At 42.5% G+C, this 64,104-nt stretch overlaps 2 protein-coding genes, 1 long non-coding RNA gene and 1 pseudogene across 7 annotated transcripts in view; 1 reads left to right on the top strand and 3 right to left on the bottom strand.

The window, feature by feature from the left end:
- Positions 1-3,597: 3,597 nt before the first annotated feature.
- Positions 3,598-27,193, bottom strand: LOC118360311 (neurofascin-like; annotated as a pseudogene).
- On the top strand, positions 19,942-21,007 carry LOC127912527 (uncharacterized). 3 transcript variants are annotated; one of them, XR_008083070.1, is made up of 3 exons: positions 19,942-20,086; positions 20,151-20,406; positions 20,535-21,007. It is a non-coding gene; the product is annotated as an uncharacterized LOC127912527 (long non-coding RNA). The 3 variants fall into 3 exon arrangements; XR_008083071.1 differs by having other exon boundaries at positions 19,942-20,246; positions 20,311-20,406; XR_008083069.1 differs by having other exon boundaries at positions 19,942-20,246; positions 20,279-20,406.
- A 297-nt stretch (positions 27,194-27,490) lies between the features above and the next one.
- Positions 27,491-41,887, bottom strand: LOC118359859 (calcium-independent phospholipase A2-gamma-like). 2 transcript variants are annotated; one of them, XM_035738711.2, is made up of 9 exons: positions 41,702-41,887; positions 35,549-37,224; positions 35,182-35,331; positions 30,073-30,230; positions 29,853-29,947; positions 29,560-29,731; positions 29,373-29,430; positions 29,082-29,276; positions 27,491-28,795 (listed from the first exon to the last, which is right to left on the bottom strand). In XM_035738711.2, the coding sequence occupies exons 2-9, from the start codon at positions 37,121-37,123 to the stop codon at positions 28,337-28,339; spliced, it is 2,862 nt and encodes a 953-aa protein (XP_035594604.1). In that variant the 5' UTR covers positions 37,124-37,224; positions 41,702-41,887; the 3' UTR covers positions 27,491-28,336. The 2 variants fall into 2 exon arrangements, with proteins under 2 accessions (XP_035594604.1, XP_035594605.1); XM_035738712.2 differs by having other exon boundaries at positions 37,047-37,224; positions 41,702-41,863.
- A 2,245-nt stretch (positions 41,888-44,132) lies between these two features.
- The window catches only part of LOC118359858 (uncharacterized), a 20,822-nt gene continuing 850 nt past the window's right edge, over positions 44,133-64,104 (bottom strand). The window contains exons 1-4 of one of the 2 annotated variants that reach the window (XM_035738708.2): positions 49,349-49,646; positions 48,802-48,959; positions 48,428-48,616; positions 44,133-44,702 (exon numbers count right to left, since the gene is read on the bottom strand). In XM_035738708.2, coding sequence (XP_035594601.1) covers positions 44,511-44,702; positions 48,428-48,616; positions 48,802-48,927 — 507 coding nt within the window. In that variant the 5' untranslated portion in view covers positions 48,928-48,959; positions 49,349-49,646 and the 3' untranslated portion in view covers positions 44,133-44,510. Of the gene's footprint in view, positions 44,703-48,427; positions 48,617-48,801; positions 48,960-49,348; positions 49,647-64,104 lie in introns of those variants that run through there. The other variant, XM_035738710.2, reaches the window with a different exon arrangement.

Genomic DNA, 64,104 nt, shown 5'->3' with positions numbered 1-64,104 from the left:
GCTTGTCACCAAAAGCACTCACAAACTTCTACAGATGCACAATCGAGAGCATCCTGGCGGGCTGTATCAGTGTGCAGACAAAGTAGAATTATTGTCAATGATTTCTGACAAAACACATATTACATTATTGTTAAAAAAAATATAGAAATGCTGTTTATCTTTTTAATTTTCTGGAATGTTTAGCATGGCTTTAAATGATAGAGAAGTTGACTAAAGCACAAACAGACCCGGCTAAAGCACAAACAGACCCGGCTAAAGCACAAACAGACCCGGCTAAAGCACAAACAGACCCGGCTAAAGCACAAACAGACCCGGCTAAAGCACAAACAGACCCGGCTAAAGCACAAACAGACCCGACTAAAGCACAAACAGACCCGACTAAAGCACAAACAGACCCGACTAAAGCACAAACAGACCCGACTAAAGCACAAACAGACCCGACTAAAGCACAAACAGACCTGACTAAAGCACAAACAGACCTGGCTACTAGGCATGACAAAGAAACATGCAGTGTCCATGTTTCATGTGACATTTTGAATGACATGTAGATGTTTTATTGTTGCTAGGAGTTATGGTCTCATTGTGCCCATCTAGACTCTTATTCCTGTAATTATACATGTGAAGGTGCAAGAAAATCACGTTTAAATGTACATCAAACTATTTTGAAATGTTGACCCTGATGTCACACATTGGCCCATTTATTTATAGAAAGACCCGAATATATTTTCATATGACTGTAGATTGCTGTTCATGTGGAAGGTTTTAGATACCATAGTTGGCTTGAAGGGAAACTGCCACGATCAGAACTATCTCACAAAATGATTATACATGATGTACGTGATTGACTTTGACCTACAAAAATATTGATACTTATCTCAACTCAAGGTTCTCAGTTGATTTTCAGCCAGTTCTTTTATATTGCCTACCGATAGTCAAATGATCCCTCCTGATCGTTATCATCCACTGGCTCCAATGTCACTTCTTTCTTGTCCCGTACTGAAAATAAAAAGCTCTGTCTTGTTACTCTGACCAAATATTATATAAGCACTGCATACTTAGGGTAAATATATCCTATCCATTAGCTAATTTAGCACAATCGTGGGATTAGAAGCTTTATGCTAGTGAATGAACTATAGTATTAGGTCTGTTGGATCTGTCGCTCCATCTAAGAATGTTCGTCCTCTAATGGAGAAGTCTTGTGGACTACAGTATTGCTACAGTACCTGGGTATTTCCCCCCTCGGCTCCTCTTGATAAAGCAGACGACCAGCAGGATGAGCACGACGAGGGCCGCAGCACACATCACACCAATGACCCAGCCCTGAGTGGAGAGGTCCACCTGCTCCCGTGCATTAGCTGTATGTAAACACACACACACACACACACACACACACACACACACACACACACACGTTTAATTGTCATGATAAAATCTGTAGGTGTGTGGATGTTTAATGGCTTGTAATTGTGTGTTGTGGTTGACCTGTGGTGTTTTACCTTCAGTTGTATAATGGGGTGATTCCTCTGTGTACCACTCTCCTACCCCAATTCTAGTCTGTGCTGCTATGGCGAATCTATAGCGGGTGTGGCGATCATATCGGCGCACTGTAAAACTGGTGGTGTTTGCGGGAAATTCCTCAACACGCAGTTCCTCCTCCCGGGTTGTGTTCACTGTGGAGGGAGAGCACACCAGGGAGCCAAGAGAAGTTGATTTAGAGACCCGTTTTACCTACTGTACCCACTTTGTTCACCTGACTGACGATGAGTAAGTCTTCCTACCTGTCTGATATTTCAGTATGTATCCAGTGATGATGCCATTGGGCTCTGCAGGAGTGTCCCAGTCCACCCAGATAGTGTCCAAATGTCTCTGCTGGATTCTGAAGAATCTTGGAGCAGAGGGTGCTAGAGACAAATACAATTACATTTCATTTTATTTGTCACATGCTTTCTTAACAGGTGTAGACCAACAGTCAAATGCTTACTTAAGGGCCCTTCATAACAATGCAGAGAAAAAAAGAGAAATAATAAAAACATTACACAAGAAAGAAATACACAATGAGTAACAACTTTGCTACAGAGTCAATTTGCAGGGGTACAGGGTCAATTTGCAGGGGTACAGGGTCAATTTGCAGGGGTACAGGGTCAATTTGCAGGGGTACAGGGTCAATTTGCAGGGGTACAGGGTAATTGAGGAAGATACTGTGTGTTCATACAGTGTATTCAGAAAGTATTCAGACCCCTTGACTTTCTCCACATTTTGTTATGTTACAGCCTTATTCTAAAATTGATTAAATCGTTTTTTTCCCGTCAATCTATTTTATTTTATTTTTTATTTTACCTCTATTTAACCAGGCAAGTCAGTTAAGAACAGGGAAATGTAAAAATATATAACTGAAATATAATTTACTTAAGTTAACACCTTTGGCAGCGTTTACAGCCTCGAGTCTTCTTGGGTATGACGCTACAAGCTTAGCACACCTGTATTTGGGGAGTTTCTCCCATTCTTCTCTGAAAATCCTTTCAAGCTCTGTCTGGATTGGATGGGGAGCGTCGCTGCACAGCCATTTTCAGGTCTCTCCAGAGATGTTCGATCGGGTTCTGGCTGGGCCACTCAAGGAAATTCAGAGACTTGTCCTGAAGCCACTCCTGCATTGTCTTGACTGTGTGCTTAGGATAAATGTCCTGTTGGAAGGTAACCTTCGACCCAGTCTGAGGTCCTGAGCGCTCTGGAGCAGGTTTTCATCAAGGATCTCTCTGTACTTTGCTCCGTTCATCTTTCCCTCGATCCTGACTTGTCTCACAGTGAAAAACAGTGAAAAACATCTCCACAGCATGATGCTGCCACCACCATGCTTCACCGTAGGAATGGTGCCAGGTTTCCTCCAGATGTGATGCTTGGCATTCAGGCCAAATAGTTCAATCTTGGTTTCATCAGACCAGAGAATCGTGTTTCTCATGGTCTGAGAGTCCTTTGGGCTGTCATTTGCCTTTTACTGAGGATTGGCGTCCGTCTGGCCACTCTACCATAAAGGCCTGATTGGTGGAGTGCTGCAGAGCTGGTTGTCCTTCTGGAAGGTCCACCCATCTCCACAGAGGAGCTCTGGAGCACTGTTTGAGTGGCCATTGGATTCTTGGTCACCTCCCTAACCAAGACCCTTCTCCCCCGATTGATCAGTTTGGCCGGGCGGCCATCTCTAGGAAGAATCTTGGTGGTCCAAACTTCTTCCATTTCAGAATGATGGCCACTGTCTTCTTGGGAACCTCCAATGCTGCATACAGTTTTTGGTACCCTTCCTCATATCTGTGCCTCGATATCTGTGCCTCGGAGCTTTACAATTCCTTCGACCTCATGGCTCTTTTTTGCTCTTGGGGCGGCAGGTGCCTAGTGGTTAGAGCGTTGGGCCAGTTAAATAAAGGTAAAATAAACATGCACTGTCAACTGTTGGACCTTATATAGACAGGTGTGCCAGTTACCAAATCATATCTAATCAATTGAATTTACAACAGGTGGACTCCAATCAAGTTGTAGAAACAACTCAAGGATGATCAATGGAAACAGGATGCACCTGAGCTCAATTTCAAAACTCATAGCAAAGGATCTGAATACTTATGTAACGAAGGTATTTCGGTTTTATTTTTTTCATACATTTGCAAAAAAAAATCTAAAAACCTGTTTTCATTTTGTCATTATGGGGTATTGTGTATAGATGGATCAGGAAAAATGTGTATTTAATCCATTTTAGAATAAGGCTGTGACATAACATGTGGAAAAAGGGATGAGGTCTGAATACTTCCTGAATGCACTGTATAGGTAGGGATAAAGTGACTAGGCAACAGGATAAATAATAAACAGTAACAGCAGTGTATGTGATGTGTCAACAGATTTAGTGTAAAAAGGGTCAATGCAGATAAAGAGTTTACCAATAGCTACCCGGACTAAATATTAACACTATCACCACCTGTCCTTTCAGCCTATAAGTACCCTCTAGAGAACGTTCCCGGGCGTCTCTTAAGCATATGCATATCAAGGTGTGCAAACATAAGCACCAACGCTTGACAAATAGTACCTAGACGATTGTAAAGGATTAATTGCATTAAGAAATATATACATTAAAAAAATAAAAGTGATTTGTTTAGATAAGAGTTGTATAATTCTACAAAGTCCTAGAAAAAACGTAGGACTATATCCTATTTTTGTTTCCCTTATGATAAAAACATTAAAGTACTCCATTTGATAAATTTTATTTGTAGATTAGTTTAGTAATATAGTTATAAGTAATTAATAAAGTACAGTTACAGATTCTTTTGACAAAGTTGAAACGAAAAAGCTAAAATGAATATAACCAGCCAGGTCACAGGTGAAATCATTTACCGTATTCTTAAACAAAAGCACGAAATCATTTACCGTATTCTTAAACAAAAGCACAAAATCATTTACCGTATTCTTAAACAAAAGCACAAAATCATTTACCGTATTCTTAAACAAAAGCACGAAATAAAAAGTACACTGTATTGTGACCTTATACCTGTGCCTTTACGCATGAATCAATCTCTTCTTCTCTTTATGCTTCGGGTCCACAGTCAGCACACAGCTTTCGGGGCTGTGTGTGAGCAAGCACCACAAACAAATAGGTTGCATTGCACACAGTTTTCATTGGCCTTGTTTGGTGTGCACCTGCCACAGGTGTTGTATAATCCTACTGAAGCGGTTGCTTGGTCTCTCGGAAAAAGTCCACTCCCTACCTGTCAGACCAAAAATGACTCCACATCCATGGTCTTGCCGCCGTATGCAATAAAGTGTGCAATAGATGCTTGGAGTTCATCCATAGACATGTCCCACACCACGTACTGTTTATTTTTCTGTGTGCACGCGCAACAGTACAATCTCTGATGTGCTGCAACATCTGCATGTCACAAACTCATCACTCTTTTCTACTCAAACCGTGCCATCCCTCCCAAACTCCTGTCTCAGGGTGGCAGTTGGGATCACCGTCTCAGTTGGCTCTGTTCTGGTTTTTCTGGGGTGAGGCTCAGGCATCAGAGACAGAGGCTCGAGGTCAACATTAGAATCAGTTGAAGACTTTGTTAGCAACGTCGATTTAAAGCTGAATATCTGATCCTGCATCTGACTCCAACTCACTTACAGTAAATTCTGCAGCATTTGCAATGCTGTCAGTGCATGCGTCCATTCTTTTGGTTCGGCTTGCCATTGTGAACTTCAAACATTGTATGTTGTACTTAGTGTCTGATTTCACTATCTGAGTTGAAATTATATGACATTTTCCAGTCTTTCATAATAAAAATAATTAGACCACCCACAATGCCCACAATTCTTCAATATCATTACACTATTGTTCTAAATTCAATCATCCAATTCACCCTCGTCATTCAGATCAATCAAATTCAATCACCCTCCTCATCATTCAGTTCATTGAAGTCCCATGCAGCATTATCAGTTTGTATCAGGTTTCTATTGGTCCTTCATCCATTGACAACATAATATTTAAATAAACACGTAGCATGTTTTCATTTCCCTTAGAATAAATGAGGTTAGTAATAGAGCTACAGTAAATAAAACATTCCGTTAACAGCTTCTTTTAACAAAGTAAAATGTAAAAGAATGGTATCAAACCGCAAGAGACACGTGGCCAAATGTGCTGCTGATAAACAGGCATAACAAACTCAGAATTACACTATTGCCTTCCTAAATTAAATCATCCTTTTCACCCTCATCATCCTTATTTAGATTAAATTGTAAAGTACGGTGCACAATTATTGTCCATTCACCCATTTGTCATTAATTCAGAGAGGCGAGAGAGACGCATTAGCACCTGGCTGGGTACCAATGTCCTACAGCACATTGTCACAAATCAGGTAAAAAGGCTCTATACTTTTCGGTTTGTGATTTCAGAACGCTGACAAATGAGTAGTGTAAATTAAACATTTAGGAAAAGTCAGGGAAGGAGTAGGACAGAGCTTTTTTTTGCAGATTTTTTAAATTGACAAAATCAAACAACAGTGGCCGTTGCCCTATGATGGTTCCAGTGTTAATCAGTCTCATAGCTTGGGGGTGGAAGCTGTTTTGGGTTCTGTTGGTTCAAAACTTGGAACATCTCTACCTTTTGTCTTGCGGTAGCACAGAACAGTCTGACTTGAGTGGCTGAAGTCTTTGACAATTTTAGGGCCTTCCTCTGACACCGCCTGGTATAGAGGTCCTGGGTAGTAGGGAGCTCGGCCCGTGATGTACTGGGCCGTACACACTGCCCTCTGTAGCGCCTTGCGTCGGATGCAGCCAGTCAAGATGCTCTCAATGGTGCAGCTGTAGAACTTTGAGAATCTGAGGGCCCATGACAAAAATGTTCAGCCTCCTGAGGGGCAAGAGGCATTGTCGTTCTCTCTTCACGAATGTGTTGGTGTCTGTGGATCATGATCATTCCTTAGTGATGTGGACACAGAAACATGACGCTTTCAATCTGCTCCACTACAGCCCTGTCGATGTGTATGGGGGCGTGCTCGGGCCCTCCGTTTCCTGTAGTTCACTATCAGCTCCTTTGTCTTGCTGACATTGAGGGAGAGGTTGTTGTCCTTGCACTACACTGCCAGGTCTCTGACCTCCTCCCTGTAGGCTGTCTCATCGTCGTCCATGATCAGGCCTACTCGTTGTGTTGTCTGCAAATGTAATGATGCTGTTGGAGTCATGTGTGGCAACGCAGTCATGGGTGAACAGGGAGTACAGGAGGGGACTAAGCACTCACCCATTAAGGGCCCTCTTATTGAGGGTCACCGTGGTGAATGTGTTGTTGCCTACCCTCACCACCTAGGGGTGGCCTGTCAGGAAGTCTAGGATCCAGTTGCAGAGGGAGGTGTTTAATTGCAGGGTCCTTAGCTTAGTGATGAGCTTGGAGGGCACAATTGTGTTGGACGCTGAGCTGTAGTCAATGAACAGCATTCTCACAAATGTGTTCCTTTTGTCCATGTGGGAAAGGGCAGTGTGGAGTGCAAAAGAGATTGTGTCATCTGTGGATCTGTTGGGGCGGTATGTGAATTGGAGTAGATCCAGAGTGTCTGGGATGACGGTGTTGATGTAAGCCATGACCAGCCTTTCATGGCTACAGGTTACCTTGGTGTTCTTGGGCACAGAGACTATGGTGGTCTGCTTGAAACATGTAGGTATTACAGACTGGGTCAGGAAGAGGTCGAACATTTCAGTGAAGACACTTGCCAGGTGTCAGCCCATGCTCAGAGTACCTGTCCTGGCAATCTGTCTGGCCCTGCAGCCTTGTGAATGTTAACCTGTTTAAATGACCCTCACATCGGCTACTGAAAGCATGATCACACAGTCGTCAGGAACAGCTGGTGCTCTCATGCATGGTTCAGTGTTGCTAGTCTCAAAGCGAGCATAGAAGGTATTTAGCTCATCTGGTAGGCTTGTGTCACTGGACAGCTCGTGTCACTGGACAGCTCACGACTGCGTTTCCCTTTGTAATCCATGATAGTTTACATGGTTTGCCTGTTTGATAGTTTGTCGGAGGGCATAGTAGGATTTCTTATAAGCGTCCTTCGATTGTCCGGGTTTTGGGCTTGGTCCGAGATAATCAATATATATTTGGCCTCCGACTCATTGAAGTCCAAATTAAGGTTAGTGATAGCTGTAAGTTTCAGTCAAAATGACACAATTGGTCAGGAGCCCATAAAACAACCACTATTTCCTCTGGCGCCATTCTATCACTGCAGTATGGAAGGGAACAGGCGAGTGACATAGATCAAAGGTCAAGTCTGAGAATAAACAAAGGAAAATACATGATTAGGAAAAGAGCTGACAGAAAAACTGGCACATCTAATACAGCATCACAATGTTTTTCCTTACTTCCCTCTGGAGTGGAGAACTCTATGGTGTTACTGGGGTGTCCCTCGTATCGGTTGTTGGCCACCACTATGTACATCTTGTAGTTGCTGTAAGGGATCAGTCCCGGCAGGACACCAGAGAGACGCGGCCCGCTGGCTGGAAAGGCTTTCGACTTCATGGCCCTGCTCACACTCAGCCACCTCAGCTGGCTACTGTCTCACCAGGAGTACACCTGGGATAGGGGGACACAGCACATGCGTTCATTTGTATGTTTGTTCCCTCGTTCAGTCCCTCATTTGTTCATTCATTCAGCCGATGTGTTTCCATCTACTGCTTTCCTAATGCATACTAAATGTAGCCTGGATCTCATAACAGTTTGTTACACTTGGAATTGAAAACCAGAAACTAAACAAGTCTCTTATTCCCAGTAGTCTGACCTTGTACTCCTTCAGTTCACCCATGATGCTGCTGCGAGCCACAGGGTCCCAGTGAACGGTGACCTTGGTGGCCTCTATCCTGGACACACGCAGTTTGACGGGGGCAGCAGTGGGACCTGGTAGACACCAAGAGGAAGTTGCAATTCATTATGGTGTGGCTGACTGCCAGGTGTCAAGTAGGGATGGTCTATATTTACCCGTAAAGGGGTCTCTGTATCTGCAGGAAGGGATTGTGTGGTGATACTCACGGTCTTCTCCAGAGTAGCCTATGATGACAGGGGACTCTGGGCCAAGCCCAAAGTCATTGACAGCTTGGACCTTTATCTCGTATGGTGTGAAGGTGTCTGCGTCGTAAATGTAGTATTTACACCACCAAGTGGTAGCGTTCTTCCACTCCTCCCTGGAATCCCTCCGTTTCCACCACACCAAGTGCTTTAGGTGGGGCCCATTCCACTCTCTGTTGTTCAGTGCCTTTTACCCATACCAGACAAGGAAGTTTAATTGTACAGAATAAAAGTTATTCTTCATTGAATAAACGTTAACTTCAATTTTTTCATATATACATACACAACATTAACAATGTCCACACTGTATTTCTGATCAATTTGATGTTATTTTAATGGACAATTTTGTTTGATTATTTTCTTTCAAAAACAAGGACATTTCTAAGAGACCTCAAACTTTTGAATGGTAGTGTATATCTGAACGTATCACCTCCCAGCTGATCTCCATGTTGTTTCTCCATGTTGTTTCTCCATGTTGTTTCTCCATGTGCTCACTCCTTTGATATTTTCAGGGATGGTGTCTGGGGCTGAGAAGCATAGCAAGTATACAAATGATTTTGAAAGCTCTTTGTCCAATGGTTTGAATATGAAAGGTAATTGTTGTCAGCTGTATTCCTGTTCAATACAATTAATGAAGACAATAGATATCCCTTATTCATAACACATCACACGCATCAAGCATGAAATACTCACGCGCTCCACCAGTCTGGAACTTGGCGGACGAGCGACTGGGTTTACTCATTCCAATATCATTGATAGCAATGACCCTAAACTCATAGATAATGAATGGTGACAGTTGCAGAATGACAGAGTTGAGGTTTCCAGGGTATGTGGAAAGGTTTCTCCAGTTGTAAGGTAACCAGTCGTCATCATCATACTGCACCAGGTATTCTGGAGGTAAAGCCCAGAGAAAAAAAACCACCGATTACTTCAGTTGATTTTGGTTAACTCTGACCATTTCAAAGAAAGTCTGGTGCACATGTGGCATGACATCAGGACTACGTTTACTCTGGGTGTTCTGCTCCTGAGGTGGAGAGTGTAAGGCAGAGTTGTTACCTTTGATAGGGCTGTGATTGCTATCTCCAGGGGTCCAGGAAAGCCTGACACTGCGCTCAAAGGAGTCCGACAACTTCAAGTTTGTAGGATGGTCTGGACGATCTGGGAGGAAGGGAAGGAAACTGGTGTGGCAAATTCAAAATATATACAGCATCCACATGCTGTCTATCTACTCCTATCACACAATACAATGTAATTAACATGAATTAACATTCCATAACATGTAATATTATATTATGATATATTCTTAATTCCAGTCCTTTACTTAGATTTGTGTGTATATGTTGTGAAATTGTTAGATATTACACGTTAGATATTGCTGCACTGTCGGAACTAGAAGCACAAGCATTTCGCTACACCCGCAATAACATCTGCTAAACACGTGTATGTGACTAATAAAACTGGATTTGATTTTGAGAGGAAGGAAACCTCTCAGGCGAACGGTGACTTTAAAACAGTTGCAGAGTTTAATGGCTGTGATAGGAGGAAACTGAGGATGGGATCAACATTGTACTTACTCCACAATACTAACCTAATTGACAGAGTGAAAAGGAGGAAGCCTTTACAGAATAAAAATGTTCCAAAACATGCATCTTGTTTGCAGCAAGTCACAAATGAATACCGCAAAGTGTAAGGTTTGAGTCAAATCCAATACAACAAGTTACTGAGTATCACTTTCCATATTTTTTTAGCATAATGGCAGCTGCATCAGGTTATTGGAATGCTTTTAAAGCAATAAAGACTGGGGAGTTTCAGGATAAAACACTTTTACAGAATGGAGCTAGGCATAGTCAAAATCCTAGAGGCAAACCTAGTTCAGCCAGCTTTCCTTTCAGACACTAAGACATTAATTCACCTTTCAGCAGGACAATAACCTAAAACACAAGGCCAAATCTACACTGGAGTTGCTTACCAAGATGTCATTGAATGTTCCTGAGTGACAGTTACAGTTTAGTTTTGACTTAAAATCGTCTTGAAAATCTATGGCAAAGATGGCGGTCTTGCAATGATCAACAAACAACTTGACAGAGCTTGAAGAATTTTGCTCCATCCAGGTGTGCAAAGCTCTTAGAGACTTACCCAGACAGACTCACAGATTTAATCGCTGCCAATGGTGATTCTAACAAACTCAGAGGTGTGAATACTTACAGTATGTAAATGACATATTTCTCCATTTAAATTTTCAATACATTTGCAAACATTTCTAAAAACATGTTTTCACTTTGGCATTATGGGGCATTGTGTGTCTATGGGTGAGATTTTTATTTAATTTAATACATTTTGAAATCAGGCTGTAAAACAAAATGTGGAATAAGTCAAGGGATGTGAATACTTTCTGAAAGCACTGTGTGTATGTTTACTAAGCGTCACGTTAGAGTCCTACCCATCACCACCAGGCAGGTGGAGATAGTGGTCTTGTCTATCTCAGTCTTGATGATGCAGGTGTAGTTGCCTTCGTCTTTTCTGTTGACGTTTGTAATGACCAGCGTTGAATCATCCAGTGACAGCCTGTAGATAATTAACAGGACATGCTGGTGACATTAGGAAGTCATCTTGACAAATTCAGTTTAACAATTTGCCATTTAGCTTTTAGTTATACTCATATAGACGATAACTCTGTTAGTTTGAAGTTAGCTATCACCATAACTAGGACGTTAGGGTGGCAACAGAAACCCTATGGTTTCAATGGTTTCAATGGTTACAAGGACGAGTAGTCATAGTCAGGCCCACCTCCAGCCTATGATGAGGAACTGTTTGTTCTTCATCCAGGTTGTGGTGACGGTGACTGTGGGGTCATGTTCGGCCTTACACTTCAACCGGACATCAGTCCCTCGGAGGACTCTCATATTGTCTGGCCATTTGAGGATTTTGGTGGACTCTGGAGAAACAGAGGATACGGATCATGAGAACACCTACAATGTACAGTGTATATTGAACCACATGAAGAAGCGTTACAGTTAAGATATTATTGGGTATTCACCTTTGACCTCTAATTTGACCCGGTTTTCGTCTTGTCCGGCGGCGTTGCTGACAATACACAGGTATGTCCCCTGGTCGTCCATACAGGTGCCTCTGATCTGCAGGGTCCCGTTGCTGTGTACTTTAAAGCGATTTCCCTCTAGATTTCCAAGTCCATACTTAGACCTGTGCAAAAAGAGGTAGGCAGTTACACACATGCATGCACACACACACACACACACCTGAGAGAAGAGCATCATAAACATGTTCTCACCAGCGCAGATCGGGCACGGGCGAGCCAAAATAGAGGCAGTCTAGCCAGGCGCAGCTGCCCTCAATGACCGTCACCAGGTCAGTCTTGGGCCTGAGGATACGTGGTGTTGCATTTACAGAAACAGAACATATGACTGTACCAATGCTTCCATGATGATCTACTGTAATTTCTGTTCACGTTTACACGTATTTCAATAAACAGAGAGGATTATGGTTATTTTCTGCAAATTAATATGGTATCTTACTCAGTACACTGATGTAGGCATTGACAAACAGGTAGCCATACTGGTTGAAAGCATTGCATTGGTAAACACCCGTGTTCGCCACAGTGACTGAATGGAAGGTAATTGTATCACCTGACACCTGCCTGTTTGGAACCAGAGTGGCATCTGCAAAAAGCATATAGTACAGTAAGTAAGTAAAATACTGTGTCCTTGCAGTTATGGAACAGTTTGTTACTTTACTATAAAGTCTTTTCAGTTAAGTGACAAAAACAGTGGATTTTATACATAAAACAGGTAATTGAGCAATTTGAGTGTCACCTCCTGCAGTCATTTGCAAAAGTGCACTTGGATTCTTAGGTTAGGTGGCTGTGTTTACCTTCGATTGAATCTCCGTTGATAAACCAGCGGATACTGGGCCGAGGGATGCCGTCAGAGCGGCACACTAAACGTGCATTCTCCTCTGGGGCCAGAACCAGGTTACCGGGTTTCTCCAACCAGAATGGAGCCGCTGTTAAATACACGGCTCAGGTCAGCATTTTAGAAAAAAATAATAATATAAGCTACACCAGTGAACATTTGCTATATGAGTGGTTCATAGAAAGTGTTACCAAATGAGCTATTTCCTAAATCAAACAGTAGCTATGTAGCTACTTGTCCAGTGATTCTTTTGACAATATTTAGGAAGTTTGCATAGATGTGTCAGTTGCCTGCTTGGGTGCTTTTCCATTTAACTAACCTAACGTAGCAGGCACACAAGAAATGCCTGAAACTACATCCCTTACAAGAAGAATAAATAACTGTCGGCAGAGGTTCTCCTCTGCACTATTCAACCAATCCAGTAAAAGTGGAGGAGGAGTTAAGATGGAGTGTCGCCATGTTAACGTCCAAAAGAAGAAGTCGTGTCACATGAACTCCTTCCCTTTTCCCTGAAAATCGGAACATCCGGTTGTTGGGTGTTGACATCACGTGCCCCGCCCGCGTATCTTTGAAATGATTCGGCAACCATTTTTTCTTTTCTCGAAAAACAGTTTCCATCATCAGTTTGACAAAAGAAAAATCCATCCCTATTGAACTGAAATAGTGTAACGAATCTCCTCTTCGTCTGAGGAAGAGTAGTCAAGATCGGACCAACATGCAGCGTGGTAAGTGTCCGTGTTAATATTTTAATATAACACGAAACAAAAATAACCAGCATGTAAGAAACGAAACAGTCCTGTTAGGTGAAGAAACAGAAAACAACTAACCACAAACACAGGTGGGAACAGGCTACCTAAGTATGGTTCTCAATCAGAGACAACGATTGACAGCTGCCTCTGTTTGGGAACCATACCAAGCCAAACACATAGAAGTACAACACCTAGAACAAAACTTAGAATGCCCACCCCAACTCACGCCCTGACCAAACAAAATAGAGACATAAAAAGGAACTTAGGTCAGGACGTGACATATAGATCTTTATAAATTGTCTCCTATATCTAACGTTTCCATAACACGTTGCAAATATTTGTTTTGCTACATTGCTTTGGCTGAATAAAACTGGGCCAATGGAAACCTGTCTCGTGAAATGTAAAGATTATGTGAAAGATCAAAAATATCCCTGTATCTGTGTAATATTGGTACCTAACATTTTCACAAAAATCAAACCTTTAATTGAAGTAAAAATTAATTAATGAAAAAATAAATTCTTATCATCAAACAAATATTTTTCTCAAATATAAGTGTACCATAATTATTGTCACCCCTTCATTCAATACTTTGTGCAACCTCCCTTTGCCAAGATAACAGCTGTGAGTCTTCTCCTATAATGCGTATTGAGGTTAGAGAACACATGGCAAGGGATCTGAGACCATTCCTTTATACAGAATCTCTCCAGATCCTTCAGATTCCCAGGTCCACACTTGTGGACTCTCCTCTTCAGCTCAACCCACAGGTTTTCTATGGGGTTTAGGCCAGGGACTGGGATGGCCATGGCAAAACCTTGATTCTGTGGTCAGTGAACCATTTTTGTGTTGATTTTGAAGTGTGCTTTGTCCTGCTGGAAGATCCAACCACAGCCCAGTTTCAGCTTCCTAGCAGAGACAGTCAGGTTTTGATTTAATATCTGCTGGTACTTGATGGAGTCCATGATACAATGTATCCTAACAAGTTCCCCAGGGCCTTTAGACGAAAAACAGCCCCACAACATCAAAGATCACAGTGGGGATGAGGTACCTTTCTGCATGGCTATCTTTCTGTCTAAGCCAAACCCACCTCTGGTGTTTGTTTCCAAAAGCTATATTTTGGTCAAATCTGACCATAGAACCCAGTCCCATTCAAAGTTCCACTAATGTTTGGCAAACTGTAGGCGCTTGAGTTTGTTGTTTGACGACAGCAAAGTTTTTTTTATGGCAACCCTCCCGAACAACTTGCGGTTATGTAGGTGGTGTCTGATCGTTGGAGACTTTCTGACCAAGACCCAACTAACGTCTCCAATTCTCCAGCTGTGGTGCTTGGAGATTTTTGGGCCACTCAAACCATCCTCCTCACTGTGCGTGGGGTTAATATAGGCACACATCCTCTTCCAGGCATCTCCAGTTGCTTTAAACTTCTTAATTATTGCCCTAATAGTAGAAATGGGCATTTTTAACCGTTGAGCTATTTTCTTATAGCAATTTTCTGATTTGTGCAGGTCAACAACCTTTTGTCGCACATCATTCATGTATTTTCGGGTCTTTCCCATAGTGATGGATGACTATGGGAACTTGGCCTGTGTGTCACTTCCAGTGGCGACCCGTCATTCAGGGCAGGTGGGGCAGAGCCCCACATTTTTAGCAATAAATTATATCATCAATATCAAATCAAATTTTATTGGTCACATACACATGGTTAGCAGATGCTAATGTGAGTATAGCGAAATGCTTGTGCTTCTAGTTCCGACAGTGCAGTAATATCTAACAGGTAATCTAACAATTCCCCAACAAATACCTAATACACAAAAATCTAAAGGGATGGAATAAGAATATGTACATATACTATATATGGATGAGTGATGGCCGAGCGTCATAAGCAAGATGCAATAGATGGTATAAGATGCAGTACATACATATGAGATGAGTAATGTAAGATATGAAACATTATTAAAGTGGCATTAAACTGACTAGTGAGTCTCTATGCAGGCAGCAGCCTCTCTGTGTTAGTGATTGCTGTTTAGCAGTCTGATGGCCTTGAGATAGAAGCTGTTATTCAGTCTCTCGGTCCCTGCTTTGATGCACCTGTACTGACCTCACCTTCTGGATAGTAGTGGGGTGAACAGGCAATTGCTCAGGTGGTTGTTGTCCTCGATGATCTTTTTGGCTTCCAAAATGCAGGTGTTTCAACCTAGCTTAGTGCTTTCTGTGGGGGTGGGGCAGCCAGCGGAAAATACGGAGAGTAGGTGTTGGTAACGTTCTCTCGTTGCACCATGATTAGCTCAGTGTTCCGTCACCCGTGGGGACAGTACGTCACCACCAAGTCTTAGGGTAGACCTCGAAAATTCAAGCCCCTTTGGTGCTGCCATAGAGTTACATTAGAAGTGACCATCCACCAAGGCTCAAGGTCATTGGCCACAGATAAAATTACATCAAATCATGTTATATCTACAGTAGCTTTGATTGATCATGTCAACATCATACCTTCAAAATGTTGGCTAGCAGTCATCATCATGAATCAAGTCGACAATCTACTGGAAAATCCTTTTTAATCCTTGTCATATGAAGAGAAATATTGAAGAGAAATTATAGATAAAAGCTATCGGCCATTGGACATAAACATTACACAACAAGTTGGAAATCGCAAATTCAACAATGAGTGGTTTGGAAGGAATCAGTGACAGTGGCTAACTACAAGCATTGCCAAGAAATCACTAGCCTGCTATTCAGTAGAGTGGTTGTGTGGTCCCAAATCTCTTTTCCAAGTTTAAAATTATAAACATTCAACATTGGCCATGGTGTCAATGAAGCATGATTTGTGCCGCACTCAAAACAACTGTTAACTCTGAACTGCAAAAACTTGACTTCAGTGAGTTCAAGACAAAAAACGAGCTCCGACTGCGAAATACGTATTGAGCGGTCATCCAACTCGGAATTTTAAATCAGAAATTCGGGCCTCTTTCTAGAGCTACGACCTGAAGATCAATGACGTCATCATGATTCGACCTTGTTTTTTTCCGAGTTCCTAGTTGTCTTGAAAGCACCATAAATCCAGAGGATGCCAGGCTTTGATGACTAAATTTACCCACGAAGGACCGCTGTGCCACTTCCTGGTCAAGTGAGCACAGCACAACAAGTTCAAGAATGTATTGTATGCTGCTGCATAAATTATGTAATATGCCAGGGAGATATGTATACTGAAGCTAAGAAAATAATACTAATTGTATGTTGTCTAGTAAGCTGTTAGTAGCCAATGTGCCTCACCCTAATAATTTGGTCTATTTACCCCTCTTAATTTTGCCTACTGTTCTGACTTGGTGGTGCACATGTAGCCTATAACCTGTTTTAGAGAAATAGTTTTTATTTATTTATTTATTTAACCTTTATTTAACCAGGTAGGCTAGCTGAGGACAAGTTCTCATTTGCAACTATGACCTGGCCAATATAAAGCAAAGCAGTTCAACACATACAATAGCACATAGTTATGCATGGAATAAACAAACATACAATCAATAATACAGTAGAAAAATCTATATACAGCATGTGCAAATGAGGTAGGATAAGAGAGGTAAGGCAATAAATGGGCCATGGTGGCAGAGTAATTACAATATAGCAATTAAACACTGGAATGGTAGAATGTACAGAAGATGAATGTGCAAGTAGAGATAATGGGGTGCAAAGGAGCAAGATAAATACATACATACAGTATTGGGATGAGGTAGATTGGATGGGCTATTTACAGATGAGCTATGTACAGGTGCAGTGATCTGTGAGCTGCTCTGACAGCTGGTAATGTAATAATTACATTTTGTAAGAGCTTTCATTGTCTACTTATATGTCCCCTTAATTTATCCTATGGTTCTGACTTGGTGAACAGGGAGAATACTATTAGAACAGTCCATGTTCTGAATTCTGTCGCTGTACATTTCAAAAGTGCTAAACAAATAGTTATATTGACTACGTCTGTCCTAGCTCGCTCATGAATGTCTTAATCGAAATTACGGATTGCCTCTTCTCCACTTGTCGTCCCCTTATGCCATAGTTTGTAAATCTCAATGGTCATTAGAAACCACATTTGTTTAAACAAGTCAGCCATATCAGCTATGTTTTTTTTAAAGGCAGTAAATGAAGCTGAATTAACTGTTTCGCTGCCAGACAAGGCTCTGCTGATAGCCAGGTGTAGCAGTGGTAAGATGTTGGGGCAGCTTTATGTAGGCCCTAACAGTTTGTGGGCACTGTTTGTCACCATTATAGTGCTATTAATGTATTGTTTGGTGTTGTGGCTTTGCTGGCGTACATCCTACTTTATTATTTATTTTGCCTCACCAAGATTTACATGCTCAAATTACCACTGGTCACCACATATTTATACCCCAGTGAAACAGGAAGTCATGGCTTACCACTTAAGTGTTCCTAATCACTCAACATAAAAACCTAAAATATGAATGGGAATATACTTTTGTCCAATTTTACTCATAAGAATTTCTAGGGGTGCCAATAATTCTGGCACACATGATTCTGAGAAAAATATTTATTTCATATTTATTTTTTAAAATAATTTTACTTCAATTAAAATGTAGATTTTTGTGAACATTCTCCAAGAGGATAAACAACAAAGACATTTTTTTCACAGCCCATTTTGCTCATACCAAGAGTGCCAATAGTGGAGAACACTGTAGGTATGAATATTCTGTCTGACTTTTGATCTGGACAGCGATGGTGTGTTCCAGGTAACCCATCTTGTTAGTAGCTGTGCGGGTGTATTCACCAGCGTCCTCAAACGAGGCCTTGGGGATCTGCAACAACTTGTTGTAGTTCTTCACCTTAATGTTGGTTGTGTCCAGTTCATCTCCATCTTTGGTCCATGTGATGACAGGGGTTGGACTATGGCCAAATATGGTAAAAAGAAATAGGTCAATTCAGGATGATTTTTGAGGGTTCTTATAAAAGTTAACAGCCTGAGCAAAAAAACATACATAGTGGCGAGGTCACAAATTTCATGAAGTGATTTATTACTGTGGCTTGTGAAAGCAGACACACTAAATAGTGTGCAAATTATTTCAGACTTTTTATTATTATTCTTTGGAATGCTACTCCTCTTAAACCATTTAAGCTAGAAACGCCATTCACTTTAAAATGTGTAGACACGTCTGGAATAGTTTGCTTCCATACAACTTTTTGATATCTTTTATAATTTTTAAACTATAAAACTTGTCTTTTTTTTGTCCTCCATACACTTTCATGGGATTTCCTCAACATTCTAAAGCGCTCATTGTGATCATGACTTCCAACATTCTCTTCTATTCACTGTAAACAAGGTAACTTTGTTGTTTGACACAAAATCAGCTACTTTGACCACTTTCCAAACCATTTAGTCAAAAAGTTAGAGTAGGAAATCTGTGTCTACTTCTCTGCTATTTAAATCTGAAATCAGAACACTTTTTCCACTACCACAAAAATACTTTTAAAGAGCCAAAGCAAGAAACACAATTTTACTTAATGTAAAATGACCATCTAGTTTCATTTGAAACCTGACACTACATTCACCTACAGTACACGGGGTAATAGTAATACAATGACTAACCCCAATGGTAACATTTGATAAACACTCGATGAACACTCATGTTTGTGATTGAGAGGATCACTCACACTCCAGCAGCGATGCACTCGAGGAGCAGCTCCTCCCCCTGCAGGACAGTCTGGGAGCTGGACCTTCTGGCTGGAGACAAGAAGGTGGGGGCGGCCTCAGACACCATGCGCACTGAGGGGGGAACACATGATTTAATTATCCAGGAGTGAAGACTTTTCCCACTGTCAAACATCATGAACGCAGGGACTACGGCTGTGGATTGACTATTGGGACCACACTGGGAGCAAATGCAATGTTTTTGATATTTTCACTCCACAACAACACTGTCTGATCTCTATTTCAAGACATGTCAATGTTATAGAAGAATGCTCTAGAATGTTATATCGTGTTAAGATGAGGCGATTGTTAATTTCTGATTGTATATATATATAAATAAAAAAATGAACAACAAAAAGCAGAGCAGTTAGATCAGAGGAGAACGGTAAATCCTTTTAGGTGATAGCCTGAAATAAACAATGTGGAATTTGTAAGTATGCGGCACAATACAACTTAAATCGTACAGCAGTGAGCCAAGCGGTGAGCCAAGCTAACCTACCTTTAATGAGGTAGGTAAGTTAGTACATGGTAGTAAATAAAATGGTGGGACCCTTGTGTCACATACTGTTGATGCATGTTATGCAATAACCAATACTAACTTGTAAGGACTCTGACGGTAATAGGCATCTTCTGTTGGATAATGTTTTTGTAGGGGAAGCGTGCATTGCAGCAGTAGACAGTGGCAGAGTCATTGACATAGACATGAGAGAAGTAGAGATCTCCATTCACCCCCATAGACACTCTACGGTCCTGTTTGATAGGCAGCATGACTGGGGGGTGGGGCTGGTGAGGCCAGTTGAAAGGTCTACCAGATGAACCTGAAATTGAATATTAAGTTATGTATGCATTTCCTGGTAAGGTCATCTTGAGTCAATATGTTTGGGATAAGTATCAGAATGCAAAAATAAGTTTAAAGAAAGAAGCTCATCAGTTCAGAAAGAGAGACAGGTGGTTGTCATTAGTTATAAATATAACATTTAATTCCTGGGGCGGCAGGTAACCTAGTGGTTAGAGTGTAGAGGCTGCAGGTAGCCTAGTGGTTAAAGTGTAGAGGCTGCAGGTAGCCTAGTGGTTAGAGTGTAGAGGCTGCAGGTAGCCTAGTGGTTAGAGTGTAGAGGCTGCAGGTAGCCTAGTGGTTAGAGTGTAGAGGCTGCAGGTAGCCTAGTGGTTAGAGTGTAGAGGCGGCAGGTAGCCTAGTGGTTAGAGTGTAGAGGCTGCAGGTAGCCTAGTGGTTAGAGTGTAGAGGCTGCAGGTAGCCTAGTGGTTAGAGTGTAGAGGCTGCAGGTAGCCTAGTGGTTAGAGTGTAGAGGCTGCAGGTAGCCTAGTGGTTAGAGTGTAGAGGCGGCAGGTAGCCTAGTGGTTAGAGTGTAGAGGCTGCAGGTAGCCTAGTGGTTAGAGTGTAGAGGCTGCAGGTAGCCTAGTGGTTAGAGTGTAGAGGCTGCAGGTAGCCTAGTGGTTAGAGTGTAGAGGCTGCAGGTAGCCTAGTGGTTAGAGTGTAGAGGCGGCAGGTAGCCTAGTAGTTAGAGTGTAGAGGCAGCAGGTAGCCTAGTGGTTAGAGTGTAGAGGCTGCAGGTAGCCTAGTGGTTAGAGTGTAGAGGCGGCAGGTAGCCTAGTGGTTAGAGTGTAGAGGCTGCAGGTAGCCTAGTGGTTAGAGTGTAGAGGCTGCAGGTAGCCTAGTGGTTAGAGTGTAGAGGCTGCAGGTAGCCTAGTGGTTAGAGTGTAGAGGCTGCAGATAGCCTAGTGGTTAGAGTGTAGAGGCTGCAGGTAGCCTAGTGGTTAGAGTGTAGAGGCTGCAGGTAGCCTAGTGGTTAGAGTGTAGAGGCTGCAGGTAGCCTAGTGGTTAGAGTGTAGAGGCTGCAGGTAGCCTAGTGGTTAGAGTGTAGAGGCTGCAGATAGCCTAGTGGTTAGAGTGTTGGGCCAGTAAAAATGTGTTGTTCTACCCCTGAACAAGGCAGTTAACCCACTGTTCCTAGGCTGTCATTGTAAATAAGAATTTGTTATTAACTGACTTGCCTGGTTAAACAAACAAAAATCCTAGACACAATGTACTACTGATTTGAGAAAAGGAGGGAGGCCTACTCACACTTGCTCATCCAGTAGATCTCAGGTTTGGGAGGGCCTGGAGGAGGGCTGCAGTCCAGGACCAGAGGGAGACCAACACTTACTGTTACAGGCTCCAACACCTCTCTGGGCCACAGAGTGGCCTCTGACATGGACACATAGGGGTCATTTTTTTATATTGGGTTAAGAGGATGATGTAACATGCATTTAACACAGGGAGCAGAATCTTGCTGGGACATGGACTTATCTTAACGTTAGAACTATTTTTGAGGTCTGAAAACGGCTGACAGAATTGGACTTGAGTGATTTGTCCCTTTAGGCTTTGCTTGTTTCTACCACAAACATTTAAGCATTATCACGGTTTGAGGCACTGGCTTTTCTAATGTACTCTGTGACAATGGATTCAAAAGCCTGAATGGAGGGCAGCTTACTAGATATGTGTAGGTTGATCTTGTTTGAGTATGCAGTGCCATACTCATTGGTGGCAACACACTGGTACTCCCCCTCATAGGCCCCTGGGTCAGTCCAGGCATAGATGTCCAGCGTCCCCGAACGTCTCCTCATTGAGGCCTGAGGGTCCTTTGCCACGTTGAAGTACTTCCCATTACGCATCCATGAGAAACTTAGGGATAAAGGCAAGTCTTTTGGATCAGGTAAATAAAGGTGTTCTACAACAGCTGCTCACAAATTGTACATGGTTTTGACCTATTAAGAAAGTGTTTTGGATGTGTCAGTTCTTACATTGGGTGGGGGGTGCCTTTGGCTTCACACTCCACGACCATGTTGTTTCTAGGATCCACGACATGTTCCTTCGACGACTGTTTTATAATGGTGGGGGGCTGTCTGACTGTAGGTCAAAATTAAAGACCTGATTAGGATTGTACCTTAATTGAGATACTGTATTTAAGCAATAAGGCATGAGGGGGTTTGGTACAGTGCAATCGGAAAGTATTCAGACCCCCTTGACTTTTTTGATTTTGTTACGTTACAGCCTTATTTTAAAATGGATTCAATTCAATTTTTCTTATCAATCTACACAATATACCTAATAATGACAAAGCAAAAACAGGTTTTTTGAAATATTTGCAAATTCATAAAAAATGTGAAAACTTCACATTTACAATAGTATTCAGACCCTTTACTCAGTACTTTGTTGAAGCACCTTTGCAATGATTACAGCCTTGAGTCTTCTTGGGTATGATGCTACAAGCTTGGCACACCTGTTTTTGTGGAGTTTCTCCCATTATTCTCTGCAGATCTTATCAAACTCTGTCAGGTTGGATGGGGAGTGTCGCTGCACAGCTATTTTCAGGTCTCTCCAGAGATGTGGGGACATTCAGAGACTTGTCCCGAAGCCATTCATGCGTTGTCTTGGCTGTCTGCTTAAAGTCGTTGTCCTGTTAGAAGGTGAACCTTCGCACCAGTCTGAGTTCTTGAGCGCTCTGGAGCAGATTTTCATCAAGGATCTCTCTGTACTTTGCTCTGTTCATCTTTCCCTCAATCTTTCCCTCAATCCTGACTATTCTCCCTGTCCCTGCACCACCATGCTTCACCGTAGGGATGGCGCCAAGTTTCCTCCAGACACGACCCTAGGAAATCATGCCAAAGAGTTCCATCTTGGTTTTATCCGACCAGAGAATCTTGTTTCTCATGGTGTGAGAGTCCTTTAGGTGCCTTTGGCAAATTCCAAGCGGGCTGTCATGTGCATTTTACTGAGGAGTGGCTTCCGTCTGTCCACTCTATCATAAAGGCCTGATTGGTGGAGTGCTGCAGAGATGGTTGCCCATCTGGAAGGTACTCCCATCTCCATAAAGGAACTCTGGAATTCTGTCAGAGTGACCATTGGGTTCTTCTTGGTCACCTCTTGGTCACCTCCCTGACCAAGGCCCTTCTTTCCCATTTGCTCAGTTTGGCCAGGCGGCCACCTCTAAGAAGGGTCTTGGTGGTTCCAAATTTCTTTAATTTAAGAATGATGGAGGCCACTGTTTTCTTGGGGACCTCCAATGCTGCATACATGTTTGGTACCCTTCCCCAGATCTGTGCCTTGACACAATCCTGTCTTCGAGCTCTAAGGCCAATTCCTTCGACCTCGTGGCTTTGTTTTTGCTCTGACATGCACTGTCAACTATGGGACCTTATATAGACAGGTATGTGCCTTTCCAAATCATGTCCAATCAATTGAATTTACCACAGGTGGACTCCAATCAAGTTGTAGGAACATTCTGTTTGTGCTTCTCTAATAACCTATTTCTATGTTCATGCAAGTGACTGATTGAGCGTACCTGGGAGGAATCCTCACTATCAGTGAGCAATTTGGCAGAATGCCCAGAACCTTGTTTTGAGAACGAAAAGGATCTCTCAGTTTCAAGGTCTCAGCTTGGAGAGAAGAAGCCTCATGAGGTATTGGTCTGTCACATGCATGAACCACATGTTAATGATGAATTATTTATGAATGATGAATAAGCTAAATCATGCAAATATAACTTGTCTGTGTAAACAGTATACAGTATAAGAGAACTAATGGGACTACCCCAGTGGAGCTCACTTCAGACCGGTACTTAATGCATCTAAGTTTGACTCTGACCTCTCCAGCATGCTGTTAATAAACAATGATTAATTTAAGATTGACTTTGAGTGTCCCTATGTACAATTTCCACGACAATCTCAATGATGGTCAATGGAAACAGGATGCATCTGAGCTCAATTTCAAGTCTGAATATTTATGCAAATAAGGGGTTTCTGTTTTTTTTTAATTGTTTATACATTTGCAAAAAAAATCTAAAAACCTATTTTTGCTTTGTCATTTTGGTATTGTGTGTAGATTGATGAGGAATTTGTTTTATGTAATACATTTTAGAATAAGGCTGTAACGTAATAAAATGTGGAAAAAGTCAAGGGGTCTGAATACTTTCCGAATGCATTGTATATGGACAACAAACCACTTCTAAGGGCTGTGCCTGGACACAGCCATTAGCTATGGTATTTTGGCCACATACCACAAACCCCAGAGGTGCCTTATTACTATTATAAACTAGATACCAACATAATTAAAACAGTCAAAATATATTTTTTGTCATACCCGTGGTATTACGTCTGATATACAGTACCATGGCTTTCAGCCAATCATCATTCGGGCTCAAATAACCAAGTTTCTAATTGACATTAGCCATATACCACACCCCCTCGTGCCTTATTGCTTAAATATACAGCACTGTACACTGTTACAGTATATCACCATCTAGCAGGGCCACAATAGGTTGTGTTGACTTACTGTTCAACATAAAGCGCGGCAAAACAGATCATTGATCAGATTCATTGATCAACTCATCAACAACCCTTATCAAAACTTTTCCTCCTCTCCTTAGCTCATTACATCTGTGTTACCTTTCATAAGTACAATCCTTCAAGTGAAATCGCATCAGGGTTCCCTCTTCCCAATCGTCTACAAGACTTTCCAATGCATTTGAGTTTCTCCACAATTCCAGTGTCCAGTTAGTGCAGTAAACGGATAAAATCCATGGCTCCCTACACCTCTCTCTCTCTCTCTCTCTCTCTCTCTCTCTCTCTCTCTCTCTCTCTCTCTCTCTCTCTCTCTCTCTCTCTCTCTCTCTCTCTCTCTCTCTCTCTCTCTCATGTATTAGCATAGACATGACATCAGTCAAAACATGGCATGGTCTCAAGGACAAATATAAAACTAGCTGAAACAAGTCACTTACTTCTTGTCATTGTTGCCTGCTTTCTGGCCATCTAGAATCACAGCACACACATTTCTGCCCCACTGAAGCGTGTGCATAGTTTCTGTGACGTTGCCAGCTAACCTGTCTATGGTCTGTGGTCACAACCTTGTATACTGACTCAATATGATGATGCCTAGGTGGAGGAAATTATGAGGGAAGCCAGACATCATATTTTGTATTAAACTCAAAGCTGTGTAAACAACAATGCTTTATCTCCATTGCAGTTCCACACGCTTCTTATGGGCTTATTAGTATTTACACCAAAATACTCTAACTCACCAGCCAGCCCATAGTATGCACATAGTTTGCATGCTTATAGTTTTTGATGATGTCAGTGATGTGGGCCTTACTGTTGGCTACTGAAAACTATTTTACATGAATTTTACATGCAAGAAAAAAACTCTGGCATATGACCTTATCACAAAGGCTGTTACAGGGGATGAACAATATTGATTTACAGCCAAATCAGAGGTGTATTTGTATCAAGCTGTGTCTGTTTTGTCTGATTGTGAACTGTGTTGAATGTGATTTTATGGTATCTAAACATGCAGACAAACAAACTTCCCTTTGTGCGATAAACACTTGTTGGCACTCCGTCCATCTTCCCACTATTTTCTCCTTCCAATATGTAGCTAATCAGCATGTTCTATTCCCATTCTGGACCACTCTGATACAGTACACCCAAGCGAGATAAAAAATTCAGACTGACATCTTCAAAAAGGGGAAAGGTCAAAGCCCTTCAGCCGAGGACCCTTCAGGCAAACTAAATGCTTTCTTTTCTAGAAACAGCACAGGACCCTTGAAGAGGGCCTCTCTCTTTGTGGGAAACAAAAGCCAACTCAAGCCTCTCCACATAGTTCTGATCTGTGTAGGTGCCAAGGAATCCAGACACAGCACTAAAGCATGAATATACAGCATACTGCACTCTATGCTAGAATGGACCATGACAAATGGCAAGGGTGACATGAAAACCAATTAATTATATCTGCAGGTTTGTGCAAAAGGGTTTTAAAGGATCTTTTGCAAAGGGGGCTTGGAGTCACAGGTCACAATCAGCTCTGACGATGACCTTGACATAAACCATTGAGGTTTTCGCAGTGACAGAGATATAACAATGTCACAGGGATGAGAACAGAACTTGAGTGTGGCTCAGCCTTGTCTTTCCCACCACATCATTGTGATTGAACAGAAGTTGAGGCCCCTCAAAAAGGAAAGAAAAGCGAAAAATGTTCAGCTCCTTGGATTTCTTCTTCCCATGTATTTGACCTGAGCAGGGTTTCAGTCTGACCAGTACCATGCACCAGACTGCACGGTGTGAAGGGCTCGAGAGACGCACAGCTCCGTGAGGACAACAAGGTCTCTATGTCCCGTGGGTCCCCTTTGGCATGTGTGGCCAGGGCTTGGCTAGGAGCAGATGGCATGTGGGAGGATTTCTCCATCTCTACACAAGCTGCCTGTTCAGGAATGGAGACAGAGGCAACCCGTCACTCAATACACAGCGTCATCAGCAGGAAGTAGGGGTTGGGAGGAGAGAAATTCCACTTAAGAGGGACCGCTCTATTCTTCTCATCATTCTCATTTGGACTCTGTAACACTGCGTAGAAATCAATAACTTATGTTATATTACAAATTACTGTATCTCTTCATTGCCATATTAAATACATAATCAATTACTGCTTTTAACTGCCAGTATCAATGACTCTCAGCACTGCACATTTACATAACTGGAGGTTTAGATCTGCTTGTTTCTTTACAAAGTACAACAAAAACCTAAACAATAGTGTTGTACTGAGCTCGTTAAGGTCCACATTCTTCAAAATGGGATATTACATTAGTTAGTTACCAATGAGCAGCAGAACATTTTGACAGGTTTCATCAAGATTTCTCTGCATTCAAAAGAATCAGATGAAATTCAAGGAAATAAAACAAAGTTACCTGCGGTATTTCCTGTCATCTCTCTTTCCTTTTTGACAGATTTAGTTCTTACATTGAACAGCCCTTTTCCTCCATCGGTTTCTCAGTGGACTCTGATCTTCTCTGGTCTAATGTGTGTTATCGGGAAAAACAGGAATTCTTTCCAACCACATGCAGGACACGTGTCAATATTTCATGAGGACTTCAGAGGTTAAAATCAGGTCAAACTCTGTTCTGGTCCCACGACTTGTCAAAGGGGCACCATCTGATGTCCTTTGTGTGATGTGGATACAACAAACATAATGTCATCTCCATCCATTGTGACAGATCAGCTGTCACCATCAGCTGAAAAAGAGGCAGAATGTCTTCATAACATGTCATTTCTTCATACAGCAATCAGTCAAAATGGGGAAGAGGACTATCATATGGCATAGATCGAAGATGATTTGATGTCTAAAGTAATTTCATTTCTTTTGTTATCTGTGCTTTTGTTGAGTGAAAGGCTGGGGGTTACTGAACTTATGTCTTCTCTCTGGCTGGCACATGCACACTCATTCTCTCTCTAACAAAGCATTTCTGTCCCAAACAAAGTGTGTCCTTTATAGTGACTGACCAGGGTGGGTACAGCCTCTAGACGCAGGCAGGCTGCCATTAACCCCTCAAACTCCAGCAGTACAAAGTCAATACCACAAGCTGCTTTTTAATTGCTCAATTGTTACATCACCAATCCAAATCTGGGTGGGGAATTACTGGGTCTGAGAAGATAGATATGTTACAACTTGAATGTAAAGGCCTCAGCTGAGCACATCATCAGATATTTCACAATTATGTGAGGGACAAGTTTGCTGTACACTTCAGAGCTTTTAAGAGGCATCTTACAAAACACAGCATATCATTTTTCAATAATAATGTGTTTTTAAAAATATATAAATAGGTTTAACATTAACAAATGTTTTGTAATAATATGAGATAACACATATCACTAGCAGCTACACGAATTCCCTCAGTGCATACATCTTCAATATACGGTCAGTGCTAGACCTGGGTTCAAATACATGTGATTTAAATACTTATTTTCTGTGCATTTTAGTATTTTCAAATAACGTGGCCGGAATCAACTACTTCTATTGGAATTATTTTTCAAATTATTCCATATAAATATCCTTCTGCTTTAAAGTATTTTCAAATACCTCAGGTAAATGAATGGGAGTATTTTCAAATACTTTCCAAGTGTATTTCCAAATAAATTCCAATATTCAACTACTTGTCTTAAATTAGTTTTTACAAAAAATGAAATACTTACTTCCACATGTCTTTAAAAGTAATTGAAATACCCTAAATAGTATTAGAACCCAGGTCTGAAAGTGCAAATACACTTAAGTGCATCCTCATTCATACCAATACATATACAGTACTGAATATATATATAAATGACTATGCAGTTTTGATTTTGCATCCATAAATGCATGACAGACAGAGCCCTTTGCATGGAGTAACAGAGCTCCAACTATGCATTTCCTCATTTTGGTGTTCATATATAGAAACACGTACTTACACAGTCATTTAAACAGAAAGGTGTATGTGAGCATTTGGGAGGAAGGAAGAGTTTGCTAAAACGTTTTAAAAATAAAAACAGGGTAAAACTACAGGCACTGAGTAATAAAACCTAACCTGTGACCTGTGACCTAGGACCCTCAAACCCAGCTCTGCTGCACCTCCCAGGCTCTCTCACTGACCCAGTCCTTGGTGTGGCTCAGCGCAGTGCGCTCCTGCCCCAGCACCTTACACAGCCTGGCCATCTTGGGCTTGTTCCTGTCCAGGTAGACCTGGGTGTCAGCCTGCAGCTGCTCCATGGCCCTGACGCTGCTCTCATCCAGGGATACCTCGGCACTCAGCATGGGGTTGAACCTAAAGTAGACGTTTGGGGCCAACAAGTCGTCCAGGAGGGTGTGGACCCCCTCGGTGTCGGTGGCACTGCAGATCAGGTGGTTGATCTTGGCACGCAGGCTGGTGGAGGTGCCCGGGCTCCGCTTAGCATTGTCATAGCGACCGGTGCCGAGCGACAGGACACACTGGTAAGGCTGGTTGGGCCACAGGAGACGGCTCTCGTGGACGGCGAGGGCACAAGGGTTGTTTAGAATGAGGCCACCATCCTACAAAGGGACATACATTTTGAGTCAGGATTTGTTGGTACGCATGGTATGCAGTGAATTTCATTGTACATGGGGCATCTCACTCTGAATGAAAAAACATTACAGTTTTGCACATATCTTTCCTATCAAGGATCCTGAATTCCACACCCCTCTCAAACAACAGAAAGTGTATGGGCATTAGCTTGATCTGTGCAGTGCTTTTATAGCTGATTTCACCTCTATAGAACCACAGTCTCAGTCAGCATAGGCTATCAGAAACAGAGAGAAGAAGCCAATAAAGTCTTACCTGATGGATGTCACTGTGTAAGGGGAATTCCTGGAAGTATCCCGGGGCAGCGGACGACGCTCTCACCGCCTGCCACATCTGGTACCCAGACCCCCCTGCGTAGCGGCTGAGACGGCCTGGGCTGTGATTGTAGTTCCTGAAGATAAAGGCTTTGGGACTGGTCCCCCAGTTCACCACGGCGCTCACCGCTGACACCTGAACAACCATTTAGAAAAACACCATGGTCAATTTTCACCATATAAATGTAAGAACAGGTAACACAAAAAAGGGTGGAGTGAGTAGTGACATTACCTTGGGGCTCAACTCATCCCTGGCTGTTTTAATCAGAACTTGGTCGCCCATCTTCTCTCTGTAGAAGGTCCCATGAAATACAAACAGTACACAGATGAGAGCAGAACCATGGTTTGACATTTTAAGAATTCAGGAATTCTTCATTATGATTCAAGCACGGTTGACTGAACAGTAAAAACTGTCATACCTCAGTATCATCTCCCAGGTCTCGGTGCTGTAGTAGGAGTGACTCCAGCCCATCTTCACTGTGCCCACCAAGGGGTTCTGACGGAACACATCCGAGCCAAAACGACGGTACATATCTGCACACTCCTCTAGAGAGAAACGGGCCAGGCCAAGCATGAAGGCCAACACTGCCCCTGTCACACAAAAGAAGGACAAACAGACAGGAAAGGACAAATTAGTTGCATGACAATGGTTAAATGATTCAAGCTCAGGTGTTGAGTCCTCAATGTGTAGGTGAGTCAGGGTTTGTCTTACCTGTGCTCACTCCACAGATGTAGTCAAACAGCTGGTGAACCTGCTTGCCTGTTTCCGCTTCCAGCTGCTTGAGGACCTGCAGTGGCACCACCCCTCTGAAAAGAGACAGGGGAGAAAACAGAAAAGTGATTCAAGAGAAAAATGTGCTTGTACGCCTTTATAACAGTTACAGTTCATTGTAATACTTCAGTAGGTTAACCATGAGGAGAAGGATCAGTACCTTGTGCCACCACCATCGATTGAGAGCACTCGGATTCCACGACCTTTGACTGGATCCACATAGCCAATCAGAGCCAAGGTTTCCCTAATGACACACTGAAGTTCCTGGTCTTCTCTATGGCTACGCCGCTGTCTTAAGAGCTGAACAGCAGCTTTCTCCTGGAATGAAAGGCATATTATTTGATTAGAGATGATTGAAGTAGTACATGACTGATAAAAATCACAACATAGGCATCATCATCTATAATCTTCTTGAATTATGTTTCTCTGGGTTGTGACGGGGGTGGGGAGGGTGGGGGGGCACGTGGCTTGTCTCTGCAACTTCACTATTACCATTACACTATGTTACTATCAGTAGCATTTCATTATTAGTATTCAAGTTGTTATTAGGTCTAAATATTAGTCTCGGATACAATGTCAGATTGGAGAGGAATTCTGAGAAAGAAAATCCAGATTTCGATTTTGACGCACTAAAGCCACTAAGCCATTCACACCAAGTCTGATGCCTTTTTCCATCCACTTCTCCGAACAATTCGTATAACGTCACCAATGCTGCTGCGGTCATTCTCTGTGGCAAAATGTTGTTCAAAGTGGCTAGAGAGGACACAGTAATGAACGAAAAATCATATACTACTGGAAAAAGAATATACTATTGAAAATATGAAGATATAGGCTATGCATCCGATACAGTTCGATGAATCATGAAAGGAGCTTGGCTAAGTTTCATTCAGTTGCACAACATTTAATAAGAAAGGAAACGCAAAACTGCCACCTGCTGTTATTCTCCGCACAAATGTCACCACTGCAACAAGACAGGTTTTTTTCCTGATTAAAGAGATGAAGGCCTATTTTAGGAACATTTCTGAATGGACATAAAGAATTTGTGAACTCATACACGCACACCAACCCACCGACCTAAAAGAATCCATCAATCAACGGACAGCATCTCACTCAGACACATAAGCAAATAACAATTGTCCTTTCCCAAAAATGTATTTAAAAAAGTATTAAATATCCATTCTGTAGGATTAAAAAAAAATGTCTACATTATAGGATGATGCTTAGTCAATGTAGTCTATAATATAAATTGGCGAGGAAAGTTTTAAAGGGGAGATAGAGGCAGCTGTGATACAGGATATGAAGATGAAATTGACAACCATTAGAAAATAGAAGAACATGCAGGCAACCTCTTCATAGCCGGCCCTAATGCCTTAAGATCAGTCTGTCCGTAGTCTAAAGATCAGTCTGTCCGTAGCCTTAAGATCAGTCTGTCCGTAGCCTTAAGATCAGTCTGTCCGTAGTCTAAAGATCAGTCTGTCCGTAGTCTAAAGATCAGTCTGTCCGTAGTCTAAAGATCAGTCTGTCCGTAGCCTTAAGATCAGTCTGTCCGTAGTCTAAAGATCAGTCTGTCCGTAGCCTAAAGATCAGTCTGTCCGTAGTCTAAAGATCAGTCTGTCCGTAGCCTTAAGATCAGTCTGTCCGTAGCCTAAAGATCAGTCTGTCCGTAGTCTAAAGATCAGTCTGTCCGTAGCCTTAAGATCAGTCTGTCCGTAGCCTAAAGATCAGTCTGTCCGTAGTCTAAAGATCAGTCTGTCCGTAGCCTTAAGATCAGTCTGTCCGTAGCCTAAAGATCAGTCTGTCCGTAGTCTAAAGATCAGTCTGTCCGTAGCCTAAAGATCAGTCTGTCCGTAGTCTAAAGATCAGTCTGTCCGTAGCCTAAAGATCAGTCTGTCCGTAGCCTAAAGATCAGTCTGTCCGTAGTCTAAAGATCAGTCTGTCCGTAGTCTAAAGATCAGTCTGTCCGTAGCCTAAAGATCAGTCTGTCCGTAGCCTTAAGATCAGTCTGTCCGTAGCCTAAAGATCAGTCTGTCCGTAGTCTAAAGATCAGTCTGTCCGTAGTCTAAAGATCAGTCTGTCCGTAGTCTAAAGATCAGTCTGTCCGTAGCCTTAAGATCAGTCTGTCCGTAGCCTAAAGATCAGTCTGTCCGTAGTCTAAAGATCAGTCTGTCCGTAGTCTAAAGATCAGTCTGTCCGTAGCCTAAAGATCAGTCTGTCCGTAGCCTAAAGATCAGTCTGTCCGTAGCCTTAAGATCAGTCTGTCCGTAGCCTAAAGATCAGTCTGTCCGTAGCCTAAAGATCAGTCTGTCCGTAGCCTAAAGATCAGTCTGTCCGTAGCCTAAAGATCAGTCTGTCCATAGCCTTAAGATCAGTCTGTCCGTAGCCTTAAGATCAGTCTGTCCGTAGCCTAAAGATCAGTCTGTCCGTAGCCTAAAGATCAGTCTGTCCGTAGCCTAAAGATCAGTCTGTCCGTATTCTAAAGATCAGTCTGTCCGTAGCCTAAAGATCAGTCTGTCCGTAGCCTAAAGATCAGTCTGTCCGTAGCCTAAAGATCAGTCTGTCCGTAGCCTAAAGATCAGTCTGTCCGTAGTCTAAAGATCAGTCTGTCCGTAGTCTAAAGATCAGTCTGTCCGTAGCCTTAAGATCAGTCTGTCCGTAGCCTAAAGATCAGTCTGTCCGTAGCCTAAAGATCAGTCTGTCCGTAGCCTAAAGATCAGTCTGTCCGTAGCCTAAAGATCAGTCTGTCCGTAGCCTAAAGATCAGTCTGTCCGTAGCCTAAAGATCAGTCTGTCCGTAGCCTAAAGATCAGTCTGTCCGTAGCCTAAAGATCAGTCTGTCCGTAGTCTAAAGATCAGTCTGTCCGTAGCCTAAAGATCAGTCTGTCCGTAGCCTAAAGATCAGTCTGTCCGTAGCCTAAAGATCAGTCTGTCCGTAGCCTAAAGATCAGTCTGTCCGTAGCCTAAAGATCAGTCTGTCCATAGCCTAAAGATCAGTCTGTCCACGGCCTAATGATCAGCCTCTCCACAGCCTAAAGATCAGTCTGTCCGTAGCCTAAAGATCAGTCTGTCCGTAGCCTAAAGATCAGTCTGTCCGTAGCCTAAAGATCAGTCTGTCCATAGCCTAATGACCAGTCTGTCCGTAGCCTAATGATCAGCCTCTCCACAGCCTAAAGATCAGTCTGTCCGTAGCCTAAAGATCAGTCTGTCCACGGCCTAAAGATCAGCTTCTCCACAGCCTAAAGATCAGTCTGTCCATAGCCTAATGATCAGTCTGTCCATAGCCTAATGATCAGTCTGTCCACGGCCTAATAATCAGTTTGTCCACGGCCTAATGATCAGCCTCTCCACAGCCTAAAGATCAGTCTGTCCGTAGCCTAAAGATCAGTCTGTCCACGGCCTAAAGATCAGTCTGTCCGTAGCCTAATGATCAGCCTCTCCACAGCCTAATGATCAGCCTCTTCACAGCCTAATGATCAGCCTCTTCACAGCCTAATGATCAGTCTGTCCACAGCCTAATGATCAGCCTCTTCACAGCCTAATGATCAGCCTCTTCACAGCCTAATGATCAGTCTGTCCACAGCCTAATGATCAGTCTCTCCACAGCCTAATGATCAGCCTCTCCACAGCCTAATGATCAGCCTCTTCACAGCCTAATGACCAGTCTGTCCACGGCCTAATGATCAGCCTCTCCACAGCCTAATGATCAGCCTCTCCACAGCCTAATGATCAGCCTCTCCACAGCCTAATGATCAGTCTCTCCACAGCCTAATGATCAGCCTCTTCACAGCCTAATGATCAGCCTCTCCACAGCCTAATGATCAGCCTCTCCACAGCCTAATGATCAGCCTCTCCACAGCCTAATGATCAGCCTCTCCACAGCCTAATGATCAGCCTCTCCACAGCCTAATGATCAGTCTGTCCACAGCCTAATGATCAGTCTCTCCACAGCCTAATGATCAGCCTCTCCACAGCCTAATGATCAGTCTGTCCACAGCCTAATGATCAGTCTCTCCACAGCCTAATGATCAGTCTCTCCACAGCCTAATGATCAGTCTCTCCACAGCCTAATGATCAGCCTCTCCACAGCCTAATGATCAGTCTGTCCACAGTCTAATGATGAATAGTCAGACACATCCAACCTGTTTTAAAAGAAGACCGATTTATTTATTCACTAGCAGGCAATGAAAACGTGAATTGTATAAAAGAGCATCAAACGACAGTTGGAAAGAGGAGGAGATGTAGACAAAGTTAGAAAAACTATTGCTTATAATCATTACTAAACACTGCCGCTATTAGATAACTTTATTTTCATATTGACAAACTTTAATACAAATAAATCAAAAATGAATGTAGACTTATTTAAATGGTTTTACTGGTTATTTTATTTTCATGGCCGTCTTCATCCATAACTGTAAGTTACATGGTTATCAATTACAGTCACAACCCTATGCACAACCCACAACCCTAACGATCAGCCTCTCCACGGCCTAACGATCAGTCTCTCCAAGGCCTAACGATCAGCCTCTCCACGGCCTAACGATCAGCCTCTCCACGGCCTAACGATCAGTCTCTCCAAGGCCTAACGATCAGCCTCTCCACGGCCTAACGATCAGCCTCTCCACGGCCTAACGATCAGCCTCTCCACGGCCTAATGATCAGCCTCTCCACGGCCTAACGATCAGCCTCTCCATGGCCCAACGATCAGCCTCTCCACGGCCTAACGATCAGTCTCTCCACGGCCTAACGATCAGTCTCTCCACGGCCTAGCGATCAGTCTCTCCACGGCCTAACGATCAGCCTCTCCACGGCCTAACGATCAGCCTCTCCACAGCCTAATGATTAGCCTCTCCACGGCCTAACGATCAGTCTCTCGACGGCCTAACGATCAGTCTCTCCACGGCCTAGCGATCAGCCTCTCCACGGCCTAACGATCAGCCTCTCCACGGCCTAACGATCAGCCTCTCCACGGCCTAACGATCAGCCTCTCCACGGCCTAATGATTAGCCTCTCCACGGCCTAATGATCAGCCTCTCCACAGCCTAACGATCAGCCTCTCCACGGCCTAACGATCAGCCTCTCCACGGCCTAATGATTAGCCTCTCCACGGCCTAACGATCAGCCTCTCCACGGCCTAATGATTAGCCTCTCCACGGCCTAATGATCAGCCTCTCCACAGCCTAATGATCAGCTTCTCCACAGCCTAATGATCAGCCTAATGATCAGCAAACTCTTAAAGTACGTAGTCTTGTAAAGACATTCAATGAGGTACAAACCTGCCAGACCACTGCTTTGCATCCTGGGTGTCGGATAAGGTGTGTGTTTAGCTCATCGACAACTTCGGTGATGGCCTCAGGAGAGAAGGCCTGTTGTAGACTGGACACCAAAGCACGGGTCATCTCCTCTGCCTGTCTCCTGCCCATCACCTGAGGAAGGAATGATCACATTGAGAGCTAAAGGATGATATGGTCTCTGTTAGTTTTAAATTCAATCAGGTAAAATGTGGTAATATCAATATTTCAGTATCTGGTTCTACAATAGAAAAAACATGTTAATGTTAACCTGGTTGATGTAAATTCATCTAAAAGCAGAAGCAAGCACACAGATAATTAGCATTTCCTGGTTGTGTTGAAGATGACTCACCATTCTTCTAAGTGTGGCCTCACTGAGCATAGAGGCAGGATGGGCCTGGTTGCTCTGAGCCCAGGAGCCCCCCAGATACCTCCCCAGGAGGCTGGGGATGGCACTACTGGGATTGAGAAGGCACTCCATGAAAGATACAGCAGGCTGTGGTTTCGGGACCCTAACGGATCCATACTCCATCTCCCATTCTCCCCTGCATTCCTCGATGGGACCTCTTTCTAACTCCTCCTCCTCCACGGCATCATAGCTGCCTTTGAAATAGCTGTTGACGTAATTAGCCATGTATGCATAGTTCTCACCGAAACTGGTTGTGATGTTACTGATGTGGAAAAGGGATTTGGGACGAATGGGTGGATCTTCCTGCTTTAGCCCTGTGGCTGATTGTTCATGTCTGGAGGTAGAAGATTTAGAACACTGCTGTTGATACGTCCTGCTGTTTGGCATGTGGTCCGCAACCAGATGTTCTGTTTGAGGTGGTGGTAGTTCAGTTTCGTCTGTAATGGTTTTGGCTCCAAAGTATCTGTTGACGTGCTGGGCAAAGTGAAGGTAGCCGTCTGCCTCTCCCTCCCAGTTGTTGGAGATATCAGCACGTTCAATGGCTGGTTTCTGAATGGCTGTGGTCTGAGCTACAGCTGCACTAGTCTTTAAATTAGCCGTTTCAGTTTCCTTTACACTTTCAATGTAACTGATTTTTAGTGTTTTCCTCCTCCTCATCCTCCCGGTTGACACTCTGCTTGAAGCCAGATCCTCCAGAGACTCTTCCAGAGTCGAACCTAGGACGTCCTGTGCCGAACCTTTGGTGAACACTGACTTTAGGTGTTCATGTGATGAGTTTATGTGATGAGCAACATAACTGAAACTTTCCCCAAACCTGGAGGCAATGGAACTGATGTGAAATAACTGCAGTCCACCATATCGATGGGGGGCGGAGCTTGTCTCTTTATGGCTGTCTGACGTCTCAAGATCGTTTTCATTTTCCAAAGGCTGCTGTGATGTTGTCTCACTGTCCTCCCTGGCTGCCCTGTTACTTTGACTACGCCTCTGTGGCCTGCTTCCCAGACTCTCCTGAGTTGTGACAACAAACCCCACATTCCCAGCAACAGAGGACAGCTGGATCACATCCTTTCTCTTGAAGTAAATATTGATGTGTCTGGAGAGGCGATTAAAAGAATCACCCAGACAAAGCATGCACAACTGAAAGGATGTCTGGCTGTCCTCCTGAAAGCTGTCCTCATGAAGGACCCCGATGGGGGCCTCAGCCTTCAACACATCCCTACTAGAGGTTGAGTAGACACGGGCCGCCTGGGAGTATCTCACCCCTCTGGTACCACCCTCAAGGAGGTACTCAGTGGTCAAGCTCATGTGTTTGAACCTCAAGCTCTTGGGGGCTCCTTTCCTGGCAAAGCTGGGAGGCAGGGGAGAGGAGCAGCTATGGAAGTCCAAGGCTAGGGGTGTCTTGGCCAGGTGAGGGAAGGTTCTAAGGATAGTTATGAGGTACCTGAGCTTGCAGAACAGTCTTAACGTCCTCCCTCCCAGGTGACTCACACACAGGTTTATGTTGAGGAACCGACCCATCTTTAGCTTGGATGTAGTTGACTGGGGACAAAGACAACCAACAGTGGGCTAGGAGCTGGGCCTGTATTGGCTTAGGCTTAGATATCAGAATCATTTGGTCCCTGTAAAATACAAGAGGGAGAGGTAAGCAGGTGCTTCCACCATAACTGGGATAACTCTAGTTTTAACTATGCTTTCTGGAAAGAAACTATTTTCCCAGGGCAACAAATAATTACTTTTGAGGTAACTACAACTATTTGAATAACAGATCCCCAAAAAGTACTACTTCTGTAAACTATTTGAATACAGATCTCAGAAAGCAACTTCTTTTAAAATGATCTGAATACAGATCTCAGAGAGTAGCTACTTCTGTAAACTATTTGAATACAGATCTCAGAGAGTAGCTACGTCTGTAAACTATTTGAATACAGATCTCAGAGAGTAGCTACTTCTGTAAACTATTTGAATACAGATCTCAGAGAGTAGCTACGTCTGTAAACTATTTGAATACAGATCTCAGAGAGTAGCTACTTCTGTAAACTATTTGAATACAGATCTCAGAGAGTAGCTACTTCTGTAAACTATTTGAATACAGATCTCAGAGAGTAGCTACTTCTGTAAACTATTTGAATACAGATCTCAGAGAGTAGCTACTTCTGTAAACTATTTGAATACAGATCTCAGAGTAGCTACGTCTGTAAACTATTTGAATACAGATCTCAGAGAGTAGCTACTTCTGTAAACTATTTGAATACAGATCTCAGAGAGTAGCTACGTCTGTAAACTATTTGAATACAGATCTCAGAGAGTAGCTACGTCTGTAAACTATTTGAATACAGATCTCAGAGTAGCTACGTCTGTAAACTATTTGAATACAGATCTCAGAGAGTAGCTACGTCTGTAAACTATTTGAATACAGATCTCAGAGAGTAGCTACTTCTGTAAACTATTTGAATACAGATCTCAGAGTAGCTACGTCTGTAAACTATTTGAATACAGATCTCAGAGTAGCTACGTCTGTAAACTATTTGAATACAGATCTCAGAGTAGCTACGTCTGTAAACTATTTGAATACAGATCTCAGAGAGTAGCTACTTCTGTGAACTATTTGAATACAGATCTCAGAGTAGCTACGTCTGTAAACTATTTGAATACAGATCTCAGAGAGTAGCTACTTCTGTAAACTATTTGAATACAGATCTCAGAGAGAAGCTACTTCTGTAAACTATTTGAATACAGATCTCAGAGAGTAGCTACTTCTGTAAACTATTTGAATACAGATCTCAGAGAGTAGCTACTTCTGTAAACTATTTGAATACAGATCTCAGAGAGTAGCTACTTCTGTAAACTATTTGAATACAGATCTCAGAGAGTAGCTACGTCTGTAAACTATTTGAATACAGATCTCAGAGTAGCTACGTCTGTAAACTATTTGAATACAGATCTCAGAGAGTAGCTACGTCTGTAAACTATTTGAATACAGATCTCAGAGAGTAGCTACGTCTGTAAACTATTTGAATACAGATCTCAGAGAGTAGCTACGTCTGTAAACTATTTGAATACAGATCTCAGAGAGTAGCTACGTCTGTAAACTATTTGAATACAGATCTCAGAGAGTAGCTACTTCTGTAAACTATTTGAATACAGATCTCAGAGTAGCTACGTCTGTAAACTATTTGAATACAGATCTCAGAGAGTAGCTACTTCTGTAAACTATTTGAATACAGATCTCAGAGAGTAGCTACGTCTGTAAACTATTTGAATACAGATCTCAGAGAGTAGCTACTTCTGTAAACTATTTGAATACAGATCTCAGAGAGTAGCTACTTCTGTAAACTATTTGAATACAGATCTCAGAGAGTAGCTACGTCTGTAAACTATTTGAATACAGATCTCAGAGAGTAGCTACTTCTGTAAACTATTTGAATACAGATCTCAGAAAGCAATTACTTTTTTAAAAAATGATTTGAATACAGATCTCAGGAAGTGATTGCTTTTCTTAAACTGTTGGATTGTTTGCATTCAACTAATGGCAGGGCTGAATGTGTACTGCATGTTGAAGATAGAAATATAATGAATAGAGGACACAATATTCTATACTATTCCAATCTGACAGATATATTTGAAGAGTTTCGTTACACAAATCTATATTTCAGTATTTTTGTGTGTGTGTAAAATATTACTGTTTTCAGATTCTTTAAGATTCTTAATTTATAGATTTTAGATGTATTAAAATGAGTTTTGTTGCAAAACGTTACATATCCACTGTTTGGCTGAAATGGAATGTTCGTATCATGTAAATTTCACTTTGATATGTGATTGTCTCACCTAACTATTTTAAGATTAATGCACTGACTGTAACTTGCTCTTGATAAGAGCATCTGCTAAATCACTAAAATGTCAATGTAAATATTTTACATACAATCTGACATTACTGCATTGATTCATTTTTGTATTTAAAAAATATTGATGTCACAAAATGTATCATTTGTACAGTTCTTTATTTTAAAAAAAAGTTATTTGTCACATTTGACTGTGTAAAACCTCCTAGCAGTACTACTTATTTCTGAGAGTGAGGCAGATGGCGTTTTGCAACCATCAAGTGATAGATTTCAAACAAATTCATGTCTGTCATTGAACAAATCCATCCCATCTCTTTCAAAGTTCTTTAAACAATGAAAGCAATAAAAGCTAACTCAACAACATTTCGGAAAAAAACTAATTTGATCTACACAATACATTTCTATCTGAACATTTTGTACATGTCCATTCTCCCGAATATATTTTGAACAGATAACTGTTCTTGTTTCAAACACCGTTTTTAAAGGGATAGTTTACTCAGCATACAAACTAACATGATTCTCAACCTACCTTGTATTTGATTAAAGAAAGCAGTTTTCCTTTCAACACTTAATAGCCGTATTGTAACAGTTAGCATTCTCAGCAAGACAACGTTCAAAGTTATTGTGCCTGTAATAAAACTGTCATTATTTTTGGAGCAACAGTTTATTAGCATGTTGTTACATAATATTTTGGACATAGCATTTGAATTGCCTAGCAATGAGCTGAGACTTTGACGGTTCCTTATTCCATGTATGTAATAACTCCATTATTATGCAATTATAAAGACATTTCCAAAGTCCTATGGGACAGGAACGTTTCAGTTACTACACTTTTTTTTTTACATGGTCAACATCACTTGAATGATCTACCTTTAATAAAAGGGATGTCTGTCTTTATCCGATACAGTATAGTAGTAGTAGTGGTAGTAGTAGTAGTAGTAGTAGTAGTACATAGATTAAAACAATTCCTTGAGAAAAAATATTTTGGAACATTACTTGAATGCTATTACACCAAGTATGGCTGGTGTCAAGTGTTACTGTATTAACTTATGTCTCACTTATTATGAAAATATATGTACCTCATGTATTTAATTCTAGACTATACTCTATATTAAGATTAAACTCTAAGAGCCCTTCAAACCATGTTGTTATGGTCATATTTTTACACTAATTCAACGGTTGTAGTTTTTGGTTCTTCATCAAATATTTGTCAGCCTTCAAATAAATATGTGTTGTTTTTAAATAACTTCCATATATTCAAATACCTTCAAATATCATTTGTTTTTCTGCAACCTGTAATTGAATATCAAAAGAAAATAGTTGCCTTTTAGTTTAAACTACTGTATATAAACTATATTTGGCTACCAAAATATAACTATTTTCTGCCCAGCAGGTCTGTTTCCCATAAACAATCAAGAGTAGCTGGCTGACTATTCTAAACAAATCAAAATCCATCTCAATCTGACCTGGAAACAATGTCAAATGTCTGTGTTGAGGTGGAGCCTTTATTTGTAAACAAGCTAAAGAACATAACATTTGGAAGACATCTGCCATTCAAATAATCAACATTGTCTTCCCTTAAATGACAACATGAGGTCAAAAAACATCCTGTTCTGCAACCATGTGCCCTCATCAGTATGGCATATCAATGTCCCTACCACATCACTACAATACGGCAGCTGGCAAGGAGATATATCTTTACCTGACACAATAACAACTAGTGGGGAGGGGGGTTGTTTTGATACATTGTGTGTGTATGTGTGTGGTCCTGGTCATATTTTATAAACACCTCTGACAAAATAGACATGCTGTCCCACTCTTCCCTCGTAACTGTAACATGACACCAATGTCAATCTGAATACTGGGACATGTATTAATAAAACACTTTCTACTAAGTCAACTATTAGGACCCAGGAAAGAACTTAGCGGAGGTATCCCTTTAATGTGACAGAAATCTGAGAAGCAGAGGATAGTTTTTACCTCATTGCGCCCCAAAAAACAAGATATGACTGTGTCTCTACACGTGGACGTGTCCCTCCTAAATGCAACATAGTTGTGGTGCATAAAAAAGGAGCACAATTTAATTGAAAATAGCAACTTGCTATTTATAGAAATACTGTCAACTTGCACCAAGGAAGGTCAAATGCACAGATTTGTCCAGTCAGGTACTGCATGGTTAGACAATGTTCACCATAACCTTGAGACAACATCCAGTAGATTCTGATGAATATGAGGCAGGAATAGATTAAACATTTACCTGGGGCAACTCTTCTCCTGTTATCCTCCGCTTTCTTCCTTTAATGTTTTGATCTCTATCCTGAAACAGTTTCTTATTAGATGTCCTGCAGGGCAAACCTTTCAAAGGAACCGACACTGTTTCTGTTTTGATACTTAATCTCATCCTACCTTCCTGTAGGGTCTGTATACTATTGGCTGGTCTGAGCGGAGGGTTGGGCATAGCAGCCCTCTGACTGACCAATCCTCTTTAAGACCGCAGATCCCTCTGCTTAAGGTCATCTGCTGTTACCACAGACTGACTGCAGGCTGTGAAGTACATGGAGTAGATGTCTAAATAAAGAGACGGTGCGATAGGGATTTCAGAGTGAGTTGAGAAAGGCACAACTTCCATTCTAGCCAGTACATATTTCAGACAGATGTGGGTGTCAAGTGATGTTTTGTTATGCTTCTCAGAACTAACATAATATAGACAGTATGCAGAGCTTCTCAGAACTGAAAAATGTACAGTGCATAGTTCCTATTTCACTAGCATTAACATTTACATTCCAAATATTTGCTATGTACAGTGCATTCAGAAAGTATTCAGACCCCTTCACTTTTTGTTACGTTACAGCCTTATTCTAATGACAAAGTGAAAACAGTTTTTGCAAATGTATGAAAAACAGAAATACCTTATTTTCATAAGTATTCAGACCCTTTGCTATGAGACTCAAAACTGAGCTCAGGTGCATCTTGATCATCCTTGAGATATTTCTACAACTTGATTGGAATCCACCTGTGGCAAATTTAATTAATTGGAAATTATTAGGAAAGGCACACACACCTGACTATATGAGGTTCCAAAGTTGACAGTGCATGTCAGAGCAAAAACCAAGCCATGATGTCGAAGGAATTGTCCTTAGAGCTCCGAGACAGGATTGTGTCTAGGCACAGATCAGGGGAATGCTACCAAAACATTTCTGCAGCATTGAAGGTTCCCAAGAACACAGTGGCCTCCATCATTCTTAAATGGAAGAAGTTTGGAACCACCAGGACTCTTCCCCGACCTGGCCGCCCGGCCAAACTGAGCAATCGGTGGAGAAGGGCATTTGTCAGGGAGGTGACAAAGAACCCAATGGTCACTCTGAAAGAGCTCCAGAGTTCCTCTGTGGAGATGGGAGAACCTACCAGAAGAACAACCATCTCTGCAGCACTTCACCAATCAGGCCTTTATGGTAGAGTGGTCAGACAAAAGCCACTCCTCAGTAAAAGGTACACGACAGCCCAATAGGAGTTTGCCAAAAGGCACCTAAAGGACTCTCAGGCCATGATAAACAAGATTATCTGGTCTGATGAAACCAAGATTGAACTCTTTGGCCTGAATGTCAAGCATCACATCTGGCAGAAAACCAGGCACCGCTCTTCACTTGGCCAATACAATCCCTACAGTGAAGCATAGTGGTGGCAGCATCATGCTGTGGGGATGTTTTTCAGTGGCAGGGACTGTGAGACCAGGAGTGGCTTTGGGACAAGTCTCTGAATGTTCTTGAGTGGCCCAGCTGGAGCCCGGACTTGAACCCGATCGAACATCTCTGGAGAGACCTGAAAATAGCTCCCCAGCGACGCTCCCCATCCAACCTGAAAGAGCTTGAGAGGATCTGCAGAGGAATGGGACAAACTCCCCAAATACAGGTGTGCCAAGCTTGTAGCGTTACGCCCAATAAGACTTGAGGCTGTAATAGCGGCCAAAGGTTCTTCAACAAAGTACTGAATAAAGGGTCTGAATACTTCTGTAAATGTGATATTTCAGTTATTTTTTTTACATTACATTTAAGTCATTTAGCAGATGCTCTTATCCAGAGCGACTTACAAAATACTTCTATAAACCTGTTTTTGCTTTGTCATTTGGGGTTATTGTGTGTAGATTGATGAGGAAAAAAACAATTTAATCCATTTTAGAACAAGGCTATAACGTAACAAAATTAGGAAAAGGTCAAGGGGTCTGAATACTTTCTGAATGCACTGTAAATTTGCATTAGCCTGATCTGTAAAGCAATATAGGTCAACAGGTGCATAGGCAAGAGCCCAACTCATATATATCACAATGTACCCTACAACCAACCTAAAATAACCTTGTCACATACTGGGTCCATGTTTAGTAAACAACATAGTGATGTTCTAAGTATCTCAACCTTTGTCAGGCACATGATGTACAGAGACTCCTTGAGCACTCTGAAAATCAGAAAGATATAGTTGAGGCATCAAAGTTATCTTGAGTTATTTTTCTCAGGACGATCCTCATCATTTTGGGAGGATTTTCAACAATATTTACTTTTGAATGACCATTAGGTAGTGAATGACTAAGAAATATACAAACTACTGACATACAATATTATACCATCTCTGTAACTGTATTATTCATCATTTGTGTCAAACAACCTAATGAAAAAAACATGCCAACTTGAAAATGGTTGATGATCATAGCAAATTATTTATTCATGGATGACTTGCAAACAATTTAAATGTACTGGGACCTATTCAATAGCCTCGTCTCAGATAAGGATGCCATCTAGTGGTAGCTTTATGTTGTTACGCCTGAAGATTTCAAATGGAAAGAATGTCTGTATGGCATAAAGAGATGAGGCTAGAAGGGCATTTATATAGTGTACATTTCCTGCATTGGTTCCAGCAAAAGGAGTGCAAGCTCTATTACTAAGTTTCAGTCAGTGGAACTCAGTGCCCAAGTGCACCTGATATAAAGAGGAAATACGAGTTTATATTGACTGTAAAGAGGTGCTGACGCCTCGGTTTACGGATTAGTTTTTAAAATTGTAGTTTAACCTCCCTGGTCAAGGTTCTTTCTTCACACAGCGTCCTGTAGTACAGTCTTCCCGTCCGGTCCATTTCAGGCGGTTTTTAGCAAAGATTGCATAGGCTTTGTCCATGACTGGTCTAACGAGAGGCCATGACATGAAGCGGCCCAGCCAGCCTAAACCAACTGCACTGTACATGACTGTAAAGGCTGGAACTCCACGGTGAACCTGGAGGGAGGTGAGAGGAAGTGGCAGAGTTATTGAAAGAAGAGATGCATACTGTGGGTGTTACTAACTAAACAAATATATGAACGCAACATAAAGAGTTGGTCCAATATTTCATGAGCAGAAATAAAAAATCCCAGACATTTTCCATACACACAGAAAGCTTGTTGCTCTAAAACTGTGCATAAATTTGTTTACACCCCTGTTAGTAAGCATTTCTCCTTTGCCAAAATAATCCATCCACCTAACAGGTGGATATCAAGCTGATTAAACAGCATGATCATTACACAAGTGCTCCATGTGCTGGGAACAATAAAAGGCTACTAATGTGCAGGTTTGTCACACAACATCACAGATGTCTCAAGTTGAGGGAGCGTGCAATTGGCATGCTGACAGCAGAATTGTCCACCAGAGCTGCCACAGAATTGAATGTTAATTTCTCTACCACAGGTATTTCAAAACCGTCAAGGGTACGCAAAATTAAAATGTCATTCACATTTTAAAATATTTACATTTTCAAACAGTCCATTTATATTTTCCAACGGGGCTTTACATTTGGGTGAGTTTTCCCCCCCTCGCCTGAGTAGCCTCGTTTCAATGCCAAAAATAAAATTAAACCATCTAGTGTTCAGCGAAATAACAACACAATGTCAAATACAGGTAGCCTAGTCAAATGACTAACATCCAATCACATTAACCGTTACTCTCTCGTGGGAACTCCACAAACAGTCCGTATGTAGCTGCTGCTCATGTTGGTATCTGTACTGATGGAGCAAAAGCCATCACAGGAAGACATAGTGGAGTGGTAACGCACGTGCAAGCAGTTGCTCCCGACGCCACTTGGGTACACTGCAGCATCCACCGAGAGGCTCTTGCTGCCAAGGAATGCCTGACAGCTTGAAAGACGTTTTGGACGCTACAGGGAAAATGGTTAACTTTGTTAAAGCAAGGCCCCTGAACTCTCGTGTATTTTCTGTATTATGCAATGATATGCGCAGCGACCGTGTAACGCTTTTACCACATACAGAAGTTATCTAGTTATCAAGGGGCAAAATATTGACACATTTTTTTTAATTGCGAGAAGAGCTTGAAGTTCTCTTTACTGACTATAATTTTCACTTGTCTGACCGCATGATGACGAGAGACTGGCCTATCTTGGTGATGTTTTTTCTCGCCTGAATAATCTGAATCTAGGATTACAGGGATTTTCAGCAAATATATTCAAAGCGCGGGACAAAATTGAGGCTATGATTAAGAAGTTGGAGCTTTTGTCTGCTTTAACAAGGACAATACACAGGTCTTTCCATCATAGTACGATTTTTTGTGGGCAAATTAACTCAAGTTTACTGACAATGTCAAATGTGATATAGCGAAGCACCTAAGTGAGTTGGGTGTGCAATTACGCAGGTACTTTCCCTAAACGGATAACACAAACAACTGGATTCGTTATCCCTTTTCATGCCCTGCCTCCAGTCCACTTACCAATATCTGAACAAGAGAGCCTCATAGAAATTGCAACAAGCGGTTCTGTGAATGATTCAATTCAATTGAAGCCACTGCCAGATTTCTGGATAGGGCTGCGCTATCCTGCCTTGGCAAATCGCCCTGTTAAGACAGTGATGCCCTTTGCAACCACGTACCTATGTGAGAGTGGATTCTCGGCCCTCACTAGCATGAAAAAGAAATACAGACCGACTGTGTGTGGCAAATGATTTATGACTGAGACTCTCCAATACAACCCAACATTGCAGAGTTATGTGCATCCTTTCAAGCACACCCTTCTCATTAACCTGTGATGAGTTAGTCACAATTTTTGATGAACAATGATGGCAAGAAACAACATTAGAGAGTGTGCTGACTGGTGCTAGAGGGGGTACGCAGCTGTAGGTTGAATGTTTGAAGGGGTATGGGCGTATAAAAGGTTTGGGAACCACTGCTTTAACATAAGCCACCCCAACATAATTTTAGAGAATTTGGCTGTACGTCCAACCGGCCTCACAACCACAGACCTCCACATCCGGTTTCTTCACCTGTCGGATCGTCTGCGGCCACCCAGACAGCTGATGAAACTGTGGGTTTGCACAACTAGGGCTGTGGTGGTCATGAAATTTTGCCAGCCAGTGATTGTCAAGCAAATAACTGCTGGTCTCATGGCAATTGACAGTTAATTAACAAACACATTTAGCATCTCCTGGCTTCCACACACAGCCTACAAACCACTGATGCAGACCTTTGGAAAATCTACATTTTAAAAAGTCTAATAAATAAATTGAAATTAGCTTACATCATCACAATAAATCCATTATTTATTTTAGACGTTCTAAAATGTAGTCTATTAGTAGTCTAACAGAATAGCATACTTTTGAGTTGTCCTCATGTTAGACCCTGATCTGGCTATGCCATATGGCTGTGGGCTAACTAGTTCATTTAGCAGACAAGATTTGCTCTATTTAAAAAATATACTATATCTATATATAGTATGAAGAACACAATTGAACATAGCTGAATAAAATAGAAATATTTTATCCAAATTATTTGAGGGAGTGAACACATGCAGCTATTCTGTGTTGAGCGGTTAACAAAGAAACAGGTCCTCCTATATGCTAAATTTAGAGTTACTTATGCAACTTTAGTTGTGATACAAATGTTGGGCTATATGTTTTGATATTTAATACATTCCAAGGCTGCATGATACATACGACTAATGATGATTTGAAAAAAGCTGCATGAAAAGCACGAGCTCTGCTTAGCTTTTTTTTTTTTGCACAGGTTGCACACACTTAATCAGTCTCTTATTCACAATTAAACAAGCACTTAGTATGACCGTAACGCATCCTAAAATAATACATGCCTTTGCGGCCAGTGTCCGTTGTGCCCTTGGGATGAATATCCCCCATAGTACAAAAGTTGGCCTATTCCATTCTGTGCAAGAAATAAATATTCCAAGCATAGCCTGGGACAGTTGTGGGATGAGATGAAATACAAAATTAATACAACCACTAGAATCAAAAAACGTTTTAAAAGCAATGAGCCATGATCCAGCCTGTATCACATCCGGCCGTGATTGGGAGTCCCATAAGGCAGCACACAATTGGCCCAGCAGTGTGCCCCAGCAGAGTGCCCCATGGTGATGGTGGGGTTCTGATATGGGCAGGTATAAGCTAAGTACAACGAGCACAATCGCATTTTATCGATGGCAATTTGAATTCAGTGAGCTTCCGTGACAAGATCCTGAGGCCCATTGTTGTGCCATTCATCCACTGTAATCACCTCATGTTTCAGCATGATAATGCATGACCCCGTGTCACAAGGATCTGTACACAATTCCTGGAAGCTGAAAATGTCCCAGTTCTTCCATGGCCTGCATACTCACCAGACATGTCACCTGTTGAGCATGTTTTAGATGCTCTGGATCGAGTGTTTGACAGCGTGTTCTAGTTCCCGCCAATATCCAGCAACTTTGCACAGCTATTGAAGAGGAGTGGAACAACATTCCACAGGCCACAATCAACAGCCTGATCAACTCTATGTGAAGGAGATGTGTTGTGCTGCATGAGACAAATGGTGGTCACACCAGATACTGCCTGGTTCTGATCCACACCCCTACCTTTTTGTTGTTGTTGTTGAGGTATCTTTCATTTAGATTTTTGTTCAGCAAACAAAGGACCGACAACATAGCCATTCTTGCCATGCATATTTGCAGTGTCGTTCCAACTCAAGCTGTTTACCTTGTTATTCTCATCAATCACGTGCATCTCGTCCATGGCCATCTCATAGCTGATTCCCCCATAATTCTCTTCATTGAAGCATTGCAGGGAGATGTCCACAAAGTCTACTTTCCCTGGTCGGTTTCTCTGCAGAAACTGCAGGAATTGGATCTCTTTAACACATATGGGGCATTCTCCATCATATAGCACCTGTGATTGAGTGGAACGGAGAAAAAACAGTTTATGTATTTCATTGACAGTTGATCTCCAGCTACCGATTAGCTCAAAATGTTCCTACAGTCTTGTTGGCTGTTTTATTGTAGCATATGCATTGAATATATTGTTGACATTAATCTTGTTTTGGAGCCCAGGATATGCAACATGAGTTACCTTACCCTGACAGCAGCAGGGTCCGTTGAATAGGTCCGATGGCTGCAGAGAGGTCGTGTCAAACCAATCACAGACCTTGAACTCACACTACTGGTTATTCTAGCCAACAGTGTCCTCACAGTAGACAGCATTCTGTGGCAGCCACCGCACTAACTGAAGCAGTCTGGACCCCAGGAATATAAAATCAGGAAATAAAGTATTAATGATAGCTGTGATTATTGCTTGTGCTTAATTAAATTAAAACCATACTTTTCAATTTTGTTTCCAAACATAGTGAGTATGTAGAACAAATACATTGACCAAAACCTATCCCTAAATGTACAAAAACAAATATTTGGAAAATATTTGGAATTACTAGCTAGGTGAAAAAAAGTGGTTTAGCTAGCTAACGTTATTTGCTTTTGCTAGATAGATACCGTAGCTAGCTACAGTATGTCACTTAACAACAAACTGTAGAGAATGAATTAGACTGGCTACCAGATTAGCTAGTCATTCTAGCAAAGTCAATAGACAATAAACCTTAACTATACAAAGTATGCGATCAGGTCTTACCAAACAGCAGAGGATGGTCCAATTCAGGCAAGCTGTGATTCTCAATGACACTGGCAGACACTAAAATCCAAACGTTACACAACTGCATTGTAGCTAGTTCAAAATGCTGGCATTGTTGATAGTTTAGCTAATGGTACTTAGTTTCAGCATTGCTGTAGGTAAGAGTAGGCTCATGTAATTGTAGCCTAGCTAATTATGATAAAATAACGATGGAAGTTTATTTGGACAGCTGCTGGCTAACGACTAGCTAACAACAACATTTTAGCATGTTTTATAACGAACGTGGTCGCAGGTCATTCTGGGATTTGAAGTCCGTTTTGGGACCTGTAGTCCCGATGTTGGCCAATGACGTGACTTGAGTGAACGCCAACAATTATTGTCTACTATAGTCATTGGCCTCACCTCAGCTAACGGAATGTCTGATACCCGAGCAATGTACACAGAAAACGATGATACTAAAGAGTAACTATACTCTCTGGTGATACACCCCCTGAAACGTCTGCCGGCTAGTTGTGTTATTCAACAAACCTGCTTTTTTCGCCATCAAGCCAATCTGCTGGGAGCTACAGTCGTAATGGGATATTGAAAGGGAACATTTTTTACATGGGGAAAGTATTAATTATTAAATTATTAAATGTGTGACAGTTTACTTGACACAAGACTGAAATCAAACATTACACTATTGATTAAATGTGCATTTTACATTTACTGCAACTTTCACAGCATTTGTCAATAACCAAGTCTAGGTTGTACAATCAGTAACATAATAAGAATATTCATTGACATTTTGGGATAGGTGCAACATAAGAAAAACGATAACATGGGTTTGAGTGAGAGGTCTGTTGTCTCCAAGTGGCCACACACATCTCAAAACTGTGCGCACAGTTCCTAAGTAATTTCCATGCAATCATGTAATTAGATAAATAAATACACTGACCAAAAATATAAACACAACATGTAAAGTGTTGGTCCCATGTTTCATGAGCTGAAATAAAAGATACTCTAAATTTTCCATACGCACAAAAAGCTTATTTCTCAAATTGTGTGCACAAATTTGTTTACATCCCTGTTATTGAGCATTTCTCCTTTGCCAACATAATTCATCCACCTGACAGGTGAGACATATCAAGAAGCTGATTAAACCGCATGGTCATTACATAGGTGCACCTTGTACCGGGGACAATAAAAGGACACACACTACAATATCACAGATTACTCAAGTTGAGGGAGCATGCAATTGGCATGCTGACTGCAGGAATGTCCACCAGAGCTGTTGCTAGAGAATTGCATGTTAATTTCTCTACCATAAGCATACTCAAACGTTGTTTTAGGGAATTTGGCAGTATGTCCATCTGTCCACACAACTGCAGACCACACCAGCCCAGTACCTCCATATCTGGCTTTTTCGCCTGTGGGATCATCTGAGACCAGCCACCTGGACAGCTGATGAAACTGTGGGTTTACACAACTGAAGAATTTCTCCACAAACTGTCATAAACTTTCTCAGCGAAGCTCATTTGCATGCTCGTCGTTTTCATCAGGGTCTTCACCTCAAATCAAATTTTATTTGTCACATACACATGGTTAGCAGATGTTAATGCGAGTGTAGCGAAATGCTTGTGCTTCTAGTTCCGACAATGCAGTGATAACCAACAAGTAATCTAACTAACAATTCCAAAACTACTGTCTTATACACAGTGTAAGGGGATAAAGAATATGTACATAAGGATATATGAATGATGGTACAGGGCAGCATACAGTAGATGGTATCGAGTACAGTATATACATATGAGATGAGTATGTAGACAAAGTAAACAAAGTGGCATAGTTAAAGTGGCTAGTGATACATGTATTACATAAGGATGCAGTCGATGATATAGAGTACAGTATATACGTATGCATATGAGATGAATAATGTAGGGTAAGTAACATTATATAAGGTAGCATTGTTTAAAGTGGCTAGTGATATATTTACATAATTTCCCATCAATTACCATTATTAAAGTGGCTGGAGTTGGGTCAGTGTCAATGACAGTGTGTTGGCAGCAGCCACTCAATGTTAGTGGTGGCTGTTTAATAGTCTGATGGCCTTGAGATAGAACTGTTTTTCAGTCTCTCGGTCCCAGCTTTGATGCACCTGTACTGACCTCGCCTTCTGGATGATAGATAGCGGGGTGAACAGGCAGTGGCTTGGGTGGTTGATGTCCTTGATGATCTTTATGGCCTTCCTGTAACATCGGGTGGTGTAGGTGTCCTGGAGGGCAGTTAGTTTGCCCCCGGTGATGCGTTGTGCAGACCTCACTACCCTCTGGAGAGCCTTACGGTTGAGGGCGGAGCAGTTGCCGTACCAGGCGGTGATACAGCCCGCCAGGATGCTCTCGATTGTGCATCTGTAGAAGTTTGTGAGTGCTTTTGGTGACAAGCCAAATTTCTTCAGCCTCCTGAGGTTTAAGAGGCGCTGCTGCGCTTCTTCTTCACGACGCTGTCAGTGTGAGTGGACCAATTCAGTTTGTCTGTGATGTGTATGCCGAGGAACTTAAAACTTGCTACCCTCTCCACTACTGTTCCATCGATGTGGATAAGGGGGTGTTCCCTCTGCTGTTTCCTGAAGTCCACAATCATCTCCTTAGTTTTGTTGACGTTGAGTGTGAGGTTATTTTCCTGACACCACACTCCGAGGGCCCTCACCTCCTCCCTGTAGGCCGTCTCGTCGTTGTTGGTAATCAAGCCTACCACTGATGTGTCGTCCGCAAACTTGATGATTGAGTTGGAGGCGTGCGTGGCCACGCAGTCGTGGGTGAACAGGGAGTACAGGAGAGGGCTCAGAACGCACCCTTGTGGGGCCCCCGTGTTGAGGATCAGCGGGGAGGAGATGTTGTTGCCTACCCTCACCACCTGGGGGCGGCCCGTCAGGAAGTCCAGTACCCAGTTGCACAGGGCGGGGTCGAGACCCAGGGTCTCGAGCTTGATGACGAGCTTGGAGGGTACTATGGTGTTGAATGCCGAGCTGTAGTCGACGAACAGCATTCTCACATAGGTATTCCTCTTGTCCAGGTAGGTTAGGGCAGTATGCAGTGTGGTTGAGATTGCGTCGTCTGTGGACCTATTTGGGCGGTAAGCAAATTGGAGTGTGTCTAGGGTGTCAGGTAGGGTGGAGGTGATATGGTCCTTGACTAGTCTCTCAAAGCACTTCATGATGACGGAAGTGAGTGCTACGGGGCGGTAGTCGTTTAGCTCAGTTACCTTAGCTTTCTTGGGAACAGGAACAATGGTGGCCCTCTTGAAGCACCTGACTGCAGTTTGGTGTGGTAACTGACTTAGTGGGCAAATGCTCACCTTTGATGGCCACTGGCACGTTGGAGAAGTGTACTCTTCACGGATTAATATCGGTTTCAACTGTAGCGTGGAGATAACAGACAATGTGTATGGCGTCGTGTGCGAGAGCGGATTGCTGATGTCAACATGTGAACAGTGTCCCCCATGGTGGGGGTGGGGGTGGGGTTGTGGTAAAGGCAGGCATAAGCTACGAACAATGAACACAGTTGCATTTTATGGATAGCAATTTGAATGCCCAGAGATACCGTGAAAGATCCTAAGGCCCATTGCCGTGCCATTTTTTCCAAGATGGCGTAGCAATCGGACGTGTGTTTTGTCTTGTCCCGTCCTGTCTAGTGTAAATATAGTTTTCTTCGTTTTTTTTCTGTATATATTTCGTACATATTTTAATCTCACTTTCAAACTAGAGCTGAATATACTTTCCTGCAACCCGCATCACCCAATGTGGTACGGATCTGCTTTTTCCATACTTTACTTTAGAACCGGAACCACCATCAGAAGCTAGCCAGCTAACTAGCTACTAGCTCGTACTCAGTTAGCCATTGCTAGCGGTCTTCAAAGCTAACTAGGACACCAGTGCGACATCAACCCAGAGCATATCAGACTGCTCTTTCTCTACCACATCTCCGGATTCCTACCGCAAGCTCTGAACCTTTACACCGGATCATCGCAACTAGCTAGCTGCAATCCGAGTGGCTACTCCTCCTGTAAGTCTAACGTCTGCTCTGTCCCAAAACAAGCTACAGTTAGCCTTGAGCTAAGCCCATCTCCCGACTAGCCGAAGAGGCCCAACAATACCTCTTTTGCCAATTGGCCTGGACCCTTTACTGCCGACACGGAGCCCCGCCGATCCATCACGACTGGTCCGCCGACATAATCGTCCGAGGTGGTTTCAACAGGCTTTTTCGTTGCGACATCGCCAAAGATCCATCTGCTGGCCAAGGCCCGCGAGCTTTCTGAAACGCTGTGTCTCCAGCTCACCCAGCGCACTAGAGCTCCTGTAGCATACTCCTGGGCTACAATTACCCGGGCCCGCGACCGGTCTGTCGATGTCACCGCAAGAAGAGGAATAAACAGACTCACCCCATCGCGACGTCCCCCAAAGGTTAGCTCTCTAGCCCTCGCTATCTCCCTGCTTGCTAATTCGGCCTGCTAACGGCTAGCTTGTCTAGCCCGGGCCTACGAACTGTTAGCTTGTTAGCACAGGCCTGCTAACCATCTGGCTCACTGCATTCCAAACACTCTGAACCCATTTACTTTATATCTCTCTTTGATTTTTATTTTGTTTATACATTCCGGAAACCTGCCCCACCCACTGTGATACGGAATCGCTATCACCTTTAATTTTTATTTTATTTTTATGACACACTCAAGAACCTCCAGACGCTAACCAGCTAACTAGCTACAAGCTATTTAGTCATTGTTAGTTTTTTTTTTTTTTTTTTTTTTAAACCTGGATAACACTCGCCAGCCCAGCTTCCCTGCCCATCCACCGCTGCCCCTGGACACTGATCTCTCGGCTACATAGCTGACGACGCTGGACTGTCCATTAATCACGGTACTCCATTCTGCTTGTTTGTTTTATCTGTCGGCCCAGTTGCCTAGTCAACGCCATTTTACCTGCTGTTTGTTGTGCTAGCTGATTAGCCTCGCCTACTGTTTTTAGCTAGCTTTCCCAATTCAACACCTGTGATTACTGTATGCCTCGCTGTATGTCTCTCCCAAATGTCAATATGCCTTGTATACTGTTGTTCAGGTTAGTTATCATTGTTTTAGTTCACAATGGAGCCCCTAGATCCACTCTGCATACCCCTGTTACCTCCTTTGTCCCACCCCCCACACATGCGGTGACCTCACCCATTACAACCAGCATGTCCAGAGATACAACCTCTTTCATCATCACCCAGTGCCTGGGCTTACCTCCGCTGTACCCGCACCCCACCATACCCCTGTCTGCGCATTATGCCCTGAATATATTCTACCACGCCCAGAAACCTGCTCCTCTTATCCTCTGCCCCCAACGCTCTAGGCGACCAGTTTTGATAGCCTTTAGCCGCACCCTCATACTACTCCTTCTCTGTTCCGCGGGTGATGTGGAGGTAAACCCAGGCCCTGCATGTCCCCAGGTACCCTCATTTGTTGACTTCTGTGATCGAAAAAGTCTTGGTTTTATGCATGTCAACATCAGAAGCCTCCTCCCTAAGTTTGTTTTACTCACTGCTTTAGCACACTCTGCTAACCCTGATGTCCTTGCCGTGTCTGAATCCTGGCTCAGGAAGGCCACCAAAAATTCAGAGATTTCCATACCCAACTATAACATCTTCCGTCAAGATAGAACTGCCAAAGGGGGCGGAGTCGCAGTCTACTGCAGAGATAGCCTGCAAAGTAATGTCATACTCTCCAGGTCCATACCCAAACAGTTTGAACTACTAATTTTGAAAATTACTCTCTCCAGAAACAAGTCTCTCACTGTTGCCGCCTGCTACCGACCCCCGTCAGCTCCCAGCTGTGCCCTGGACACCATTTGTGAATTGATCGCCCCCCATCTAGCTTCAGAGTTTGTTCTGTTAGGTGACCTAAACTGGGATATGCTTAACACCCCGGCAGTCCTACAATCTAAGCTAGATGCCCTCAATCTCACAAATAATCAAGGAACCCACCAGGTACAACCCTAACTCTGTAAACAAGGGCACCCTCATAGACGTCATCCTGACCAACTGGCCCTCCAAATACACCTCCGCTGTCTTCAACCAGGATCTCAGCGATCACTGCCTCATCGCCTGTATCCGCCACGGAGCCGCAGTCAAACGACCACCCCTCATCACTGTCAAACGCTCCCTAAAACACTTCTGTGAGCAGGCCTTTCTAATCGACCTGGCCCGTGTATCCTGGAAGGACATTGACCTCATCCCATCAGTTGAGGATGCCTGGTCATTCTTTAAAAGTAACTTCCTCACCATTTTGGATAAGCATGCTCCGTTCAAAAAATGCAGAACCAAGAACAGATACAGCCCTTGGTTCACTCCAGACCTGACTGCCCTCGACCAGCACAAAAACATCCTGTGGCGGACTGCAATAGCATCGAATAGCCCCCGTGATATGCAACTGTTCAGGGAAGTCAGGAACCAATACACGCAGTCAGTCAGGAAAGCTAAGGCCAGCTTCTTCAGGCAAAAGTTTGCATCCTGTAGCTCCAACTCCAAAAAGTTCTGGGACACTGTGAAGTCCATGGAGAACAAGAGCACCTCCTCCCAGCTGCCCACTGCACTGAGGCTAGGAAACACGGTCTCCACCGATAAATCCATGATTATCGAAAACTTCAATAAGCACTTCTCAACGGCTGGCCATGCCTTCCGCCTGGCTACTCCAACCTCGGCCAACAGCTCCGCCCCCCCGTAGTTCCTCACCCAAGCCTCTCCAGGTTCTCCTTTACCCAAATCCAGATAGCAGATGTTCTGAAAGAGCTGCAAAACCTGGACCCGTACAAAATCAGCTGGGCTTGACAATCTGGACCCGCTATTTCTGAAACTATCTGCCGCCATTGTCGCAACCCCTATTACCAGCCTGTTCAACCTCTCTTTCATATCGTCTGAGATCCCCAAGGATTGAAAGCTGCCGCAGTCATCCCCCTCTTCAAAGGAGGAGACACCCTGGACCCAAACTGCTATAGACCTATATCCATCCTGCCCTGCCTATCTAAGGTCTTCGAAAGCCAAGTCAACAAACAGGTCACTGACCATCTCGAATCCCACCGTACCTTCTCCGCTGTGCAATCTGGTTTCCGAGCCGGTCACGGGTGCACCTCAGCCACTCTCAAGGTACTAAATGATATCATAACCGCCATCGATAAAAGACAGTACTGTGCAGCCGTCTTCATCGACCTCGCCAAGGCTTTCGACTCTGTCAATCACCAAATTCTTATCGGCAGACTCAACAGCCTCGGTTTTCGGATGACTGCCTTGCCTGGTTCACCAATTACTTTGCAGACAGAGTTCAGTGTGTCAAATCAGAGGGCATGCTGTCCGGTCCTCTGGCAGTCTCTATGGGGGTGCCACAGGGTTCAATTCTCGGGCCGACTCTTTTCTCTGTATATATCAATGATGTTGCTCTTGCTGCGGGCGATTCCCTGATCCACCTCTACGCAGACGACACCATTCTATATACTTTCGGCCCGTCATTGGACACTGTGCTATCAAACCTCCAAACGAGCTTCAATGCCATACAGCACTCCTTCCGTGGCCTCCAACTGCTCTTAAACGCGAGTAAAACCAAATGCATGCTTTTCAACCGATCGCTGCCTGCACCCGCATGCCCGACTAGCATCACCACCCTGGATGGTTCCAACCTTGAATATGTGGACATCTATAAGTACCTAGGTGTCTGGCTAGACTGCAAACTCTCCTTCCAGACTCACATCAAACATCTCCAATCAAAAATCAAATCCAGAGTCGGCTTTCTATTCCGCAACAAAGCCTCCTTCACTCACGCTGCCAAGCTTACCCTAGTAAAACTGACTATCCTACCGATCCTCGACTTCGGCGATGTCATCTACAAAATGGCTTCCAACACTCTACTCAGCAAACTGGATGCAGTCTATCACAGTGCCATCCGTTTTGTCACTAAAGCACCTTATACCACCCACCACTGCGACTTGTATGCTCTAGTCGGCTGGCCCTCACTACATATTCGTCGCCAGACCCACTGGCTCCAGGTCATTTACAAGTCCATGCTAGGTAAAGCTCCGCCTTATCTCAGTTCACTGGTCACGATGGCAACACCCATCCGTAGCACGCGCTCCAGCAGGTGTATCTCACTGATCATCCCTAAAGCCAACACCTCATTTGGCCGCCTTTCGTTCCAGTACTCTGCTGCCTGTGACTGGAACGAATTGCAAAAATCGCTGAAGTTGGAGACTTTTATCTCCTCACCAACTTCAAACATCAGCTATCCGAGCAGCTAACCGATCGCTGCAGCTGTACATAGTCTATAGGTAAATAGCTCACCCTTTTTCACCTACCTCATTCCCATACTGTTTTTATACTGTTTTTATTTATTTACTTTTCTGCTCTTTTGCACACCAATATCTCTACCTGTACATGCCCATCTGATCATTTATCACTCCAGTGTTAATCTGCAAAATTGTATTATTCGCCTACCTCCTCATGCCTTTTGCACACATTGTATATAGACTGCCCATTTTTTTCTACTGTGTTATTGACTTGCTAATTGTTTACTCCATGTGTAACTCTGTGTTGTCTGTTCACACTGCTATGCTTTATCTTGGCCAGGTCGCAGTTGCAAATGAGAACTTGTTCTCAACTAGCCTACCTGGTTAAATAAAGGTGAAATAAAAAAAATAAAAAAAATTCATCCACTGGCATCACTTCATGTTTCAAGATGATAATGCACAGCCCCATGTCACAAGGATCTGTACACAATTCCTGGAAGCTGAACATGTCCCAGTTCTTCCACAGCCTGCCTGCTCACCAGACACGTCACCCTTTGTGTATGTTTGGGATGCTCTGGATTGTTATCTTCTCATGGCTGGGGGGCAGTATTGAGTAGCTTACATGAATAGGGTGTCCAGAGTAAACTGCCTTCTACTCAGGCCCAGAAGCTAAGATATGAATATTATTAGTAGATTTGGATAGAAAATACTGTGAAGTTTCTAAAACTGTCTGTGAGTATAACAGAACTCATATGACAAGCAAAAACCGGAGAAAAAATCCAACCAGGAAGTGGGAAATCTGAGGTTTGTAGGTTTTGTAGGCCTATCCAAGATACGGTGTAAATTTGGTCCGATAGCACTTCCTAAAGCTTCCACTAGATGTCAACAGTCTTTAGAACCTTGTTTCAGGCTTCTACTGGGAAGGGGGAGCAATAAGAGCTGTTTGAACCAGGTGTCTGGCAGAATGCCATGAGCTAAATCATGCACACGGCCGTGAGAGTTAGCTGCGTTCCTTTTCATTTCTGAAGACAAAGGAATTATCCGGTTGAAACATTATTGAAGAGTTGTTAAATACACCCTAAAGATTGATTCTATACATCGTTTGACATGTTCCTACGAACTGTAATATAACTTTTTAAAACTTTTGTCTGGACTAAGTGTGCCTGCGCCTCATGAATTTGTATTTGTGAACTAAACACTCGAACAAAAAGGAGGTATTTGGACATAAATTATGGACTGTATCGAACAAAGCAAACATTTGTGTAACTGGGATTCCTGGGAGTGCATTCTGAGGAATATCATCAAAGGTAAGTTAATATTTATAATGCTATTTCTGCCTTCTGTTGACTCCACAACATGGTGGGTATCTGTATGGCTTGTTTTGGTTCCTGAGCGCTGTACTCAGATTATTGCATGGTGTGCTTTTTCCGTAAAGCTTTTTTGAAATCTGACACAGCGGTTGCATTAAGGAGACGTTTATCTATAATTCCATGCATAAAAGTTGTATCTTTTATCAATGTTTATTATGAATATTTCTGTAAGTTGATGTGGCTCTCTGCAAAATCACCGGATGTTTTGGAAGCAAAATATTACTGAACATAACGTGCCTATGTAAACTGAGATTTTTGGATATAAATATGAACTTTATCAAACAAAACATACATTTATTGTGTAACATGAAGTCTATGAGTGTCATCTGATGAAGATCAAAGGTTAGTGATTCATTTTCTCTCTATTTCTGCTTTTTCTGACTCCTTCTGCTTTGGACAGCCATTTTTCCTTTCTGAAAAATGGCTGTGTTTTTCTGTGACTAGGTGCTGACCTAACATAATCGCATGGTGTTATGACATGTTTATATTTTTTGCTTTCGTCATAAAGCCTTTTGAAATCGGACACTGGGGTGGAATTAACAACAAGTTTATCTTTAAAATGGTGTTTAATACTTGTATGTTTGAGGAATTTTAATCATGAGATTTCTGTTTGAATTTGGCGCCCTGCACTTTCCCTGGCTATTGTCATATCGATCCCGTTAACGGGATTTCAGCCGTAAGGTGATTTATGACAGCGTGTTCCAGTTTCCACCTGCAACTAGGTAAAATCTTTGAATTTGTGGCATGTTACATTTTATATTTTTGTTCAGTGTTAATGCAGACTTGCCAGGAGAACTGGGCTACTGTAGCTAAGTCTCCCAAGTGTGTGTAGTTTGATTGTTTACTTTTTGGACCATCAGTGCCAGGCAAGTGCAATCGAGCAACGCACTGTGACATTGATCAAGCAATGGTGTGTTACTATCCACAGACGTTTGATTGACACCCCTCATTATCCTATTTGAGGAATAAATACAGAAATGAAAAATATACAAATGAATGAAAGTGTGAATAATTAGATCATAGATAAACAATTTAATATATATACATACAGTGGGGAGAACAAGTATTTGATACACTGCCGATTTTGATGGTTTTCCTACTTACAAAGCATGTAGAGGTCTGTAATTTTTTTAATCATATGTGCACTTCAACTGTGAGAGACGGAATCTAAAACAAAAATCCAATTGTATGATTTTTAAGTAATTCATTTGAATTTTATTGCATGACATAAGTATTTGATCACCTACCAACCAGTAAGAATTCCAGCTCTCACAGACCTGTTAGTTTTTCTTTAAGAAGCCCTCCTGTTCTCCACTCATTACCTGTATTAACTGCACCAATTTGAACTCGTTACCTGTATAAAAGACACCTGTCCACACACTCAATCAAACAGACTCCAATCTCTCCACAATGGCCAAGACCAGAGAGCTGTGTAAGGACATCAGGGATAAAATTGTAGACCTGCACAAGGCTGAGATGGGCTACAGGACAATAGGCAAGCAGCTTGGTGAGAAGGCAACAACTGTTGGCGCAATTATTAGAAAATGGAAGAAGTTCAAGATGACGGTCAATCACCCTCGGTCTGGGGCTCCATACAAGATCTCACCTTGTGGGGCATCAATGATCGTGAGGAAGGTGAGGGATCAGCCCAGAACTACACGGCAGGACCTGGTCAATGACCTGAAGAGAGCTGGGACCACAGTCTCAAAGAAAACCATTAGTAACACACTACGCCGTCATGGATTAAAATCCTGCAGCGCACGCAAGGTCTCCCTGCTCAAGCCAGCGCATGTCCAGGCCCGTCTGAAGTTTGCCAATGACCATCTAGATGATCCAGGGGAGGAATGGGAGAAGGTCATGTGGTCTGATGAGACAAAAATAGAGCTTTTTGGTCTAAACTCCACTCGCCAAGTTTGGAGGAAGAAGAAGGATGAGTACAACCCCAAGAACACCATCCCAACCGTGAAGCATGGAGGTGGAAACATCATTCTTTGGGGATGCTTTTCTGCAAAGGGGACAGGACGACTGCACCGTATTAAGGGGAGGATGGATGGTGCTATGTATTGCGAGATCTTGGCCAACAACCTCCTTCCCTCCGTAAGAGCATTGAAGATGGATCGTGGCTGGGTCTTCCAGCATGACAACGACCCGAAATACACAGCCAGGGCAACTAAGGAGTGGCTCCGTAAGAAGCATCTCAAGATCCTGGAAAATCTTTGGAGGGAGCTGAAAGTCTGTATTGCCCAGCGACAGCCCCGAAACCTGAAGGATCTGGAGAAGGTCTGTATGGAGGAGTGGGCCAAAATCCCTGCTGCAGTGTGTGCAAACCTGGTCAAGAACTACAGGAAAACGTATGATCTCTGTAATTGCAAACAAAGGTTTCTGTACCAAATATTAAGTTCTGCTTTTCTGATGTATCAAATACTTATGTCATGCAATAAAATGCTAATTAATTACTTAAAAATCATACAATGTGATTTTCTGGATTTTTGTTTTAGATTCCGTCTCTCACAGTTGTGTGCCTATGATAAAAAAAATTACAGACCTCTACATGCTTTGTAAGTAGGAAAACCTGCAAAATCGGCAGTGTATCAAATACTTGTTCTCCCCACTGTATATGAAGAGAAATTCATGAATTCTGGTCAGCATTTTAGTATGTCCTTGCTCATTTATTTGTTTAAGTGTGGATTTATTTATTCTCTTATCTATTTATGTTTGCATTTATTTATAATTATGGCAGATTTGATCCTCACTATAACACATATGGAAATGATTCATACCCTTTCTCTTTTTACACATTTTGTTACGTTACAGCCTTATTAAAACATTTATGAAATAAAATAAAATCTACATCAATCTACACACAATACCCCATAAAGAAATGTTTGCAAATGTATTAAAAATAAAAAACAAATACCTTATTTGCATAAGTATTCAGACCCTATGCTATGAGACTCAAAATTGAGCTCAGGTGCATCCTGTTTCCATTGACCATCCTTGAGATGTTTCTATAATTTAATTGGAGTCCACCTGTGGTAAATTCAATTGATTGGACATGATTTGGAAAGGTACACACCTGTATATGTAAGGTCCCACAGTTGACAGTGCATGTCAGAGCAAAAACCAAGCCATGAGGTCAAACGAATTACCCAAAGAGCTCAAAGACAGGATTGTGTTGATGCACAGATCTGGGGAAGGGTACCAAAAAATGTCTGCAGCATTGGTGGTCCCCAAAAACACAGTTGCCTCCATCATTCTTAAATGGAAGAAGTTTGGACGAACCAAGAGCTGGAAGTTTGGAGCTGAGCAATCGGGAAAGAAGGGCCTTGGTCAGGGAGGTGACTAAGAAACCGATTGTCACTCTGACAGAGCGCTCCACAGAGTTCCTCTGTGGAGATCGGAGAACCTTCCAGAAGGACAACCATTTCTGCAGCACTCCACCAATCAGGCCTTTATGATAGTGAGCAGACGGAAGCCACTCCTCAGTAAAAGGCACATGACAGTCCGCTTGGAGTTTGCCAAAGGCACCTAAAGACTCTTAGATCATAAAAATCAAGATTCTCTTGTCTGATGAAACCAAGATTGAACTCTTTGGCCTGAATGACAAGCTCCATACGAACAGTTATTTTGCTGACGTTGCTTCCAGAGGCAGTATATTGTTGCAATCGAGGGCAAACAGTTGCAACACTCATTGTTACTCCTAGACATTGCATCGCTGTGTACCTGATTTTATATACGGTGTCACGACTTCCACCGAAGTCGGTCCCTCTTCTTGTTCGGGCGGCGTTAGGCGGTCGACGTCACCGGCCTTCTAGCCACCGCCGATCCACTTTTCATTTTCCATTTGTTTTGTCTTTGTTTTACACACCTGGTTTCAATTCCCCAATTGCATGTTCATTATTTAACCCTCTGTCTTCCCCATGGTTTTTGTGCGTGATTGTTTATGTATGTTCGGTCCGTTATTGTTGGCTCGGTATTACTACATGTTATTGGACTATTTGAGTAAAGTTACTTGTGTTACTCATCTCTGCTGTCCTGCGCCTGACTCTTCTGCACCAGCTACACCCAGACCACTACATACAGCCAGTCAGCAACAGATGTGGCTGAAACAGTAGAATCCACTAATTTGAAGGATTGTCCACATACGTTTGTATTTATAGTGTATATATGAATTATAATTGTTGCATGATGATAGTGACGAATGCATAATAATATAAAAGAAGGAAGGAGTGTATCTTTTCTCTGTTTTTTGTTGAATGTATAAATCCCTGTGACAGCAATCTATTATCTCAGTCACTTGTAATGTTCTTTTGATCCAAGTCACAACAGGTCATTTTAGACAACAATATCCTGTTTCCACAGCTCAGTCACTAATTAACCATGCGGCCAGCACTAACCTGGGTTTCAGCCCACCAGATTGAGGCTGGGCTGTGGTTCCTTATGCGCCATCAGGTTCTCATATGCCTTCCCTAAATCGCTCACCATCTAATTCAAGGAAATTCAGAAAATACTTCAACATCTTTTACAGTGAGATTGTATGGGTGTCCTCAATCATGCTGGCTGCCATGTACACAGGTGCACAAGTGTATACTGTGCATTTCATAGTTATGGCTATTCAATCAAATACATGCTTAACTGAATGACAGACAGAATATGATATGGAATTTTATTGAATAGCTTGGGGGTAGGCCTCGTCTCTGAGGAATGCTTTTCAGAGCCATATGCTTATGACAGGTTTCCCTATACTGGGCAGCTGGCATTGAACCCCCCCCCCCAAAAAAAATCTGAAAAATCAGTCACAAAAGATCAGTTACTCACCAGGGAGAAGGGACATGGTGGAGCAATGGTTGCATCTAAAGATAGATACATGTAAAGAGATGCATGCTAATAACAGAACAAAAGTTCAATTGTGCTGCAATGGAAAGTATCATATGGAATGTTTATTAATGCAAGCTCGCTTAGCGCAAGATGAAAATTGTGTAATGTGTTTGGTAGGAACGAGACGTTTGCATGTACGTCTACCCAGCCATGCATGCCGTAAGAGATATGCATGATTAACATGAAACACTAACCGAGCGTCAGGCCCAACAGTGCACACAGAA

Source organism: Oncorhynchus keta, chromosome 27, assembly GCF_023373465.1.
Source record: "Oncorhynchus keta strain PuntledgeMale-10-30-2019 chromosome 27, Oket_V2, whole genome shotgun sequence".
In the NCBI taxonomy this organism is placed as follows: Eukaryota; Metazoa; Chordata; class Actinopteri; order Salmoniformes; family Salmonidae; genus Oncorhynchus; species Oncorhynchus keta.
The sequence above is the reverse complement of the archived record's forward strand: the minus strand, read 5'-3'. Positions and strand labels throughout refer to the sequence as shown.

What these genes read in the sequence shown, in the direction of transcription:
- LOC118359859 (XM_035738711.2), bottom strand. Translation starts at nt 37,123, where the DNA reads ATGGGTCGGTTCCTCAACATAAACCTGTGTGTGAGTCACCTGGGAGGG. An exon ending in ATCGATGGTGGTGGCACAAG is followed by an intron (nt 29,948 to 30,072) that starts GTACTGATCCTT and finishes GTCTCTTTTCAG; the next exon opens with AGGGGTGGTGCCACTGCAGG. An exon ending in ACCTGGGAGATGATACTGAG is followed by an intron (nt 29,431 to 29,559) that starts GTATGACAGTTT and finishes GACCTTCTACAG; the next exon opens with AGAGAAGATGGGCGACCAAG.